The sequence below is a fragment of the Myotis yumanensis genome, unplaced genomic scaffold, assembly GCF_028538775.1.
Source record: "Myotis yumanensis isolate MYYU_CA2020_CCGP unplaced genomic scaffold, mMyoYum1.0.hap1 SCAF_8, whole genome shotgun sequence".
Taxonomy (NCBI): domain Eukaryota; kingdom Metazoa; phylum Chordata; class Mammalia; order Chiroptera; family Vespertilionidae; genus Myotis; species Myotis yumanensis.
The window spans coordinates 2431227-2502252 of record NW_027223759.1 but is presented as its reverse complement, the minus strand read 5'-3'; the positions used below and the strand labels follow the sequence as shown (position 1 = coordinate 2502252).

Sequence of the window (71026 nt, the reverse complement as noted above, 5' to 3'; positions counted from 1 at the left end):
TGATTTATCAATGCTTTTGCATGTTGCTTCGTGCCAACACAATTGCATGGGGATGTCGGTTATTACGAGACACACATGCTTGCCTCGAGACGCTAACACAGAGAGCTGTAAATCTAGATAGCACACATGATAGAGAGAAGGAGATAATTTTGCTCACAGTCATAAGCAAAACAACCCATGACCAGGCCTGCCCTCCTTGGCCAAGCTGCTGGAACAACTCAAGAATGCCGACAGGTGCTTGTCCCAGGTGTCTCTCTCTGGGTCAGGGTCCTGACATAGTCTGTGGCTCAACTCAAGACTCCCACCTGCCACACTTCCTTTCTCCTCCCCATCAGCACTTCTTTCCCCGTCCATCCCAGGGGCACGGTCTTGTACTTCACCAACCTACCCATGACCCATGTCGCTCTCCTGGCTCTGGAGTGAGGCATGTTCCAGGATCTTAGACCTGGTCTGAGAATTCTAGACTCTGTGGTTTAAATGTTCTGACCTCAGGTCTCAGGATAATCTGGGCAGATTTGAAGATGTTGAATAAGATGAATATATTTGCTTGGGCAGTTGAGTTGATTCATCATAAAACTATTGAAAGATCATCTGGATTTTTAAAGTTAGAGGCTCAAATGGTTATTTCTTTCATTATTAAGAGGTTTAAGAATCACCCGGCCGGTGTAGCTCAGTGGTTGAATGTCGACCTGTGAACCAGGAGGTCACAGTTCGATTCATGGTCAGGGCACCTGCCCAGGTTGCTGGCTTGATCCCCTGTGTGGGGCATGATCAATGATTCTCTCTCATCATTGATGTTTCTCTCTCTCTCTCTCTCTCTCTCTCTCTCTCTCTCTCCCTCTCCTTTCTTTTCTGAAATCAATAAAAATACATATTTTTAAAAAGTTTTAAGACTCAAATGCTATATCTTCAAAGTTTGAGTAACTAGATGTGATAAACTCAAGATAAAACTTGGAGAAAAATTAGCATTTTACTCTCCAGCAGGTCTAATGAAGGCGGACCAACTTTTCAGTTGGGACTCGCGCTGGCGCTTGTTCCCGTGAACAAACATCCTCTGCTGAAGGCAGCCAGCGTCCCTTCCTTCCAGGAGAACTGATTAGCCGGCGGTTTCTATTTTGGTGCGAATGTAAACACATTTCAGCGAGAGCAAAAGCAACGCCGGGCAAGGTTGGTGACTCAGCAGAAAGGCGATGGCTTTGGGCAGAGAAAAACAAGCCACGTCTTCCCAGCGCCCTTCCCACGCCGCTCAGACGCATGGCCGTTAAAGTTCCCTGCGGAGGAAAAGTTAGGCTGTTTATAACGTCCCTCCGTGCCTCAGCGTCGGGTAGAACCATGGCAACAGAGCCTGATCGGGAGGCCACTTCCTGGGAAGGAGATAACAGCTCGCTATTCGGTCAGACGTGGCCTTCCAGATAACAGTCTCCCCACGCTGGGCTTTCTGGGTTTTGAGCTACAAACTGTCACAGTTAATGTTTTCATCAGAGCAAAGATGGGGTGGCCTTCAGTTGCCTTCAGGCCAAGCTTCGTCTGTGAACATGGAGGTGCGCTTGCTGTTGAGCGGGTTTCCTGTTCCAGGAAGGGGATTCCGTCTCTGTCCACGGAGGTGACGTCTGGCTGTGAGACTGACGCGGGGACACACGGGCCGGCCACACGGGCAGGCAGGCCTTCTGCGTCCACCAAGGAGCGTGATTATACCAGCAGGGTCCCCGGTCTATGTGGAAGCGAGACACTTCATGGGGGGATTTATTGGAAAGTTATAGCTTGGTTATTCACTCATTCCACAAATGTACATTTGCCTTTTACCACGTTGACGCAGCCTCTGACCTCACAAAGCTGGCAGTGGAGACCAACAAGCAAACATCTGGAATGACAGGCGTTAGGAACTATTATCACAGCTGAGAGCCCCAAGATAAAAATGGCCCCTGGAAGGGGAAATAGAGGATCTGGCTGGAAGGCCATGTGGCTCAGTGGTCTCTATCCAGCTTTCTCTGAAATCCCAATAGAAGTCACTTAAAAATCCTATATAATAAAGAGCTAATATGCTAATGGTTGTGACGCCCTCATGTCATAACGACCAATCAGCAGGAGGCTGCGTGCGTGGCAGGTGCACGCTAGTGGGCAGGGATTTGACATTGCATCCCCACCCGGCGGGGCTTGAAAGGGGTGGGGCTGGCCAGGTCTGGGTCTTGCCCAATGGCAGTCGGACATCTCCCAACGGGTTCCAGATTGCGAGAGGGTGCAGGCCGGGCTGAGGGACCCCTGACCCTGTGCATGAATTTCGTGCACCAGGCCTCTAGTATGTATATATTTATAAATTTATTTATATACTTAATGTATATATACTTATTTATTTCAGGGAGAGAGAGATAGAAACATCAATGATGAGAGAGAATCATGGATTGGCTACCTCCTGCACGTCCCCTACTGGGTCTTGAGCCCACAGTGGCATTCAAATCATGACCTCCTGGTTCATGGGTTGATGCTCAACCACTGAACCATGCCAGCTGGGCTAGAAGTCACTTTTGATAAGAAGGGACTAGAGATGGAAGGGAATTGGGAAACAGAGGCCAGGCAGGGGCTAGACCAGCTCATAGAGAACTATCAGCTGTCCTTGAACTCGTGGTAGCTGGAAAGAGAAAAGATGGCCATATAAAGCCAAGAAATGTCTGCTGTCCTTTTCCACTGGTTTTTGGTTTGCAAAGTAGCAGATCCAGAATGAGATTTCTTGAAACCAGAGACACAGCTATTGGGTAACCATTCTGTTGTGCTGAGGTGACGTGGTGGACTCTTGCACCCAAATCAGTTTTTTTTTTTTTTTTTTTTTTTTTTTTTGTGATTAACAGGTCTTTTATTGGTAGTAAACTAGAGCAAACAATCAGAATAATACATATGCAGTTTCAGTACACACAATAAAAGTTAGAGAAATCCAAAACCTGTATAAAACAAAACACGGGGAACCATACATCTTGAGAGACAGTGGGAAGGTCCTCTCCGACGTCCTCACACCCCGCAGAACTCAACCGCGTTCCCCAGATTAGAAATACAGACTTCAGAACCAAGTGTATGTAAGAGGGTTAAACACATTGTCTAAGAACCCTGCGGTGACACGCAGGCGAGCCTTCAGCCCAAATCAGTTTTATTAATATGTTGCCGTTTGGTGAACCTCAGTTTCCTTCCTTTGTGATTTTGCTTATGCCCAAGCAGAAAATAGCCGTACACAGGAGTCATTTCTTTTATTTAGGGCCAGAGATTGTTTAGAGGAAACTTGGGCAGGGGTTTTCTTCTCCTTTTAATTTTTAGGTCTACCATATGAGCTATATTTGGATGTTTGAATTTAGATTCAACCAATCAATTTCCCTATGAAGACATCTATGAAGTTGTTAAAATAGGGAACTAAACATCCCTGAGTCTTGGGTTTTAAAGTGAATGGGAACACAAGTACTTCAAGTAATCTTACATTTCTAGGTCTACTTCCTTCAAGTATATTGTCTATCTTTTTGTAAAAAGAATTAAATAATGCTTAGAATAGCATTACAATGATTTTATTATTAAGTTGTTAGAGTTAAATGAGTTTAAGTTGGCTAAAATATTTAATAAAATTCTAAAAATTACAACTTTTAAGACAAATTATATTGAAATCGGGTAGGAGGGAGGAGGAAATAGTTATAGGAAGGCAAGCAGTAGTGAACAAGCAGAAAACTTAGATCTGCGTTTCTTGGTGGTGAGGGCAAAAATAAACCATGTTGGATTCTATATTTCTAACAACTTAATCTAGGGAATTAGACCTTTGTACCAAAAGGGAAATTTTGTTTTCCCCAGTGCTCTAAAACAGCAGTTCTCAACCTGTGGGTGGCGACCCCTTTGGCGGTCGAACGACCCTTTCACAGGGGTCGCCTCAGACCATCCTGCATATCAGATATTTACATGACGATTCATCACAGTAGCAACATGACAGTGATGAAGTAGCAACGAAAATAATTTTATGGTTGGGTCACAACATGAGGAACTGTATTAAAGGGCCAGAAGGTTGAGAACCACTGCTCTAAAATAATGGCATGTGAGATATTTTACAACATGGTAGACAGTACGTTCGATCCACAGTTTAAGGAAATGCAGAGATAGGTGTCATTGGCTGTTTCCTGTAGCAGCCTTTCTAAAGGGATGGAGGCAGCCAGCCCTGAGGAAGCAGGTCTGTGTTAGAGTCCATTCCTAGTGGAATCCTCGTGACGGGATCTGGCTGTTGAGACGCTGAGGCCGTGAGCACCCCTCTGGTGATTCAAATGCCGCAGATGAACGTATGAGAGGACGAGTGGAGAAGAGAATTTAGAACCAAGGTGGCTCCTAAAAGCCCAGGGTTCTGGCTTGGAAACAGGTGGGAGCCCCCGGGTGGCTGCTGCTTGTGGAGGAAGCAAAAGTCAAGGTTCTGCTGGGATGTCAGGCGGCCTTTGCCAACTCCTGCCGGATGGAAATTCCCACCTACATCTGCATAGATGTGGGTGACCACAGAACCGGCTCGGGCAAAGGAGCGGTGTGGTTTCCATGTGGTAAACTGGCAACGTGCACACTATTTGAAAAGAACATAAAGCATTCATTGACCATCCGAATAAAAAAGTGCTTCAGCTATCATTTTGCAGCTCATGTGGTGGGACGTCCTATTGACACAGCTGTCTTAATCGAAGTGAGGCAAAGTATTTGCTTACTCATGACCATTCCCCGTCACCATTTTGCTTAGAGGGACAGTTTGGTGGTAAAAGTTGAGGTTGGAGCCTCGCCGGTGCGGCTCAGCAGTTGCTGGGTCGATTCCCGGTCAGGACACGGTGCCCCCAGTGGGGGCCACACAGGAGGCAGCCCATCAATGATGTTCCTCTCTCATCAATGTTTTTATCTCTCTCTCTCCCTCTCCCTTCCTCTCTGAAATCAATAAACATATACACCGAGTGGTCAGATTATTATGACCACCCCATCAATACAATGAAGTGAATTAGCTATGCAAATAATAATAATATTAATAATAATAAAAACCGTGAGAGTATTTGTTTAGGAAGTGTTCAATATTCAGTATTTTTGGAAGTGTCAATGAAGTACTGATGGGTGGTCATAATAATCTGGCCACTCAGTGTATATTAAAGATAATAAAAAATAAAATAATATTTGCACACAAAAAATATTTGCACAGCATTTGATCATTTACAAAGCATATACATTTTCATTGTCATCTGAACCCCAAACACCTCCCCAGTAACATGCTCTTCTTAATCGACAGATGTTGAAAATGTGGCTCAGAGGGATCAAGAGACTCACCACGTTGGCTCAGTTCAGAGCGGACTGAGCAGGGGCCTCGTCCCAGATTTTGCCAAGCCCGGTCTTACCCTCTGCTAGCCGGCTCCTTGTGGCTCCCTTCACCTGGTCGAGTCTGAATCTGTATCTCTGTGGTTAACAAAGCCCAACAGATCCAAAAAATGACGTAGCTTGCCTCACAGCTACATATATAGCGCATACAACATCTATCACAGCATGCGTGTGTATGCATGTATGTCTTCTAGTTTGGGGGATGCCTCCATCTGAGTCAGGATTTTTAAGAAAACATACATATTTATATATATGGATTTCAGAGAGGAAGGGGGAGGGAGAGAGAGAAAGAACCATCAATGATGAGAGAGAGTCATTGATCGACTGCCTCCTGCACGCCCTCTACTGGGGATTGAGCCCACAACCCGGGCCTGTGCCTTGACTGGGAATCGAACCGTGACCTCCTGGTTCATGGGTCAACGCTCACCACTGAGCACACTGGCCGGGCGGAATCAGTTTTCCTTATACTGGAAAAGAGACATTCGGTTTACATAGCTGCCTTTGTCAGAGGGCCAGGTACAGACCTCACCTCTTGGACTGAGAAACGAGTGAGTCAGAGAACAGGTCATTGCATTTAATCTTATGTAAACCAGCCACCAGGAAACACTCGCTCTTACTCCATAATTAGTCCCCCTCTTTCCCCATTTCCCTGTGCCCACCACCCAGTAAAGCCCCCCGCAGAGAGGAAGCGCCAGCAGTATTACCTCTGCTCAGCGTGAGAACGTTTGTCTGTGTGCAGTCAGTGCATCCACTTATGAGCAAACACACGGATGCTCTGAAAAAACCATCAATGGACCATTGTCCGCACCATAAACACTGCTCTTTCCCCACAGATAGGCTGCCATGACTCAGCGCCACCGGACCAGACAATGGGATTGCTTGTCCATCGTGATGGGAGTTTTCACAGGCCCCTCCACACCTCCTTGCCGCCTCCTCGTTGGTGACCTTGTAAGTGACTTGAGAGGCAGCTGACGACGGGGTTGGGAATGTGCGAGGGTCGTGGATCTTGAATCTGGCCCAGGTAGGTTCCTGTAGGAGGTGACGTAAACTGGCAAGACAGCAGCTACATGGCCGATGCTTTCAGAAGAACCTCCTGTCCCCATTTGCAAATGGACGGGCACAGACCCCAGCTAACCAGGCTCTCCTGGCCCACGGCGCCCCGGTCACCCTCCTATCATTTCCAGGTTACATTTCTCCCCGCTTTTACAAGACTGTGGCGAGAGTTAGGGGAGTCTTCCGTCTTCTACATTTCTGCTTTGTGTTGTCCTGATGTTCTCTGAATATTTGCTGCTAACTTAAAATCTAAACAATCAAATGGCCCGGCTGCCATGGCTCAGTGGTTGAGTGTCAGCCTATGAACCAGGAGGTCACAATTCCACTCCCGGTCAGGGCACACGTCTGGGTTGTGGGTTCCATCCCCAGTAGGGGGCGAGCAGGAGGCAGCCGATCAATAATTCTCTCTCATCATTGATGTTTCTCTCTCTCTCTCTCCCTCTCCTTTCCTCTCTGAAATCAACAAAAAACATTAAAAAATAATAAGTAAACAAACAACTGGAAAAAACAACAGTTGGGGTGGCTGGTAAGAAAACGTGAAGTGTTTTATCAGCTGACGTACTTAGGCTCAGCTCATTTAATTACTAAATATTGTCTGAACTCACTGCCCCCACTTCGATTTTCCCGTATTTTCATTCGTTCATTAGCTTGAGATCCACTGCACATACTTTTTTCAGAATAACAAATGCCTCCTGAACGGCGAGCAAGATCACACCGAGGGCCAGAGTGCTTCACCACGTGGCTGAGCTCTGAGACTCTGCCCAGCATCCTCTCTGGCTCCTGCTTCCTCCTGAAATCAGAGAATTTTGGGTCGCTGGTGTCTTACATCAGGACACACGAGGATTTCCCGGTCCGCCCCCGTTCAGTGCTTGGTCGATGGAATGGAGGTATAATTGGAAGCAGGGCCACTGGCCTCTCCCTTCAGGTAAATTGTAGATGAAACAGTTTTTGGTGACCTGGCTTAGAAGCCCAGCCATTGTCTCAGCTGACCCAGGAACACGTTTCCATGGGAACAGTTTCACCTCAGCCGGAAGTTACTGAGGTTAGAAATTAACAGGAACACGTGTGCACAAAAGGGGGGTAAGGGAAGGTCAGAATAAGCCCACACATGAGTAGTAGGTTATTTCAGGGACCGGGAATGAGGAACTGCTCAGGGGTTCGTGTTGACCAGGGTATAGTGACCCCAGATATTTTTAAAATGTATTTATTTAAACTTCTCCTGAGGATGTGTTTATTGATTTGAGAGAGAGAGAGGCAGGCAGGCAAGCAGGGAGGGAGGGGGGAAGGCGATTCGGTGTGATTCCCAGCGAGAACCATGGGCCTGGATGGCCTTTAAGGTTCTTGCGGTTCTGTAACGTGAATTTTTCTCAAAAAGGTATTGTTCTGCTTACACAGCCAGGAAGATGTGGTCACTTCTTCTTGCTTTTCTAGAGCAAATGGAGTCACAAGAGAGAAACGATTGTGACCCCGTTTGTTGGTTCAAAAACCATCTTAGGCCTTTTTGTGACCCCCGGGCAGCAGGAGCTGAGGAGGGGGTGGGGGTCGGCCCCCAGCGCCTCTGGCCTGCAGGACGGCTCCGGGCTGGGCTTCTCCGGGAGAACAGGGGCTGGTAGACGTTCTCCACACTTTGCTTTCTCATCACTCGGTGAAGCTACAGACTTCAGAATCGTCCCTCCCCCTTCAAGCGTAAGGAAGCCTCATTTCAGGAGAGACCGGCCCACCCAAGGCTCCCCACCGGCGTACGAACATTCCCTGGCGGTTTAGCTTTCAAACTAACTCTCGGGTACATTGTCCCACTAAGGAAGAAGTTCATACAAAACACATCACAAGTCACGGAGTGTGTCCTGATCCCATGTGTGGGAAAGCAGGTGGGTGTGCACATGACGTTCAGTGGTTCTCAACCTGTGGGTCGCGACCCCTTTGGCGGTTGAACGACCCTTTCACTGGGGTCGCCTAAGACCATCCTGCATATCAGATATTTACATGACGATTCATCACAGTAGCAACATTACAGTTATGAAGTAGCAACGAGAATAATTTATGGTTGGGTCACAACATGAGGAACCGTATTGAAAGGGCCAGAAGGTTGAGAACCACTGTGTTAGGGGCGCCACACTGTGTGTCCATAAGCAGGGCTGGATCTGCAGAAATGGCTGTTTGCATGGCTCCCCCTAATGTCTAACAGAACAAATAGGAAGTGGGAGGGAACGGGGCTGGGAGACAGGGAGAGTCAGATGTATTTTCCTCTCCGTACACTTTGAAATCCAAGACTTTTTTCTTTTTTAACATATTCAAAAAATAAACATTTTCAGAGGAGGGGGAAAAAGAAAAGATGTGGCCATGCATTTTCCTAAACTGGCTTATAGTCTCCTCCTCCGCATTTCTCCCCATAGTCCTTCCCCTTCTCCACCAGGTTGTGTATTAAGCTAGCCGATGATCTGTTAGTTTCAAACGGATGGCAAATGGTTTTTAGAAATATATCCCGAGTAAACACAGGTCTATGCAGCCTAACATTTTTGTTGAATTTGTGGACAATTTATTGAATCCTAACGGTTGACTGCTATATAGTCAATAAAGTTATATGTAAACTTAAAAGAAATACATGCTAAGAATTTTACTGTCTAATTCTACTAATATAGGTGGGCGGGGTTTCTATTGTTTTAAAATAGTGGCAAGTTAAAGCAAGATCTATGAGCGACTGTATAGATAGGATGTGGTGTTGGACACTGTGGCGCTGGTCTCGTGTTTTGCCTGTCGTGGGCCTCATCGCCTTTCTCGCTGGCCGGGACGTACTGTCAGAGGCACTGCAGTGAACAGGCCGCTCTCGGGGGTCCGTCGTGTGTGGGGAGCAGCCCATGGTCCCGTTACCAGGCCTCGGGGCCTTAGGGAGCCTGGACCTCTGGCCTGTGACCTTCCCAAGCCCCCTCAGTTTCCCCTCCCCCCTTCGGTGGGACAGGAGGGCCGGAGTGGGCTGGGGTTCCGCGTTTCCTTCCCCCCACTTGGCAGGCTGCCGCCGATGGAGCTCCCCCAGGTGTGCCGGGCTCTGCATCCCAGGCGGCTCAGCGGCCTAAGCAGCTCCTCCTGGGTCAGGCCTCCGGACCCGCGGCCGGCCATTTCCACCTGCTTTCCTCCTCCTCCTCCTCCTCCTCCTCCTCCTCCTCCTCCTCCTCCTTCTCTTCCTCCTCCTCCTCCTCCTCCTCCTCCTCCTCCTCCTCCTCCTCTTCCTCCTCCTCCTCCTCCTCCCCCTCCTCCTCCTCCTCCTCCTCCTCCTCCTCCTCCTCCTTCTCTTCCTCCTCCTCCTCCTCCTCCTCCTCCTCCTCCTCCTCCCCCTCCTCCTCCCCCTCCTCCTCCCCCTCCTCCTCCTCCTCCTCCTCCTCCTCCTCCTCCCCCTCCCCCTCCCCCTCCTCCTCCTCCTCCTCCTCCTCCTCCTCCTCCTCCTCCGCTCCCGCGGCCTCTGCTGTGGGAACCTGCTCCAGCTCCTGCAGGTAGGGCTCAGGGGATGGTGGCCCGTGTGGGGTCCCGGGAGTGTTACACACCCAGAGGCCGCAATTCGTCCTTTGCGGTTCGGGTCCGACCCTGGCGGGGCCTGCAGGGTTGCTGCGGGTGAGCCTCTGCTCCCTGATCCGTGGCTCCGTGTTGCTTGTGGGTCCCTCCAAGCCGAGGGAGAGGAGGTTGGCCCTGGTGCCCCCGTCTCCTGGGCCCGGCAGAGCTGTGGCTTTCAGGGTGTGTGGCTTTGTGCGTGTGAGGGTGACGGCTCTGTAAGAGCAGAGGGGAGATGGCTTGGAACAGTCATTTCCAGCTGGACGCGGAGGTTCTTCTAGTGACAGTAAAGCATAGTTATTGCGAGAGAAATAGAAGCCCACGAGGCAGAAGGGACCAATCCCCGTGGACCCCGAGGGACAGGTGTTGGGGGTGAAAGTCATGCTAGGTTTTCAGCTGTGCAGTGGGGTCTCGCCCTAACCCTCCTCCCCATTGTTCAAGAGTGAACGTCCTAACTTTCCTTTTTTCCCTTAATATGTTCATTGATTTTGCTGTTGTTAATCCTCACCTGAGGATGTTTTTGCATTGACTTTTAAAGAGTGGGAGGGAGGGGGAGAGACGAGAGAGAAACATCAATTGGTCGCTGCTGTGCGCGCCCAGGCCGCGATGGAACCCACCACCTGGTCTGTGCCCGGACCGGGAACCAAATGCCCAGCTTTTGGTGTCTGGAATGTTCCAACCAGCTGAGCCACCGGCCGGGACCCGACTTTCCATTTTTATTTTGCTGAAACTATTTGCTTCGGAGGACAGCTTTTCTGTGTAAATTTCATCATAAAGATTTTTATCGATGGTGGTACATGGTATTTGACCTTTATCTGAAGTGATTTTAATGATAATGGTCACAATTATCACTAGAATGCACTGAACTCATTAGCAAGTATAAAGAGTTAGATGAACATCGAACAGAAAAAATAATGGACTGTCTGAAATCTAGTCTCTGAGATTTAAGGAAAAAGAAACTACATATACTGTTTTATATTTTAATATTTTTCCTCTGAGTTTATTGTGTTAAGAGACTTTTCAAATACCAGACCCATGACCCAAGCTTCTCCACTATGAGAAACCCTTTTTAACATCAACTATTTCACAGGCCTTTATGTGATTAAGCTTATAGCTACTGTCTTTTATTGAGGAAATACGTCAAGAAAGCTATATTGATCCACTGACATATTTAAATGAACCCGTATTGTACCGTTCAGGGGCTGCTGTGGTGGTGAGAGGGGGATCCGGATTCAGGTTGCCTGGTCTCTGTCCTGATCATCACTTTCCTGTGTGTAAGGAAGGGAGCCTCTATGCGTCTCAGTTTCCTGATATTTACAAGGAGGACTAAGCCCTGCTGGTAGCTCAGTTGGTTAGAGTGTCCTCCCAATACCCCCAGGCTGTGGAGTTCGATCCCTGGTCAGGGCACATTCAAGAATCAATCGATGGCCCTAGCTGGTTTGGCTCAATGGATAGAGTGTCAGCCTGCGGACTCAAAGGTTCCAGGTTCGATTCCCGCCAAGGGCACATGCCTGGGTTGCAGGCTCAATCCCCAGTAGAGGGTGTTCAGGAGGAAGCCGGTCAATGATTCTCTCTCATTGTTGATGTGTGTGTGTCTCTCTCTCTCTCCTTCTCCCTTCCTCTCTAAAATCAATAAAATATATTTTTAAAAAAAGAATCAACCAATGAATGCATAGATAAGTGGCACAACAAATCAGTGTTCTCTCTCTCTCTCTCTCCCTCTCCCCCCCACACACTCTCTTTCCTGCTCTAAAATCAATTTAAATTTTTTTAAGAAAAAAAAAAGAGGAATAATAGTACTTCATAGAGTTGGTTTGACGGTTCATGGCATATGCACCTCAAGCTCTCAGAAGAGTCCCTGGCCATAGTATACGCATTTTTAAAATCACACACCTGTTTGCATTGGACTCACTCGTTAGCCGACACATGCTGTACAGACTAATTGCAGGCCGGGGGCAGGGGCTGTGCTGCTGGTCTGTGCCCCCAGCACAGGCCTAGCAAGCGGCGGCTGCCGAGTGAATGGAACCCGGCAGGTCCGGTGCTGCCAGCGCTCTGCCAGTCACCAGCAGCTGCCCAAGTCCCTGTGGAGTGAGGGTGACCGCAGTGTGGTGAGGAACCAGGGAGCCCGTGCACGTGGGGTCCTTAGGGGAGTGAGCGGCATGAACTGCGTCAGCTGTTGCCGTGAGCCGGAACCCAGACTGTGGCACAGAGTCTGAGAAGTTGTTTAGTCTCTCTCAGCCCATTCAACTATCCATCACTGTTCCAGCTGGAAATCCTTGCCCAGGAAAGCCATTTGTCGCTACTGTTTCCTTGCTTCCTCCTCTTCCTCCTGCTAACTAAACCAGAAAAATACGTTTTTCAAGCTTCTTTTGACAACACTGTTGGAGGCCACCCAACAGCCGTTCCTTTCTCTCTTGCTGTCAGAGCCCCATTCATTTGGAAGGAGGGAGTAGAGTGGGTTTCTGTTCCCAAGTCTTCATTCCCTCGCTGTGATAGAATTATGCAGCTACACCTTCTGGCCTGTGACTCTGTGGCACTTTCTATGGGAGTCAGCAGAGTATGTGTCCCTGCCCAGTTCGTGTTGGAGTTGGCCAGGTCATTTGTCTGGTGAATGGAATGTTACTGGACAGGACACAAGCAGAGGCTCTACATGTGTTTGACTTTATCTGGCTTCCTGTACACCTACCATTTAGGATGGCGTGGCTCTTTAAATGCAGAGTGGGAAATGGCTTGAAACCAGTGTTTAATGAGACGCAGAGGTTCTTCTTAATGAATATTAAAGGCGATTTATTGCAAGAGAAATAGAAGGCTACAAAGCAAAAGGAACCAATCCCTTTTGTAATGAGAAAAATATGCTATTGGGTAGCTAGTCCTGCCAGAATAAGAAAATATATTGGTCAGACATGAAAACACACACAGCCTAGGTCCAAGCCCAATTGATCCCAGACAGTCTAGCTGAATCACAGGTGACCTACAGGCCCATCTTTGAGGAACAACAGCTTGTTGTGTAAACCACAAAGGCTTTCAGGGATTGCTTGTTATGGAGCATTATCACAGTAATAGCTGACGGATACAGAGTTTGCCCAGCTCTCAAGAATGAATTATAATTGAACTAAGATAATGCTGTTGTTCTTTTCCATCTACTTGGTTTCCAGATTCTCTTAGAGCTAGGGGTGGGCAAATGACCCAGTCTTGGCCAATGAAATGTGAGAAGGTGTCGGCTGAGGACTTCTGGAAAAGCTTTCGCTTTCCTGATAAAAGGCATAGTAGGGGCTGGAAGTTGTATTTCCACCTTCTTTGCTTGAAAATTCAGTGGGTATATCGAGACCATGAATTGAAAGGCCCAAAGATGAAAAGCTAAGAATGATGGAGCAAACACGTAGAAAGTCTAGACCAGTGATGGCGAACCTTTTGAGCTCGGCGTGCCAGCATTTTGAAAAACCCTAACTTAACTCTGGTGCCGTGTCACATATAGAAATTTTTTGATCTTTGCAACCATTGTAAAACAAAGACTTATATTTTTGATATTTATTTTATATATTTAAATGCCATTTAACAGAGAAAAATCAACCAAAAAAATGAGTTTGCGTGTCACCTCTGACACGCGTGTCATAGGTTCGCCATCACTGGTCTAGGCTCCTGGTGATATGGCTTAGTGGTTGACCAGCACCAACCTCCGCTTATCCCTTCACTTCTTATTTAGTCACACTTTTTGTGTCTTGCTTCCTAAGGATGCCTAACCGAATGTACCTGAAATGATGTCAGTTTGGTCATCCCAGTCGCTGGGTCTCTGAGATGAGTGACGAATGAGAAAAGGGAGCTGAGAGATCATGACTCTCCTCACACAGACTCTAAAACATCTTATTTACTAAGTTATCAGACCCTGATGGTTTTTGCTGGGTTGCCTCTTTGTCAAATATTTGTAATAAAAGTGAAGCAATTAGGTTATGGTTGGCTTTAACCAAAAACTTGGCGGTGACTGATTTAAATAAAGAAAGTAGCCCGGCTGGTGTGGCTCAGTGGTTGAGCATCAGCCTATGAACCAGGAGGTCACAGTTCGATTCTCAGTCAGGGCACATGCCCGGGTTGTGGGATCCATCTCCATTAGGGGATGTGCAGGAGGCAGCCGATCCATGATTCCCTCTCATCATTGAAGTTTCTTTCTCTCTCTCCCTCTCCTTTCCTCTGTGAAATCAACAAAATATATTTTAAAAAACACAAACCAACCAAACAAACAAAAAACCCCCAAATATTTATTCCCCTTAGCTCTGGATGGGTGGGAAGTTGAAGATCAAGATGCCGGTAGATTGGGTATCTGGTGAGAGCTCACTTCTTGATTGGCAGATGCCGTCTGTCTGCTCGCTGTGTCCTCGCCTGGTGACGAGGGCAGTGGGGCTCTCTGGGGTCTCTTATAAGGACACTAATCCCACTCGTGAGGGCTCTGACCTCATGCTGAATCACCTCCACACACCATGGCATTGGGGATTAGGTTTGCAGACAGAAATTGGGGGGGGGGGGGGGGCGCGTAAGCATTCAATCTGTACCAAGAACCAATGAAATCATCACAGAAAGCCACAGTAGGAGCCGTTGGGAATGCATTTGAAGAGGTTCCAAATCTCTTGGAAAACAAAGAGGAGCTAATGATGCTGAAACTTACGGACTGTGGCGATCAGGAGGAGCTTTTGAAGACGGGATGCCCTCTGGGCTTCATGGCCCGATGGCCAGCATTCCACTGCTCGAGTGCACAGGTCAGATGACAGTTAGATCTTGTCTCTAGGTGGCCAAACCACTTAGGCCGGATTCGGGGTCCTGAGATGTGTAAATCCCAGGGGTTAATTACTCCAGAAGATAAGAATCACGGAGCAACATCTTTACTGAGGCACCCTTATCTGATGCGGCGAAGGTCCCCGTCTCTGTGGGCAATTCCAAAGGGACTGGGACCAAGGAGAAGTCCTTAAAACGACCAGGATGGGAACGCTCATGAACTCACAACAAAGCGATTTCTTGAAGGAGAAGGAGCCAGAAGCCTTCTGGTACGTCTGTGCCAGTGGAGACACAGAGGATACGAGAATTCCTTAAAAAGGCAGCAGGACAGCAAGTCCAAGAGAACCCATGACTGTGATCCTACTGAGCAGAGATGAATTATCCTGGTCACCACGGAAGCGTCTTCAGCAGGAGCACGGAGGTCCAGGCCGGGCTGTTAGTCTCTGAGACGTGGCATTTCTCACCGCAGCAGTTCCAGGGCAGGTTCTTGTCAAGGGAGCTGCAGATGTGCTGTCCCCCGAGCATGGTGAACAAGGGCCTGGCTTACTCAGGAGCTCTGTTATCTGCTGGAGACCCACACTGACCAGGATGATGACGACAGAGGAGTGTCACCTGCCGCCTGGCCAGAGGCGGTTGCTGTGCCGAAAGCCAGCAAGTCCAGCTGGGGCAACCCGCAGGGACCGGGAGACGCCTTCCTGCCTCCCAGGGAAAGTGACTCCTTGGCGGTGTTTGAACTCTTTAGGCAAAATTCCTGTGGACTTTGAGAATCACGTTAGCTCCTCTTTCTTTCTGTTTTTAACTGTGCCCGACTTTTGAGGGGGACGCTGTCTCATGTGTATTTCTAGTGTTTGCAGACACTACACACGTATGTGCAGTACCTATTTATAAAACATGCGTCCTTACAACTGTGACCTCTCATCTGGTGCAGATCTCTCGCTGAGCTGTAGAAACCACCTCTCACCAGCCTGGAGCGGTTCCTGCAGCTACGCCCGGGCTCCGTGGCTGGGTGGCTCAGCCAGCTGCATTTATAACTGTCGGTAAAAACCCTGCCCGGCTTCCTGGATTGCATTTTGTCTCGTGTCTGTCTGAGTACCCTCCTCCTCTGCCCTTTAAGATTCAAAAGAGCAACGAAGGAAACAACAGTTAATGATGCGATTCTCAGAGTACTGTAGAGGCCTGGCATCACCCCGCATGAAGCAGCTACTGTACAATTCTGGGGGTGAGTCATCTTGATCAAATAAAGTTTTTTATTTCAATGAAGCTTTGCTAATGTGAAATGTTAAGCATTTTGCATTGAAGTGTTCATATAATTTTAAAAAGTCTACAAAGTACTTTTGCTAAAAAAATGGGGGGGGAGGGTTTAGCATTAAAATATGTAAGGCAAAACCAGATAGAATTACAAGGAGAATTAGATGAACCCACTGTCATAATTGGGGACTTCAACACCCCTCTATCAGAATGAACAGATCTGGGGGGCAAAGAGCCAGTAAGGATACAGCTGAGCTCAAGAACATCATAAACCAGCCTGGCTGGCGTGGCTCAGGGGTTGAGCATCGACCTATGAACCAGGAGGTCATGGTTAATTCCCGGTCAGGGCACATGCCTGGGTTGCTGACTCGATTCCCAGTTGGGGGCATGCAGGAGGCAGCTGATCCATGATTCTCTCTCATCATTGATTTTTTTTTTCTCTCTCTTCTTCTCCCTTCCTCTCCCTTCCTCTCTGGAATCAATAAAATTATATTAAAAAACATAAAAGTAGTCCTAGCCGGTTTGGCTCAGTGGATAGAGCGTTGGCCTGCAGACTGGAGGGTCCAGGGTTCAGTTTCGGTCAAGGGCATGTACCTTGGTTACAGGCGCATCCCCAGTAAGGAGTGTGCAGGAGGCGGCTGGTCGATGTTTCTCTCTCATCGATGTTTCTAACTCTCTATCCCTCTCCCTTCCTCTCTGTAAAAAAATAATAAAATATATTTATAAAAAAAGAAAATTACATTTAAAAAAAACAAACAACAAAAAAACAGAAAAAAACCCCACATAAAAGTAAAAGTGAAGCATAAGCTCAAACACTTATTGAATAGTTGAATTCCAGGCACGCCTCGCATGATGAGAGCAGGGTGGGTCTTTGCTGGGCCTCCAAGCTGCCTGGGTTTCCTGGCTCTGGGTCAGACCCCTGTCCTGTCTCGGGCTAATGGCACTGCTCTGAAATAACAGCATCTCACATCCCCGAGAGCCAAGGGTAAGCCCCCGGGCCGCAGCTCTGTCTCCGGTGGGAGGAGGCCCAGACCCTGGAGAAATCTCCGGTCATGAAAGTTGAGAAGCAGGCTCTCTGGCCCTGGAGGTATTTGACTGAGATAAGGAGCCAGGACTGGACTCAGGTTTCCAAGGAGACTGTCTTAGGAGGGGAGGGAAACATTGCCTCCTTCCTCCTATAAACAGAGAAAATTCACTTTTGTTATCACTCCAGCTGCTGGCTGGAGACGTGTGACTAGCCCTCCCGGCAACCCCGGGCCAGCGAGGAGCCTGGGAAGAACAGGAGCGAATCCTGAGGGCGGGAGTGGGAACGGCCCCGCGTGAAACTCTCCGGCTGTGCCGGCACCGTTCACTGGGATAAGACAGCAACCGTGTGAAGAGTCCCTGGGCGGCAGAAGCCCGCCAACCTCCCTGCCTCCCCCAACAACCCCCGCCCGCGCCCCCCCCCCCCCCCCCCCCCCCCCCCCCCCGCCGGTGCTACCAGTAAAACCCACTGGGGACTGAGCCGGCAACCCAGGCATGTGTCCTGACTGGGGATTGAACCAGTGACCTCTTGGTTCCTGGGTCAACGCTCAACCACTGAGCTACACCAGCCGGGCACAACTCCCTCCTTTCAGAGATGAGAAGTCAGAGCCCCCAGTAACCTGACTGCGAGCACTAAGATGCTGGCAGGAGAGCTGGAGGCAGCCGCTTCTGGCTCCTGGACCAGTGTCTGCCCGGATGAGACGCTGCTCTCCTGATAAAGCCGGGCCACGGCACTCACATCCACCGCTGCGGCAGGCGTTGCTGAGGGCGCAGGCGGCTGAGTCCTCCTAAGGGAGCCAGCCTGCAGCAGCACGTTCCCATGTGAAGTGCTCCTCGCCAGAGCACTCGTGCTGGGCCTTCGGGAGAGAGGCCACCACCGCGCAGCAAGGGCTCTGGGCTCCGCGGACAATGGGAGGAACTGGGCGCGCTGGGGCCTGTTACTTCTCCCTGTGAGCTACGTGCTCTGCCTCCTGCGGCCTTTCCAGGCCGGAGGTGCGTCCGGCCTCAGGAGGGAGCCTGAGCCAGCCATGACTGTGGCTCATACACGGTGCCCCATGGTTAGCACTTGTGCGACCAGATTCTTGGCCTTGGGGGCATGGGTGTGGGTGGGGCTACAACACACCACGCTGGCATCTAGTGTTTGTGATCAGAGGGGCAAAGTGGGGGAGAGCATCTTGTCTAATTCTGCAATTCGGAAGGAGGGACTGAGTCAGAGATTGTTTGCTCTTTTTTCTTTCCTCCCCCCCCCCCCCCACATTGACCTCTTCTAGTCGGCCCCGCCCCCACCCCAGGCCTCCACCACACTGTCTGTGTCCATGGATTGTCCCTTTATGCCCACAAGTATAAATAAAATAAAATAAAAATTCAAAAAAATACCAGTTGACACATGCAAAAAATTAACAATTGACTCTTGCTAGTAAAACTGCTACTAACAAGCAAAATATGTGGCTAAAAGACTGACTTAAAGGAAGCTTTACGAAATTCAGTTCATCCCTCTGCTGGATTTGTTTGCTCCTGGTTATAGAAAAACAGAAGCAGTTTGAGCCATGGACTCATTGATTGTCTCTCGCAGGTTGATCCTATTCTACTCACATCGCCTCCCATGGATACACCATCAAACCCCAGTTCCTCCCACTCCTCCATCTGGTGATGAATCATCTGCTGGGAGCCTCCGGCCTCCGGTCTTGCCTTTACCGTTTTGTTCAGGGCTGTGGGCAGCCACAGGACCTGGACTTGGATAGTTCTGCCATCTTCACGGCCATCAGGAAGCCTGTCAGGTAGCGGAGGAACCCACAGCTGCAGGAGGAGGTTTCGGATGAAGCGGCCTCAGAAAACAGTGCCAGTCAGAGGGCTTCATCGACTCACGCCGCACGGTTGTTTCGCTAACAGGTTTCTGTTAAAGGTGCCGCGGCAGTCCTAGTACAAAGCTGGAATTATGTAAGGTCCATTAGCCACCATGTTAGCAACATGTTCTAGCTCATGCCTCGCGGGATGGCTTAGATGAGGGAGGGAGGTGCAGAGGCGAGTGTCTTCAGGCTCACTTCCTGTGATGGGGAGCGTCTGTGGGAAGAGAACGGAGGACAGCATCAGGGACCTTCGGGACAGGGGTCCGGACGAGGAGGACTCGAGGGGCCGAGTCCCCCGCCTGTCTAGCTGTGTTAGGGATGTTTCTGTGTTGGAGGAGGAATTGTCATGACTCTCCCCCACAAGACTGGCATGTTTCCGTGTAAGAGTGAGCAACTCTTTAGAAAAAGTGATTAAGTCCCTACTTACAAGCAATTATTCAAATTACGCAATATTTTAAAAAGACACGTTTCAAGGTTACTGTGTCCTTTGATTGGAAAGTATAAAACCTTTTATATCTAACTGCCCCAAATAAGTGTTTCTTACACTTGGAGGTGCCATGTCACCATGTCAGTGTCTGAATATGGAAACGTCATCATGGAATTCATTTGTAATCACGCCAACATGTCCCACTCCCTGGGGAAGGGGGAGGGTGACAATACCAAATGGATGCTGACCAGCCCTCCGGGCGAGGCGCGGGGAGGCTGCCTGGTGCGTGCAGCCGTGGAGCTGCTGGGGGCTCGGCGTGGGCTGCTGAGCAGGAGCTGCCACGTAAGGTGACGCTGGTGGCTGTTGGGCTGGGCTGGGGCCGCTGGGCAGGAGCTGCATGGCACGGCAGACTGGACGCCGCTTGTCCAGCGTGGGCCCCTCGGGGGAGCCCAGTGCCAGCTACGCCTGGGCCCTGTGCTGGGCTGGGGCTGCTTGGCGGGAGCTGGTGTGAGCCGAGGCTGGCCTCCGCCTGTGGAGGCTGTGGCTTCTGGGAGGCTGCAGTGCACTGAGCTGCTGCCGCTTGTGTGGTGTCTGGGCCGGTGGAAGAGGCTCTGGCTGGGGGCAGGTTGGGTGGGGCAGGCCAGCAGTTAGCCAGGTCGATGGAGGAGACTCGACGTTTGCCTGTGTGGTCGGGCCAGCGAGGTGGGAGAAGAGGTCCACAAAAGAACAGCGGTGCCGCCTGGCTCCCTCCCTCCGTCCCGAGCTCACAGGTGCCTGCCCGACAGCCCTCGCAGAGCCAGTCCACTTAACCCTCCCGCCTGCCGGGCGCTCGGTGCTGCCTCTGTGCTGGGCCGGTCTGTCGAAGGCTCTCCCTTTGTCTCTGGAGCGAATCCCCATCCCGCTGGCTTTCAAAGCTGATGTCATGGGGACTCTTGCCCAGCAGGTGCCCAGCAGGGTCCCTAACGCTTCCCAGGGGGCACTTGGGAGGCCAAGCTGTCCCTCAGGTTTATTAGTCTCCACCCTGTGGAGGCAGGACCTGCCTGGACGGTGTCTGAGCCCCTGCCTGTCTCCACATGGCTTGTTTGTATCCTTAGGGACAGGAATGCTGAGAGGTGGTCATTCAGGTGGCTCAGTGACGGTTCTATAGTTTGGCTGCAATGCTGATGTGTGCCTGGGAGGGGGTGAGCTCTGGATTTACCCAGCTGCCTCCTTGTGTTACTTTTACTCTAGTTTTTATAGAAGTGCATCAGGGAACCAGAAACCTCCAGATGCTAAGTGGTTAACACACAGCAGCTTCACTCCTTCCACATAATGCAGAGGACAGACTCTGGTGAAAAGCAGTTGACCTGGGTGAAAGGAGGTGAAGTTCTTGGACTCAGTACAAGCAGACCTCGTGTTGCTGCCCTCCAGATGCTGGTGTTTTCTGTTTTTTAAATACATTTCTATTGATTTCAGAGAAGAAGGGAGAGGGAGAGAGAAACATCAATGATGAGAGAGAATCATTGATGGGCTGCCTCCTGCATCCCCCCTACTGGGGATCAGGCCCACCACCCGGCCGTGTGCCCTTGACTGGAATTGAACCAGGGACCCTTCAGTCCAAAAAGCATATGATCAGTTATTTAAAAAAGAAATCCTGTAAACATTTATTTTAAAAGCGGAAACGACATTAACTTAGGTGTTTTTGGAACATCAACATACAACAGAAAAAGTGCAAGAGCCCCCCCTGCAGGGCCTACGGGGCAGTCACCCAGCTGTAGTCCACTCTCCGGAGCTTGCGCAGCTCCTTCTCTTCGCACTTGGACAGCTGTGACAGCTGCTGTAGGAGGTCATCCCCCACATCCGCGTGGTCTGCATGCTGCACCTTCTCAGTGACAGCATCTTCTTCCTCCGAACTGTCACTTTCTTTTTCTTCTTCCATATCCACATCATCAGGCATTTCTTCAGCACTTTAACAGAATAAAACATAAACTTACTATTTACATATAAATGTCTGTAAAAAAATAACTCTAAGATATCTACGTAAAGATAGAATCACACAGACTAAATGAAAAATCTTGTTGTGTGCAGTTTAAAAATTATAGGCTATTATAAAAGAGCAGGTGAATTTACAAAAAGTGTAATTTTGAATTACATATCAAGTCCTTAAAACCTATCCCAAAGGCCTCTTTTCTAACACTTAGAAATGTTCAATGTGTTTTACCTACTTGACTTCGTAACCCTACGTTACGTGAAGTCTAAAGCAGAGAGAGAGATCCGTGGAAGGGCATCCTAAGATGGGGTAACTGGCACCCCCCGCCCCCCACACCCCCTGCAGCGCCTACCTCCTGGCCTCCGTGGCCAGCAGCAGGGAGTTCACGAACATGGAGCACAGGAAGGCGGCCGAGGGCAGCACGTGGGCGGGGGTGTGAAGCAGCTGCAGGGACAGAAAACAGGGTTTCACCTAAAGAGTCAACACCAAACCAAACACAACAGGTTTTCCCCAGAGAAAACCAGCCAGAGGGAAACTGTGCCTCCCTTCCCACCTTCATGCAGACAACGCCTCCCTCAGCCAAGAGTGTGAAGTCCCAGTCTGTGCCATCTGCATTGTTTGTATCAAGCTGCACAGCACAGGAGGAGTTGACAGGTCGCCTGCGGCAGACCCGTGTACACAAAGTTGAGCTCCAGGGCTGAGGGCGCCACTCACCTCGCTGATGGCGGGGACGTTCTCCGTCAGGGGCAGCTGCACCAGCTCGCTCTCCGAGGCGCCGTCCGCCTGCTCCCCCCGCTGCTGCCTGTGCCTCCCCAGGATGAAGTAGAACGGGGTGGTCGGCAGGCTCTCCTCTGCCAGCAGCTGGGAGGGCGAAGACGAGGGCAGTTACTCGGCAGCTCAGCCAGAGGGCGAGAAGGCAGGCCGGGGCGGGAGACCTTCAGAACGCCCCAGCCTGTCTCTCATGTCACCGGCACAGCAGCCGAGGCCCCGCAGCCACTGACGGAGGAAAGCTGCCCGGGGCACTTAGGTGGCAGAGAAACACCACTTCTCACTGCCGCCACCAGGGCCACAGAGACGCAGCAAAGGCAGACCCAGCGCTGGGTGGAAGGTGCCATGGAAGCAGGCGGCCGGCGGAGGGGAAGTGACTGACAGGCCCGAGAAAGCAGAGCTCCAGGCCGCGGTCGCCAACGGGTGGCCCGTGAGGTCCGGAAGGAAGGCGACCGTGGCTCTACGCTGTGTGTGGGGAGCCGAGAGCACCCCGTTTACACTGCAGAGGCCTGCAGATGCTCAGGGAGCGGTACCCACAGACATAGGGTCTCTGTGAAGGGCTAGAAACCCTGATGGAACGGACGATGCGAGAAAGAGAAAAAGGTCATCGGCTGATAAAAACGAGGATGTCTCCCAGAAAACAGGAGACATAAAGAGGAATATTCGCGCAGCCAGTCTAGAAGGCCAACACATAAATAACAGGAATTCTAGAAAACAAACACAGAAATGAAGGCACAGGAGTGATTGGTTTTTCCTTAGTTGTCTGATTAAAACCCATCAGGAGGCCCGTTTCCTGAGGAAAAGCCATCTTTCATGAAGGCTGACTTGTACCCCCTAACAAGGCAAGCAGTACCCCACTCCCCTTCCTTAGTCCTCCCTCATATTCTCATCACTTGGAATAGTGCTTATGAACTTATGTCATGCTGTGTTTGCTGTCTGCATCTTCCTGTTAAATGCAAACACCACAGGCTTAGCTCTGCTCGCTGACATATCTCAAATGTCTAGCCCAGGGCTGGGCAAACTTTCTGACTCGAGGGCCACAATGGGTTCTTAAACTGGACCGGAGGGCCGGAACAAAAGCATGGATGGAGTGTTTGTGTGAACGAATATAAATTCAAAGTAAACATTATTACATAAAAGGGTACGGTCTTTTTTTTTTTAGTTTTATTCATTTCAAACTGGCCGGATCCAGCCCTCGGGCCATAGTTTGCCCACGGCTGGTCTAGACTGTAGGTGATCAAGTTGCTGAATGAATTCAGTGAGTAAATGGTCTGGGCTTCTAGTGACAGTGGAAACTATAATGAAAGAGGAGCAGACCGTCAGAGTTCTAAGAAAATGGCTTTCAACTCAAGAGTTCTATACCCAGCCAACCAATCAAGCAGGAGCAAGGAAAACTTTCCGACAGAGAAGGTCTTCCATTGACCTCCCAGGCCCCAAAGGACGTGCTGCACCAACGCCAGGGCGTGGCGAAGCCGGGGACCACGGGCTCTGACAGCAGAGGCGAGGCGAGGCTCTGGCGCGGGCGGAGGCCGCCTCAGGCTTACAGAACAAGAGCCAGGTGGAAGTGGTCAGAAGGCTCAGCACTGTGTCTTCAAGACCCGAAAGGGGACGTAGAGTGTGTCTGGAAATACCACTACGACTTGGCAACTGGGGTAGTTTGGAGCGAATTAGGTGAGAAGTAAACAGAAAACTAGGCAAATAAAAGAAGTAGGTAATCATTAACGCCAGAGAAAAGAAGTTGGTTACAAAGGAAAACACCTATTGCCACATGGCTGGCCGAGGAATTGTGTTCAGTGGGTTGTCATCATGAATACTGACCTGACCAATTTTCAGATTTGTTTCCTGGGAAACTGGGAGGGAGGAGGGGTATATGAGGATGTGTACGTGTGGGGGGTGGGGGTGTGGAGAAGAGCTACAACTTCCATTTCAACAGCTCAGAGTCACAGGTAAACCCAGAGTTAGCAATGCACACGTGTTCCTCAGAGACAGGCGCCGACCGGGCCTCGGCCGGGGCGTGGGGAGGGCTGTCCCGACAAGTCTCGGGGATGGGTCGCCTCTGCGCCACAAGCACCCGGCACGGACTCACACACCAACTGCATGTCAGGAACAATGTGCCTCCCGAGGCAGCGCTGTGAGGAGGGTTTAATTCGCTTCAGGGCCAGGGGAGGCCTGGCTTCCCGAGGCTGCGTTCTAACGAGAACCCATCTGTGCAGGGAAGCCATGCGGCTGCACGTGAGCGGCCACCACATACCTGCTTGCTTGTTGGTGTGAGTTTCTCTTCTGGAGACTTCGAGCTGAATGTCAGTAAGCTCTGCAAAGAGAGACCAGTTAACGCCGGGAGAGATGACTGTGGAGGGCACATCTAAGTGAGATGTTAACGGGCGACAGCGAGGCCAGCTGTTTGTGCTGAGCCATGAGCATCCACCCAAGAGCCTGAGGGCGGTCACCGAGGCGGGGCTCGGCACAGAGAACACCGCTGCCTGAACACACCGGGCGCCTTCCTCTGGGAGCAATCCTACCACAGGACCAGGCACCTGTCACGGCCGACTGTTCCTCCCCACAGCACAGCAGCTGAGTCACGAGGGAGCCTTCGGAGGAGGACGGTTACCTGCGACGCCGTCAGGAAGTAGAACTGGGACCGGTTCAGCCACTGCAGCGCCTCCGAGGTGAACGCGTCAGGGACGTCTCGAGGCACAAACACTCCCCACCTGACTTCCTCGCTGCAGATGTTCCTCTGAACATACAGCGGCCTCGGCTCACTCGGTTTGAACACGAACACTAGAGGGAAAGACAGACAACACGCTTCGCAAGGGCCAGCTCTGGCCTCGGGCTGGTGCCACCCTCGCCAATAACCATCATGGCTGCTTTAAGCTCTGATCCTGCAAACACCTCCTGGACGCCTGTGTGTCCAGAGGTAGGAGCGAGGCCACAGTGACCAGGAGGAAGGACCCAGCTCCAGAACCCAGAGCTGAGCAGAGGACAGGCAGCGAGCCCAGCTCGGGGCTGCCTGCAGGACAGCAGGGAGGTGCTGGGGCGCGAGGCTGCACGATGCGCCAGGACACGCACGATGCCCAAAGCACTCGGCACTGGGACAGGGACTCAAGGAAGGGCAGGGCCTCAGGCTCAGAGGCTTCAGACCTCTGATTGGCAGGCAGGTGTGACCCACTTGTAATTCAGCCGTTAGGAGAGAACTAAGTTACAGACCCTCCTGTGCCAGCGTGATCTGTACTCACAGTCCGAACCCCCTGAGGACCGAGAGACGGCGGCCACGTTCTCTGAGCGCGGGTCCGGCTCCATCACTGTGATGTTCAGTTTTGTGCTCCACTCCACTGGGGAGAAGGGAAAAGCGATTCACTTCTATTGACAGAAGCGCTTCAAAGCCTGTCGTTCAAAGCGGGCACTCTTCCTTTTTCTGGGACAGCCATTCCCCTGTCCCAGGAGAAGGGAGTCGTGCTTCCGAAAGCGCCGGCAGACCAGGGACAGGTGTGGAAGCTGCAGAGGCCGGAGGCAGGACAAAGCCCTCCTTCCACACACCATGCAATGCTCCCCTTCCCTGCAGCTACCGAACCTGGGCAAAACGTTAGCCAGAGACACTGCAGAGAACCAAAGATGCTACCACACCCAGCCACTGCTAAGCGCCCGCCACGCCTTTCCGACATGTATTCCCACAAGTAAAACCCACTAAGTGCACCTCTGCCAGGAGGTATGGCAGGCATTCAGACGGCAAGCGGCCGGGACACTGCGGGTGACATGCATATGGAGGAGCGGGGACAGGGCTCCAACTAGAGGGTGGAGCACAAGGGGCAGCAGAAGGCCGCTCGCTGCAGGCACTGCCAGAGGGGTGGCAGCTGAGCCTCTTCACCGACCACAGGCCGCTTATCCATGACCCCGCCTGCGGCAGGCCTGGGCTCCGCCTTTCAGAACGTCCCACTCAGAAAATCACATTGTCTTTGGGTCCAGACGTGAGGCTACAACCCAGAAACCCTAGAGGCCTGGGCTCCTGCCCGTCCAGAGGAAAGATGTCTTACGTGCACAGCTCAGCAGGTTCCAGCAGCACAGGGTCCCGTTCTCAGTGGCTCCAAGAAGGTACTTCGAGCACGTCAGCCTCCCGAAGCAGAGGTGCCTGAGGACCACACGAGCGAGTCAGTCCAGCCCTGGGCACGTCCGCTCAGCTGGGCCTAGCGACCATGCTTTATTCATCATCATCTTGCAGAAACAGGGATGAAGCAGCACAAGAGGAAGGCTTAATTGGGTGTGCTGCTGCTTTAGAGAAACAGGTCTGATGACCAGTTCTTTTCCCTACTGTGCTTCGTGGTATAACAACACACACAGGAAGTGTATGTGAAATGTACAGACACTAACAAAACCCCTTTTTGTGCTCATTTACCTAAAGAGGCGTTTGCACTGTGAACCCTGAAGTTTTACAAAGTGAATTCAGAATCGGACGCATTGGGAACTGGGAGCCATGTCCTCGCCGTCTGCCACTCGTCCCCAGCGCTGTCCCCTGACATGGGGGGGACCCTGCTGGGTCAGCACCGCCCGGACCCCGAGGCTCAGGCACAGCTGCTTATGAGGCAGCCGACATGACGCGGTGGTGACAGAGAAAAGAATCTGCAGGCCTGGAAGGAGATGTCACTCCTGGTTCCAGAAATGGTGACTCCAGCACCTGGTTTACCTGCAGAGAAGGCCTGGCTTCCCGCCCTCAGCTCAGCTGCTGCCCACGGCCCACGGCCTCTCCGAGGCATGCATTATTCTAGAGCTCATGTACAAGGACTTGTTTAAATGTTAGAAAAAGGTACTTCACATTCCCCCATTATTCACCTACCGTACGTGCCCAGCTCGCTGACAGAACGTGCACCTGAGCTCCCAGCTCTCGGACTCCCATATGGTCACCGTCTCCTCGAAGCTCACGGCCAGCAGCGAGCCGTCTTCAGAGAAGCAGCAGTTGGTTGCCTGGTACTTGTGGTAACTGCCCACGAAGTCGCAGGTCCAGCCCACAGCCTCTCCTGTGGAAACACGGACCACGGTGCAGACACGGCACAGAGGCTGAGCAACGTGTGGGAGGTTACACAACAGGACCCTGCTCCCTAGCCCTACCAGTCCTGAGGCCCTGAACCTCACTGTCCCCTATACCTGGGCTCCTGAGCATTAAAGAGAAAAAACCAACATGATAGAGAAAAATGTTAGTTACATGCAAACAAGTGGTTAGAATAAGATGGAACTTGGAGACATTGTAGAAAATAGGTCTACCTTTCATCTACCTTTCATCTAGCGCCAATATTCCACCTTTGTGTGGAAATTACCGAAAAATCGGTCCAGCGGTCTGGTAGGACTAGTGAGGAGGCTGCAAGCACGGGCTGAGCTGCAGCTCATGCTGGTCCCACAGACCTCGACCGCCCCCTGGTGGGGCTGCGGGAGGCTGCACACCCGAGCCCTTTCTGGCCTCTTGCAAATGGAACAGATCAGCCAGCACCCAGCAGTCCAGTGTGTCATTAAAAAGTATGGGCTTGGAGGAAAGGCACGTCACAGCGTGATCTCCTACATCGTTTAAGTGCCCTGCCAGAGGGTGCGGCTCATGAGATAAATCTATCAGTTCTTAGACTCGCTCTGTGTGAGCCACTTACTGTAGATGTCAGAGTCGTCTGCCAAGACCCACACTTTGAAGCGGCCGTCTCTGCTGGCCGTGACCAAGGTGGGGCTTTCGGACTTCTCCGCGTTGCAGAAGCACAGGGCGGTGATGCGGTCCTCGTGGGGCATGCTAACCTTCGTGTTGAGAACAAACCTGGAAGGAAGGAGACGCCAAGTCATCCTCACACCTGGACGACGACCCAACCTCACCTGGGGTCTCACACAAGAAACGAGCCTTCGGCCCGCCGGCTGTGAGTTTGACATGCTTGTTGTATCCTACAACAGCATCTCTGGAAGGGCCTAGAACAGTGATGGCGAACCTGTGACACGCGAACTCATTTTTTTTGGTTGATTTTTCTTTGTTTAAATGGCATTTAAATATATAAAATAAATATCAAAAATATACATCTTTGGTTTACTATGGTTGCAAATATCAAAAAATTTCTCTATGTGACACGGCACTAGAGTTAAGTTAGGGTTTTTCAAAATGCTGACACGCCGAGCTCAAAAGGTTCGCTATCACTGGCCTAGAATGACAGACAGCCGCCTGCCATCTCTCAGCCGCGACACGCAGTCCTGACACCACCTCTGTCCTGAGCAGCGTCCACAATGCAGAGGGGATGGAGCACCGGGTCACCTTAATGGTACAACGTGAGTGTAAACAGGGGTCACCAAACATGATCCCCGAAAGACGACTGCACTAGCCCACAGTGCCTCCTGAGCTACTTCTGAAAATAAGCAAATGGCGGAATGATTATGAAAGACCCCACTGTGGCAAGAAAACAGAAAGAAAACTACCTACTCCCACTGCCCTGTCAGCATTTATTATGTGATCACCAAACCACCTTTCCCGCCTGTTCCCGGGAGCAGTGAAGGGAAGAGGGACCGTGCCGGCCCTGGGCTCTGTGAAGGACATCCGGCAGGACGGCGTTGTGCTTTGGAAAAAGCTCCGGTTCCGAGGGGGTGACTGGGGCCTGCTCCCTCCCCTGGGGATATGGACACCAGGCTTATCCCCCGTGTTCTGTGGGCGCAAAAGCAGAAGCCTCGCTCTGGCACCCAGGAAGGACTTGATAAAGGGCTGGATGGCCCTGGCGTGAGAAACTGCACCCCGCCGCCTACACTGCCATGTTCCCCAAGGCAGCGTGATGAAGGAGCAACGAGCTGACGTTCAGATTCTAATCCTGGATTTGCCTGGAATTAGGACTCAGGTCCTGGGGGTGTCACTTCCCCATGTTTTCTCATTTATGCTGTGAGGTGACTGATAACCTGGGGGGACACCGTGCTTTCTCAGAGCAGAAAGCTTAACGGCTCTATCAGAAGCATGCCTCCCCATTACTCCAAATCTAAAACTAATCGAAATACAGCATCTTAAAGACCAAGAAGTAAAACCACAAGAGAGAAAACAACATGTTTTCTACTTTGAAATTCTAGGCTACAAAGTGGCATTACCCTTGTGTTTTCTTATTGTACGTCCACAGCTTCATTTGTAATTCCAGCTCCCCTTCCTTTTCTTGACGCTGTTCTACGGTTGCGAGCCAGGCACCGAAGCAGCCGAACGCAGCCTTTGTCAGCTCAATTTGGACCAGGCCGTAGTCGTTGATGTATTCTTGCTGCACAATGTCTAGCTGATGGGTTAAGAACATGCAAAACGCTTACTAATGTAAATACATGCATGTGAGAGCATTCAAGGATGATTTTAAAAAGTGAAAAAAGATAGAACTGCTGTGAGTAGCCCAGCATTTTATTCCCTGTTGTTTCTCTCAGCCGTTTCCTGGTCTGTTTACTACACGGGTGAAGTGCCTGCTATCTCCAGGATTTCAGCAGAAATGTGGTAGTAAAAAGACCAGGAAGTTTCCTTTCTCTGAGGGCTGACAGGTGAGAGGAGAGAGAGAAGGTGCCACAGCTTCTCAGACAGAATCTGTGAAGGGTCCCGTGGGGAACAGAGGAGAGGCGGGCCGCTGATGCATTTAGGGGGGTCTCAGGAGGCCTCCCTCTAGTCTGCAGTGTGCCATGGCCGCTCCATCACAGGAGGCATGTCTGCACTGCGAGCCACATCCTCTCATCCTGGTCCCTGTGGCCTGAGGCACAGATGTGTGTGCAGCTAATTAGTCTGAAAACACGACCACAGACAGAGCGGCTGCAGCAGCAGCCACGGACACCAGGACCAGCTGCAGGCGACCGAGTGCTGCTGAGCGCGCGTGGTGGCCAGGGCCCTGGGGGGCTGCAGAGCTTCACTCGCTTTAAGGCAGTTAATGGATCAGAACCTTACGTTGTATAACTGCTTATCACTCTGGAGAGAATAGAACTGCAAGTGGCCGGGCTTTCCATTCAAAACCAACGCTTTAGTTCGTGGATCAATCATCAAGCCAGTCAAGATACTGCTGTCTGCAAAAAGAGTGACACACAGCAGCTGAAGCCAGACAGACGCCCACCTTGCACGGACACCCCCACCCACCCCGCGCTGGCAGTACCTCTCACCAGGCCTTGGATCACCGCGGAGGCCTCCAGGTTCCGGTGAATGATGGTGATCTCTGCGGGCACAAAACACTTCACCATGAACAGGTCAGAGCCTCCAGTTAGAAAAAAACCAACTGGGCTTATGTGATTCTGGATATCAGAATATAAGACAACCGAGTACGTTGTCTTTTAAGTGTCACATGGGTGCATTTTAAGTGTTAATTTGGGAAGTCGTATGCCCCGAAAGAGAGCGTTCCCTCTTAGGTGGTCCCTGCTTGCTCAGGACTGTACGTTCAGGGTGCCCGCTGGAGGGCAGGGGAGGCGGCGGCTCTGGGCTCTCCATGTGGCGTGGGAACAGGACGAGCGCAGCTTCTGGAGGAAGCAGAGCCCTCCATTTCTGCCAGAGCAGCCCTCGCCCCCGACACAGCCATCTCTTCCGGAAGCGCAGGTGCCTAGGCCAGCACCAAGGCCCACCTCAGAGCCCTTCCTCCACATCCCCACCCCATTCATTCCACACGAACGGTTCTGAAATCAAGTGGCACAACAAAAACCAAACACACTGAGCCCACAGCTGGCAACCATTCTGAAAATACTAGATGGTGGTGGCATCTCGGGCGGAAGGGGGCGACAGAAAGAGGAAGAATGGGAGAAAGAAATGCTCCTGAAGGCGAGGCTGCTCTGCACCAGCCTGAGGTCTTCCATCTGCCCTTCCTTGCAGGTGGCAGGTGGCTGAGGCATCGCACTAACGGTAGGAGTGCGGACGGACGTACTGTTGTCAGAGTGGGAGGTGCAGAGCAGGTCCCCCGCTGGCGAGACTGAGATGTGCTCAATGGTGGCCCCCAAGCGTGGCAGGAACTCCTTGGTCTTCTCGGCCGCATCGCGCCACTCCACCAGGACCGACTCCCGGCCGCCGCTCAGCAGGCTGCCGCCTTCTCCCGCACAAAGGCCAGGGCGGTGTTTGGAGAGGGAAAAACAGAAAGAGAAGCATACCCAGCATTTAATTTTTCTGGCCATGTTAGAGAAACGATCTACTGTTTTTCAGAATATGGAGCGCTTCACGAATTTGCCTGTCATCCTTGCGCAGTACTGCGCGTTCCAATTGTAGTATGTGCTGCCGAAGCGAGCACTGAACTGTCTTTGTAAATGTGCACACCAGTGCCTTCCTCTTTTAATCTCTTAAACCAAGACCAAGGTCACGATTCAGGGACTTTCCCTCCCACTGGCATCTGCTTAGCTTGCTGCTGACCAGCTCCTCCGATAACAAGGACAACAGAAAGAAACAAGCACCCTCTAGGCCTGATGGCTTCTCCAGGAAGAAATAAACCCATTTCACTCTTCCGGTAACAAAAGAAGAGAACGTGCCCAATCTGTGCACAAGCACAGCCCCGCACCAAACAAGCACACCGGAAGCAATTCCAGGCCCATCTCACGACCGGCGAGGCTCCCAACCAAAACACGAGGACCGAGCGGAACCCAAGGATTCACTGAGAGGAACGTGCAGTGGTTTCAACACTTGGAAAATAAGTCAATTTCACCACCCGCTTCCGGAGGACAGGGGAAACCACAGGTGCAGATGCTCACAAGGGACAGGCCCTACATCGGGAGGCAGGCCCTCAGCAACGCGGACCTGACGGGCCTTCAGTTTCCACCCAGGGCCCCAGCGAGTCGACAGCAAACGCGTTAGGGGGTAAAACACTGACACTTCCCTCTGGGGCTGGGAACACTGTTCCCACTTTGATTCAACATGATCTTATCCTAAGATAAGAAAGGCTTCTAAACACAGAATTAAAGTACTTGATTCACATGCTTCAAAGGTTCACCTTAAACTACTAAATGTGCCCTTACCCGTCGCTGAAAAAGCCAGATCCATAACCAGGTCATGGTGCCAATGCAGACATGTGTAAGTGTACTTCTTCTCATCATCAAAACCCCTCCTATTGGAGAAACACCAGTATTTTTAACTTCACCAAAGGTGTATGTTAAATGTCGCACAAACTAATAAGTCACAGTATCAAGCTTATGGTCCTAATGTCCAAAAAGTACAATGAGTCCATTTCCATTTGTAACTGAGTCACTTCTAGGAGCAGCAGGCCTTCCTGGTGTCCTACTATGCAGATATCCCCTTCCTGTCACTGCCACTCTTTCCTTTTTACTTAAAGGCAGACAAAAAAGTTCCCTTCAGTAAAGTGACTATAGCACTTCCTCTCCCTAAAGCAGTGTGTGTGTGCACTGAGGAGTATGCACAGAAGCACAGACGGGGAGGGGGTGTCCCCATGCAGCGGGCCCAGTGCTGCTCCCCGCCACCCCCCCCACCCCCCTGACTGAGGCAGCCGCCCTGCAGACCAACACAAGCAGCACAGAAACCAGCGCCCTGCCCTCCCCTCCCCTCCCCTCCCCTCACCGCCTGACCAGAGGCGGATCTTGCCGTCCTTGTGCCCTGTCGCTATGCAGTCTTCCTTCGGGTGACACACTACACATGTGAAGTTGTTCTTGGCGTGTTTCCTATTTCCCGACGATGACAAAGTAAACCTAAGAGAAAACAACATGCTCTTGATTATTCAAGTCTCTTGGTAAGTAGCTAATTAAGTAAAAGGGATTTCTCGCCCTTATCAGCCCAAACGGGAGGCTCTCAGAACTGACTGCAGGACCTTAAAATAAAGTCCTTTTAGTGATTTTTGTTTTGTTTTTTGCCCGGGCAAAGTTGGCTCCCATTTCTTGTTGAAGCTAAGTGTTAGCTTCAGATCTGCACGGGCCTAAGAAATGACAGCAGAGGCCGCTGGCTAATGTCTGAAGATGCCGGGCCCTCACTCCACTGCACACGAGACAAGTGCCGTCAAAGGGCATGCTCACCTTGACGTGGCTTTCTTTTTGAAGAAATAAACAGACAAGTAGAAGTCCCGCACGGCAGCGACGTATTCTCCCTGGTGTCAGAAGATAACATGCCCAAACAGTCAGCACTCGAGGAAGAAATATTCTTGTCACAAAAGTCAATGTTGTAACAATAACCTTTTTCTGCAGAAATACAGTGCAGATGCCAAAACCCTGATTATGTTTTGGACAATTAGTGTTACAAGAGCAATAACACAGAATATATACAATGAGATGGTCCTACAAACCTATCCCATCAACACATGCTCCAGATGACACAGACCTCTCAGTTACTAACAGAAATACTGTAGCTCGAGGCAGCATGAACCCCTGTAACGTAAGATGTTGAGAGGACAGACGGCAGGAAAGAGAGTTCAGGTACAAAAGAGAAACCAACGGAAGAAAGCTGACCTGGCTCCCGAAGGTGACGCACTTGGGCGAGGGGCTGATGTAGTCCAGCACCAGGCAGGGCTCCTCGGCCTCGGCGTCCTGGCGGGGCGAGCGGGGCAGCCGCACGGAGACCAGCTGAAACACATCTAACACAGGAGCGGGCCACTCGCGAGCGCCCTGCAGAGGCGGGACCGCTCTCCCCACACGGAACCGCTCACCGTTCCGAGGAGTCATTCGATGCCAAGGGAGTACTCTAGGCCCTCCTGACAAATGCACTTTACAGCTGGATTCTTTGGATCTTGTATTTTTAGTTCCTTGGAGTGGTTCCCATGTGCAGCCGTGTTAGGACCACGGGCCTCACTGACAGAGAGAGAGCTGTTCCAGCTGCGGGCACCGACCCTCCCAGCCGAGGGGTCAGGGGTGAGTATGAAGAGTGGCTGCCAAATACGAGTGGGCAGAACCACCTGGGAACTTACTGACACGCAGATTCCTAGGCCAAACCTCAGACCAGTGAATCTGTTAATTGTCAGGGAGACGAGGAATCTGATCTGGATGTAAGCATGTGGACAGACATTAAGAATCCACGTGTTTACATACAAAACAGAATCTAAATACTGAAGACTGTTATCTTTAAAGCAGTCATTTGAGAAGGCAACTTGTTTTAGAATGTTGCCATTTCCAGAACATTTTTGGAATATCCTTTAGAGATGACTACATATGGAAAACTAAACTTACTGGGTTTTTTTGTTTTTTAATGTAGTATTTTGATAGATAAAATGCATATTCACTAACAGACTTGACACCAAATGAATTTTAGCTTAAAAAAATCTAGCTGCCACAGCTTTGACTATTCTCTGGTTACTTGAAAGTCCATGATATATTACAACTGGCAAAGTTGTCCCTTCCTCCCCCGCCGACCCCCACCAAAAAAACGCTAAAACAAAGCAAAACAACACACAGAACTGTGGAAAGGACTCACTCAGCTAATGAGCCGTGAGCCAATCGGCTGCCTGCCCAGTGCCACCTCAGAGCTGTCTGCATTTGAATTCTGAACACCACAGCGCTTTACAACACGGCCGCGGAGGCTTTCCTGCATTTGAGAAGCTCTCACACGGAAGGCCTGTGTCGAGCAGAGCACGTGAAGTAGACCGTACCTGGCTTCTCTGTCTTTATCGTAACGAAGACAGAATCCTCAGCACGCGCATGAGTGTAGAGGGCGTGAAGTTTCTGCCCCACTGTGAAAGTCTGGAAGAGAAAAGGCCACGCTGTTCAGCCTCCCCACCCCCCCACCATCAGTTCCACGAAGGGCAGGGATCTGTCCCTTTTGCTCACTCATGTAACCCCCACATCAGAAGAGTGCCTGGCACAGAGAAGACAACACACAGTTATCAAACAACCTTCCAAATTATACATATAGAACCTGCCATTCCTTTTTGATGGCTGTATAGTATTCTATTGAATGAGTTATCAATATTAACTGACATCAAGGTCACAGTCAATTTCTTCTTTCTACTATAACAGTGCTTTAAGGACGACATGTACCTGCACTGTTTTCATCAAGAGATGCCTAGAGGGGAGATTGCTGGAGCAAAGGTACTCACTTTCAGCTTGGTTCTCATGGCTGTGTTCAAAAGCATGTTTCTCTACACTTTTCCTACCGTTAGGCTTTTTTCAATCTTTAACTTAGCATGACTGGTGGGAAAATGCTGGCACACTTTTACGTCTAAATTTACATTTCTTTAGTTACCCACGAGGTTAAGCACATCTTCAAGTTTATTGCATATCTTTAGTAAATATTGTCTTCATTTTATTGCTCATTTTTTGTTAAAGTTTAAAGTTTTTATAGAGTCAAATTTGCTTTGTGGTATGCCTTTCACGACTGGTTTGGGAATGCCATCTGGCCTTACAGAAGGGAGTAATAGATCATTAAATGATGTCGCCATTCCTTTCACATAATAAAAATGGAAGATCAATCCACATACCTTTATCAAAATGCCATCTAGATAGTCCCACAGTTTAATTGTGCCATCAAAGGAACAAGAATACAGCTAAAAGGGTAAACACAGTAAAAAACTGATTAAAAAAAGGAACTCCATTAAGATAGCAAATGAATTAAATGCTAACACAGAAGGCATTTTGTCCACGAATCCATTATTTGTCTCAGAGAAGTGGAGTCAATGGGGGAAAGGCCACCCTCCGTCCGGGAGGGGCGGACGTGAAAGCGCTCAGGGCTGTGCGGCCTCCTGTGTGTCGCAAATGCTGTCATCGGCGCGGCAGGAAGGCAGTGCCTCCGGGACGACCTCAGTGTCCTGCTTCCTATCACACTGCCACCCAGCGAGGACCCACGTGCCCATCGGGGACCCACACGCCCAGCAAGGACCCACACGCCCAGCGGGGACCCTCGCTCCATCAGGGACCCACACGCCCAGCGAGGACCCTCGCTCCATCAGGGACCCACACGCCCAGCGAGGACCCTCGCTCCATCAGGGACCCACGTGCCCATCAGGGACCCACGTGCCCATCGGGGACCTACACGCCCAGCGGGGACCCACACGCCCAGCGGGGACCCTCGCTCCATCAGGGACCCACACGCCCAGCGGGGACCCTCGCTCCATCAGGGACCCACACGCCCAGCGGGGACCCTCGCTCCATCAGGGACCCACGTGCCCATCAGGGACCCACGTGCCCATCGGGGACCTACACGCCCAGCGGGGACCCACACGCCCAGCGGGGACCCTCGCTCCATCAGGGACCCACACGCCCAGCGAGGACCCACACGCCCAGCGGGGACCCTCGCTTCGCAGCACCAGGAGGCCTGGGCGGCACCTGCTCTCATTCTGTCCCACTGGACACGGGGTGTCCTTGCTGCTGTTATTGTGAAAACATTTTGCTTATAATGTTGGTAAAGAATGGTAGATATTTTTGAAAGTGGCAATTTTAAGATTTCTACCAATGAGGACATGGAATTGGAGAATAGGAATACAAAATGATGAAGAAAATATTTTCTATTCAAGTAAAATATTTATATTAAGTTAAAAATACACATTGCAACTACATATAACCTTAGACTCATGAACATGGATTAGTAAAATATAATAAGGCAAACACACTATCACCGTTAAAACAATGGTCAATGCAAAAACTGCGACTCCAGTCCACAGAACCTCCGGCACACCCCCCTCACCGAACCTGCTGGTAAACTTGTCCTCCTCTAATTTTATTAACCTGAGGTTCCGAGAAACAGATCTTTTATGCAATGTGTAGTTTTTCATGTTGCTATGGAACTTAGTAATGCAGCCTTCACAAATTCCAATTTTAATAATAGGATATTCCTGCTACAAAAACCGCAAATGCTACAGATGACAACAGCGTGTCTTCTCACACCCTCAGGGCAGCAGGATGCAAGGCCTGCCCTGCGGAAAAGCCACCACCACTTTCAAGAGCGGCTCAGCGTTCCCTTACGTCCTACTTCCTGTGACAACGCAGTGGATGACAATGCAAGTCCCTTCACTTTTATTTCGGGGGGGGGGGGGGGGGGGGGGAGGGGAGGGAGGAAGAAACATGGGGTCACTCGCCTGCCTCCTGCGGGCACCTGAGCCACAGCGAGGTGTGTGCCGACCGGAATCGAATCCGCCACCTTCCGGGGCGGGGGAGGAGGCCAGGGCTGCACATCCTTTTAAAAGCAGTCCCTCCCAGGTGGCTGTGACCCACCCAGAGGAGTGGGGCCTGGTCAAAAACGAGAGCGAGACAAGCATTTATACCCGAGGCGCCTCTCTGGTAGCTCGGCTGGGACTTAGGCACTGAATTAAAGCGACAGTTCTTATTCCTCAATTCTGAGAAGAGCTGCTTTGTGGAGGGCGACGGAGGCCCAGTCTGTCCTAACATGAACTGACCGGCCCCGACTGAGAAGCCCTTCTTGTCCAGATGCTGGCCTCCAGGAGGTGGCTCTGCAACAACACTATGAAGCCGCATCTCTAAGATCTACACAACCAATCCCTTAGGCAGCATTTAAAACGTGTGTTCTGGAAACAAGAGTTCAGAGGTCAAACGGGTTCGAGAAACGCAAGTCCTCGCTGCCCCTTCCGGATGTGGGCAGTCACCAGGCAGGAAGGGGAGCCGAGAAGACCTACAGTCAGGAAACTCAGTGTGTGCCAGACCCCGAGGGTCAGGTCAGACAGCCAAGAGCCCTCCCTCAAGTCCCAGCTATTGGCCTCTCAGTAACAGTGATTGTACAGCTGTGGGCGGTGACCCTATTTTAATAATGATCAATAAAATGCATATTCTTGGGTGAGGGGGAAACAAAAACGTTTTAAAAAGTGAAACTATCTTGAATCAGAAAATCCACATAGTTCTTTTCCTGATTGTAACCTGGACAGATTGCCCGTCAAATTCAATTCCAGTATTTCCGGCCACAATAAGCCCATGAAAAGACGCAATCTCGAACGGTTCGTCACCTGCAGATGGTTGTGGGGGTTGAGCTGGAGGCCCGTCACCAGGTGTCGGTGCCCCTGCAGCACGTGCACACACTCCTCCGTGGCTGTGCTGTACACCTTGACGAAGTCTCCAGACACACAGAAGAGGTACCTGCAACGAGAGGAAAAGGAGCTGCACACCCGCTATGGAGAGCCAGCCTCTACTGTCCGTGTTCCTCCCAGACAACAGTTTGAGGCAGAGGCTGCCAAACTGTTAATATGGTGAGAGTTGGGACACTTGTCTGACTATTTCCATAACAGACAGAAGACAGGCCAAAGGGCGGTGTTTTCACTTCGTGTTGGAAGGACTTGCTTACACGTATGTCCCCCCCTTACCTGCCCATCAGACCCTACAGGGCAGGGGCGTTATTCTCTTCCGTTTCCCAATGTCCAATCCCGTTTGTTGAACAGACCTTGCCTGAACCTCAGAGGCCTTATAAATTAACTGGGTAAAATGAACCAGTAAATAATTATTATAAAGTAAGAAGAGTAACTATTCGAATGCCGGCCGGGGTCACACCTGTCATCGGTTCTGAGCCACTTGGTTTTTCATGTCCCCCTCGGAGAGCAGGCTGCATCTTCCAAGCATTCCCTGAGACCAGTGCACAAAGGCACGCTTGGCCCACAGAGCGAACACTCCGTGCACCTGCTGTGGCCAGAGGCAGTCACCGCGCGGCTGTGAGCAACTGTCTACGAGATCAACATGAGCACCGAGCTCTGGGACACGCCTCCCAGCGGCTGGTGCTCCTCTCCGCTCCCAGGGCCACCTCCGGCCTGGGCATCTGACGTCCTGTCCCCAGGTGTGCCCTGCAATGTGCCGTTCATACTCACATCAGACGCATCTTGTGAACGTGCCCACAGCACTTCCTCAGATAAAACTAAACTAAATCCTCCGATGCTGCCCACCGCCTGCAGGGCAGGACCCACACTCCTGAGGCCTTTGGGGGTTTGACCGGGGTCTGGAACCCCTTTTTCACTTGACCCGTCAGTGGTTCACAACTCCAACAGCCTTCTCCCCTCGGAAGACAGACGCCCTGGAACCAGCAGACGGGTCCCCTAGGCAGTGTGTCCTGGAGATGGGGGTCCTGTTTGCCTACAAAACTCCCCGCGACGACACTGAAATGCGTCCCCAGAGGAAGGCTTCCCGAGCTGCGACCCTCAGCAACAACAGTGGCTGGACCGCCTGCATGCACCCCAAAGGCAACGACCTGGTCCTCTAACCGCCTGCATGCACCCCAAAGGCAACGACCTGGTCCTCTAACCGCCTGCATGCACCCCCAAAGGAGACGACCTGGTCCTCTAACCGCCTGCATGCACCCCCAAAGGAGACGACCTGGTCCTCTAACCGCCTGCATGCACCCCCAAAGGAGACGACCTGGTCCTCTAACCGCCTGCATGCACCCCCAAAGGAGACGACCTGGTCCTCTAACCGCCTGCATGCACCCCCAAAGGAGACGACCTGGTCCTCCAACCGCCTGCATGCACCCCAAAGGAGCCCCATGCTCTGCACGTTCCGCGGTCTCTGCACAGCGCCTTCCTTCTGCTCCGGCTGGACGTTCGCTGCAGGGCCTTTCCACACAGCCCCCCTCACCTCCCCCCTGGTCAGCAGCAGTCCCTGTGCTTCCAGGGACGGGATGGCGGCCCGGCTCCCTCACCGCACCCACCACAGGGGCGATGGCAGACTTCCTCTCTCACAGGGAGACCCGGGAGGAGCTGTGTGCTTGCTTACTCTGAATAACAACAGACGCACGGTGCGGCAGACAAGTGTGACTTGAAGTCAAACACCGTGGGAGTGAAGCCAGCTTTCCCATGCCCTGGCTGAATGATGCTGGAGAATTCACTTAACACCCCCCCCCCCCCCCCCCCGCCCCCCAACCTCACCGTCACCACCTGTAAAAGGCACATAACACTGTCCTGTTCCCATGAGGATTCCAGGAGGTCAATGCGGGTGAAGGCGCGCTTAGCCACAGAGCACACACCCCGTAAGTCAGTGGTTCTCAACCTTGGCTGCACATTAGAATCACCCGGGAATCTTTGTAAAATCCTGATTTCTGGGCCTCATCCTCCGGAAATTGTTTCTTTGTTATGGGGTGGGCCACAACATTAGTAACAAAAAAACCCCAGAATTTCCGGAGGATGAGGCCCAGAAATCAGGGTTTTAACAAGATTCCCGGGTGATTCTAATGTGCAGCCGAGGTTGAGAACCACTGCCGTAAGTGCTGCTGTGCCCTAAGGATGACACCGAGCCTGCAGACACGTGTGAACACCCCCCAAGAGCCTGCCTGTCACGCGGGACTCGGTCATCCCCGAGGATGAGGAGCAGAAGCGGATGTTCTTCAGCGGGAGCCTGGGTTCGAGAGGCTCTGCGGGTGTGGGAGTGAGGGCTGGGCAAGAAACGAAGCGCAGCAAGGAAATAACTCAGGCGGCACCTGCAGAGACGGCACCTGCAGAGACGGGGCACACACCCGTCCCTGAGCGGCGGGCACACGGGCCACGCCGGGGAACACGAGTGCGAGAGCCGAGAGGCGCGAGCCGGGCCCGGGCCGGCAGAAGGGCGACCACGAAGGCAGCCTGCGAACGGAGCCGGCGGGAGACGGGGCCGAGGGGGCGGGGGGTGGGGTGACAGCGGCGGCGGCACCGGTCTCCTCCCAGGTAAAGGCTCCCCGAGGGGAGCACGGACGGCACCGTCACAATAAGAACCGCGCCGGGGCACACGAAGGGACCCTGCTCGGAACCGGGCCAGGGCCAGGCCGACGCCCGCTGTCACTCCCGGTCGCCAGGGACACTTCCCCACCAGCTGCCAGGGGCTCCCGTCTCCTCCGCGGGCCGGCAGCGCCGAGGGACCTGCTCCGGGGAGGCTCCGAGTCCCGACTCGGCCCCCGCCATCGCCCCGGCCGCTCTCCAGCGCCGCGCCCGCCGGCACACGTGGGCCCGCCCCCCAGCCCTCCTCTGCCCGCGCGGGGGGCCATCGGGGGCGGACAGCGCGCCCCAGCCCGCGGTGGCCGGGACTGAGGGTGTCTCGCTCTTGTCACCCCACCCGGGCACCCGCGCCCCCAGCCCGCACCCCCCGCGCGCCCTGGGGTCCGGCATGCGGACCCCGCCTGGACCCCCACCAGCCGCCGGCGAGCCCGGGCATCTGACAGTCCCTCCCCCGCCCCGGGACGCACACGCGCGGCCCCCCGACGCAGCGCACAGCCCCGTACTTGGAATCCGCGGAGAACACCGCCCTCCTGAAGTTGAGCTCGCTGCCGCCGCAGCGGACCACGCGGACCTCCTGCTCCTCCTCCACCATCTTCGCGCGGACGCCGCAGCTCCCGCCGCCGGCCCCGCCCCCGACTTCCTCTCCCGGGCCGGGCGGTGGTGCGCACGCGCACAGGCGCCGCGCTGGGCTCCTCTAGGATCGCATCTCGATGGTCGGACGCCGCGCCCGCGCAGAAGCTCCCGGCGGCGGCCCTGTCCCCGCCTCCTTTCCGGGAGGGGGAGGGGGGGGGGCCGGGCGGTGGGCGCACGCGCACAGGCGCCGCGCAGGGCTCCTCTAGGCCGGCATCTCTATGGCAGGACGCCGCGCCCGCGCCGCCATCTTTCGTGTGGCAGGGTCAGGTTAGAACTCCTGGGGAAATGACAGAGAGCAAGGGTTTCTATTGGGTACCTTTGAACTCGGTTTTTTGATACTTTACTTTTTAATCTTAAAATGTTATTATTTTATTTTTAAGTTTTTATTGTTGAAATTGTTACATCTGTCCCTTTTTTTCTCCCATTGGCCCTTCTAGCCCGCGTCCCCCACCCCCTAGGCCTGAACCTCCTTCCCTCCCCCGAGGCCTGCACCCCCTGTTGTCAGTGCCCACGGGGCTTCGCCTATACGCACAGAGGTCTTTGGTTGATTACCGCCCACCTGCCCCCCTCCCCGCCTTATTTTACAATGGAATACTACGCTGCTGTAAAAAGGAAGGGACTCTTACCATTTGCAACAGCATGGATGGAACTGGAGAGCATTATGCTAAGTGAAATAAGCCAGTCAGAGAAAGATAAATACCACATGATCTCACTCATTTATGGATAATAAAGACCATTATAAACTGACGAACAAAAATAGATACAGAGGCAGAGAAGCATTGAACAGACTGTGGAACTACAGCGGGAAGGCCGGGGAGGGTTGGGGGGCAGGAAAAGGGGGGGGTAAGAGATCAACGGAAGGACTTGTATGCATGCATATAAGCATAACCAATGGACACAAGACACTGGGGGTAAGGGAGGCCGGGGGATTGTCAAGGGGGGGAAGGAGACATGTACTACTCTTTGTAATACTTTAAGCAATAAAACAATTTTTTTAAAAAAGCGTTTATTATTTAAAGTATTACAGGCGCCCCCTCTCCCCCACTGACCCCCCGCCCCGCCCCCACGGGCCTCCCCACCCGCCGTCCGGGCCCACGGGTTGTGCATATGCGCGTAGGAGCTCATTGGGCGCTCGCTCCCCACACGCCCTGCCTTCCCGCCGACTTTTACAAAGATCTGTATGGTACGGATGTCCCGTTTTCTCCCGTGGACCCTCCCCGGCCCCGCCCCCTCCAGCCCGCCCCCGCCCCCGCCCCGGCCGGGCCCCACCCGCGCCCGCACCACCTACCGTCGGTGGCCCTGGGTGACGCACGGATGCACGGAGGTCTTGGTCGACCACCTCCCCCGCCCTCCCCACCTCCCCGCTGAGATCGCGCCTGCCGGATGCCTCCATGTCCCTGGGTCCGGTTTTGCTCATCCGTTTCCGTGGCTCATTGGGTCCCACGTGTGAGCGAGGTCGTGGCTGCTGGTCTCTCCGCCTGGTTATTTCACTCGGCACCGAGCTCGCCGCCCCGAGGCTGCCGTCCAGGATCAGGGCTCCCGCCTTGTCGCAGCTGCACGGCGCTCCGTGGGGGGGGACGCCCACAGCTCCCCACCTGCCTCGCCCGCGGGCTGCTGGGCCTGGGGCTGCTGGGGAGCGGGGAGCGGGGAGCTGCGTGCTGGTGGTGTTGCGGTTCTCGGGACATATTCCTGCGGGGGACGCTGGGCCCAGGGGCAGCCCATCTGTTTAGCACAGGGGGCCGCGCTCCTGCCGTGTCAGCCTCCCTCTCCAGGGGCCGGGGGAGGGGGCGCCCGCCGCTCCCGCCAGCTCCTCCTCCGGCGCAGGGGCTCCGGGGGGCACAGGCAGCTCCCTGTTGTTTGCAAGTTGCTCCCGCGCTTGGCGCCCCTGGTCCTGCTCCCCAGGCACCGGGTTCCTGTGCCGGCACCTGCCCCTCCTGGGGGTGCTGAGGGGACCCCGTGCCTTCGGGGCTCTGGAGGCAGAGGGCTACCCAGAGACCGTGTGTGCGAGACGGAAGGGGGGGGGGCTCATGTGGGAGATGATGCAGGGCAGGCGGGGACCCTGTCCCGTTAAAAATGGGGGCGAGCCCTGGCCGGTTGCTCAGTGGTTAGAGCGTGGGCCTGCGGACTGAAGGGTCCCGGGTTCGATTCCGGTCCAGGACATGTACCCTGGCTGCGGGCTCGATCCCACTCCCTGGTCAGGAACTGCTGGAGGCAGCCGGTCCATGTGTCTCTCTCACACGGATGTTTCTCTCTCTCTCCCCCTCCCTTCCTCTCCCTAAACACCGATGGGAAAATAGCCTCGGGTGAGGGCTAAAAAAATGTATTTTTTAAAATGGGAGAGAGAATAAAAACGTCACACCAAGTGATCACGGATGGCGTGCCGAAGGAAAGAAAACAGTAAAACGGCAGTTTCCCCGAGGAGGTGCGGGTTGAAGCTGATGCATCTGCTAAAGCTGTGCAGCTAAAGGATGATGTCACAACATCTCCACGTGGACAGAGAGCTGAGCAGACCAGGGCTGAGCCGCCATTCCAAAGGCCGTCTCTCTGCGCCCAGCACCCCCCCCCCCCCCCGCCCCCACAGGGCTGGGTGCGCTCCCTGCGCCTTTCCAGGCCTTGGCGCCCCTTCCGCGCCACACGCAGGCACCGCACGTTCTCCTCGGACCTCCATCCCCTGCGTGGCTGCGTGTCTCACAGCCCACGTGCCCTGACGGAGCCGCTCCCGCTCGGGGCCCAGCCATTTCCGCCCTGATCCAGTCGTTCCCTCTCGGGGCCCAGCCATTTCCGTTTCCTACGTTTCCTAAGCAAGGCCTGTAGCGCAGGACACGGAGGACGGGCCGAGGGCCGCCTTGCAGGCTGAAGGGTAGCTGCGTTTTTTATTTTTCCTGCAGAAGCTTTATGGCTGCATGTGGCCCAGTGCCTGGGAGAGGCTCCAGGTGCTTAAGGGACGCCCAGTGGTTTCGGGGAGACCCCAGGGGGGCACAGAGGGGCCCCCAAAGGCCTCCGGGCCCCAGGCTCCTGGCGGTGCCGGAGGGGAGCCTTTGGGAGAGACACTCAACCGCCCCGCGAGGGGTAGGGTTGGGGGGCCGCCACCTGCGGAGGGGCCAGGTGTGGCCCATCTTGCCAGGAGCCGCCCGCCTCACCCGGAAGTGGTTCCCAGGGGTCACGGCGGAGGTCAGGGCAGCAGCAGGGCCTGCGGCTCCGAAAGGGCCTGGGCCACCTCCTCCCCAGGCCCGGCCTCCTCGGGGTCCGAGGTCACCCCTCCCCTGGGGGGCCCAGCTCGTCCCGGAGAGAAGCGGCCCCCGCGCTGGGTTTGCTCAAGAGGCTCAGCGCCCTCGGCTTCCTCCGCCCTCCGCCCGGCAGGGCCGCGTCGTCAGGTGGACAGAGACGCCCGGAGACAGGTGGGCGGGGCCGGGGCGATCCTGAGGGATGTGGGGGCCCAGGGGTGGGCGAGGAGGCGTTGATGGGAACCGTGTGCTGGCTGGTCCGGGAGGAGGCTCAGCAGGGGGGCCTGGGGGAGGCGTTGGTGGGGGGGTCCGAGGCTGGAAGGAGGGCGCCCTGGGTCCGTCCGCCGAACCCCAATCCCGGGGAGCAGGAGGCAGACCCGCCCGGGGCCCGGCCGCCTGGCTGCTTTGAGGGACTATGTGGAGCCGAGACTTGTCCCGGGCGACCAGGAAGAACAGCCGATGGCCGCCGAGAAGGGGACCGTTTAGCGTCTGGGTCTGAAGTGTGGGCTCCATAGGAGAGCGAGAGTGAGAGCGTATGATTTCCTCCGGAGAAACGGGGCCAAGGGCGTGACGCCAAGGGCTGCCGTGACGTCAGGCAAACGCATGGCCGGTCGGTGCTGCTCCCGGCGCTGGGTAGCGGCCCGCTGCCTGCGGTCACACGGTCAGGCACTGTTCAGGGCCATGCACTTGCTTCAGCACATGACTGGCATGTGTGTTTCTTTAAAAATATATTTTTACTGATTTCAGAGAGGAAGGGTGAGGGGGAGAGAGATGGAAACATCAGTGATGAGAGAGTCCTTGATCGGCTGCCTCCTGCACGACCCCGACTGGGGATGGAGCTGGCAGCCTGGGCCTGTGCCCTTGACCGGAATCGAACCCGGGACCCTCAAACCCAGGACCCTTCAGTCCGCAGGCTGACGCTCTACCAGGTGTACCAGTTAATAATGTGGATTTTGTAATCAAAACACGATAATTTCAAGAGAAACACCAAAAGTGCTTTGTTCAAAGTAATGTCCATCGCTGGCTACACATTTCCCCATCTTTCAGGTAATTTGTGGATACCGCCCCAATAGAACTTTTCTTGTTTTGAGGCAAACCATTCAGGGACCCAATTTTCCACTTGTTCGTATGTTTTTAAGTGCTGCTCAGAAAGTGCGTGTGCCATCGATCGGAACAAGTGGTCATCTGAAGGAGCGAGGGCTGGTGAACATGGCGGGTGGGTTCATACTTCCCAGGCAAGGTCTTCTAACGTGTCTGTAACTGGTTCTGAAGTGTGTGATGGTGCGTCATCATGAAGCAAAATTACTTTGCTGTGTCTTCTGGGACATTCTGGTCGTTTCACCATCAAAGCATGGTTCAAATTGATTATTTGTTGTTGATAACGATCAGTATTAACGGTTTCACCTGGTTTGAGAAGCTCATAATACTCCCCACCTTCCCGATCCCACCAAACGCAGAGCATTGTCTTCTTTCCAAAGCGATTTGGCCTTGCAGTCGATGTTGATGGTTGACCTGGATCAACCCATGATTCTGTGCGTTTGGGATTCTCAACATAAACCCACTTTTCATCGCCAGTCACAATTTGATGCAAAAAGGGCTTTCTTTTGTGCCGTTGAAGCAACATTTTACTGATGACTTTTTGGTTTTCCATTTGTCTTTCGTTCAGTTGATGTGGTATCCATTTTCCTTCCTTTAAAATCTTTCCCATTGCTTGTAAACGATCGGAAATTGTTTGCTGAGCAATGTTTACTCTTTCTGCAAGTTGTTTTTGAGTTTGACACGCATCTTCATCCAATAATGCTTGTAATTGTTGGTCTTCAAACTTTTTCGGTTGACCTGGGCGTTCTTTGTCTTTCACATCGAAATCATCACTTTTAAAGCATTTAACCCAGCGTTCACAAGTATATTGAGATGGAGCATGTTTACCATAAACTTCCCAAAGTATACGATAACTTTTTCTTCAAAATAATGAATTAAAACTTCCCGCAAATGCTCTTTTTTTGGCACGAAATTTGACATTTTTAAGCGTAAAAATATGATGTTAACCCCTTCAGCAAACTTGACATATGAAGTTTTGAAGCTTGTTGTCAATACAACAAAATAGCATATATATCAACACATGTGTAACTCCATCCATTGAAAAAAAATCCGCATTATTAACTGGTACACTGAGCCAAGCCGGCTAGGGTTGGACTGGCATTTGTATATCATGCATCCGTCTTTGCTGATTGGCCCTCAGACTCTAAAACACAAGCAGCGTTTTCTAAAGTGTTTGGAGGATGGGAAAGAATCAATGTAAGGTTGAGGGTCAGCGGAGGTGCAGATAGTCTGCACATGGCGTTCAAGGATCTGATACTCCCAGCCTTTGGAGGAGGGGAGCAAGGGGAGTCTGGCTCGTTTGTCGAGAAGGGAGGCTGAGAGCTTCGACAGGCCCGCTCTTCTCTCTCGGACCCTCACCAGAATCACCACCTTTAAAAGTTCCTGCTGGCCTGGCCAGTGTGGCTCAGTGGTTGAGCATCGGCCTGCACACCAAAGGGTCCCAGGTTCGATTCCAGTCAAGGGCACATGTGGGTTCGGGCTCAATCCCCAGTAGGAGGTGTGCAGGAGGCAGCCAATCAATGATTCTCTCTCATCACTGATGTTTCTATCTCTCCCTCTTCCTTCCTCTGTGAAATCAATAAAAATATATTAAAAAATAAAATAAAAGTTCCTTCTGGCCCACACCTGGAAAGTCTTCCAGCCTCTACCCTTCCCTAGTTCCACAGCCGCTTCCATGTTGTTAGGGGATTGTTCGTTCCAGCAGCGTCCCGTTCTTGGTAGCAAAATTTTGTTAACTAGGGCTCTGCAGAAAAAGAGAACCAGTAGGATTCATTCATTCATTCATTCACTCATTCATCTGTACTTACAGGATGTGGCCCCTCAGTCATGGAGGCTGAGGAGTCCCACAGTTGGCGATGGGCAGTTGGACGCCATGGAAAGCAGACGTGGTGTCCTGAGGGCGAGGACATGAGCCCTGGCCGCGCAGCAGAGACGTCCCAGCTGGCGGGCTGAGGAGGGGTGAGTCTCCATTTCTCCCTTCTCGTCCGTTCTGGCCCCTCCCGGCGGAGGGTGCTGCCCACATGGGGAACACGATCTTTTCCTGAGCGCACACCTTCAGATGCGCGGCTCTCCAGAGATCAGTCCCTTACAGACAAGCCTAGAGGTGATGTTTGCCCAAACCTCTCGCACCCCTCCACCCGGCACCCGCTGCGCTGTTCTCTTCCTACAGTTTCGCTTTATCTAGAACGTCCCTTAAAATGGCCCCCACAGGACGTCACCGTTTGCGTCCGGCTTCTTTCCTGTAGCAAGTGCATGTGAGATTCACGTGTGTAGACCAATGGTTTCCTCTTTTTTTTTTTAAATTGCTGAGTGGCATTCCATTGCGTGGGTCACCCAGTTTGTTTTTTCCTTGTTTTGATTAGAGATGTTTGTGTCCCCTCTGTTTTGAAAATTATGAATGTTACTGCTTTAAACATTCAGTTGTAGGTTTTTGTGTGAAAATGAGTTTTATTTCTTGGGATAAGTACTAATAAGTGGGATTGCTGAGTTCAATCATATGTTTAAAAATTATTTTAAAAAAACTGCCAGACTATGTGTACCAGTCTATTTTGCTGCCTAGAGCGCCTGCTCTTCTCATATGTGTCTCTCAGGGCCTCACAGCTTCTCAGTTCTCTTACATGAACTCAGCAAAACTTATATTTTGCCAGAGTTCTCTTCCATTGTGCATTCCAGTCGGTTAATGTGAGAAAGTTTTAACTGCTTCACATCCTTCTCAGCATTTGGCGTTGTCAGTATTTTATATTTTGGCCGTTATGACATGTTTATGGCGGGATTTCATTGTTTTAATTTTCATTTCACTAATGAGTACTGATGTGGACATCTTCTCATATGTGTCTCTCCCCCACCCGTCACCCACCCCAAACAACCTGATAGAAAATAGGAAAAGGATGTTAGCAGAAGAGCAAATCCAACAGCCTACAGACATGTTTCAAGAGACAGTCAAGAATCAGATACAGAAAGTTCGAAAACAGGGGCAGGAGAAGTATAACAGGAAAATGCTATAAATGAAGTGTGGCTCAGCAACATTTAAGTCAGTATAATCTAGGGGAAAAGTCCTTCAAAGGACAAAAGAAATATTTTTATATTTTAAAGGGTGCATTCCATTAAGGAGATAGGAATCTTGAACATTTTATGATTCACCAGCATAGCTTCAAACTACATAAAAAAAGGCTGATAGAAATGAAAGGTGAAATTGGCGATCACAAGTCAACTGGTCAAATGCTCAGAAAAATAAAGCTGTAGAATGTGCTAATAACACATTATCCAGAGCGATCTGATTCATATGCATATCCAAGAGACAACATGCTTTCCCCCAAACACACACCATATTCACAAAACAGACCATCATTTAGATCATAAGGACTATTTATTTTTTAAATTGAATTTATTGGAGTGACATTGGTTAATAAAACCATACTGGTTTCAAGTGTATAATTCAATAAAAAAAGACTAAATAAATTCCCAAAAGTATATCATATAGGCCATATTAATGACCATAGTTCAACAGAACTAGAAATTAAAAACAAAATAATTGCTAAGAGAACAGTGAAGAAAACAAAACCAAATTATATACTTGGAAGTTAAAACTTTTCCCTAAATGACTGAAGTTAAAATATCAAAATAGAGCATAGCACTAATAGAAATAAATGATGAGAGCACTAACTTATCAAAACTGCAAAGAAAGAATATTCAGAGGAAAATTTATATATTTAAGTGGCATTTATTAGAACACAAAAGACTGAAAATTCATGAACTAAGCTTTTATCTTAAGAGGTCAGAATGAGAATAAGAAGATAGACTCAGTTTAGAGTTCTTTCCATTATATTCCACTCATGCTTCTTAATCATGGAAGGGAATATCATTTCTTTGTTTTTGTTGATCCCTACTTTAAAAAAACACATATTTTTATTGATTTCAGAGAGGCAGGGAGAGGGAGAGAGAGTGATGGAAATATCAATGATGACAGAGAGTCATTGATCAGCTGCCTCCTGCACGCCCCACGATGGTGATCGAGCCTGAAACATGGGCATGTGCCCTGATCGGGAATCAAACCATGACCTCCTAGTACATAGGTTGGTGCTCAACCACTGAGCCACGCCGGCTGGGTGACCCCTGGTTTTTAATCCTAATACGTATTTGATAGACCCTCCTGCTGCTTTTCTACTGCAGAGAGAAAACCCTGTCTATGACTTTCACTTGGATACAAATACACAGATTAAAAGACTTTCCTACCTAGTGCTGCTGGGCCTGGTGGCCCAGGAGCGGCATTAGGGGCGGCGGCTCGGCACCCTGGGTCCCAGGAGTCAGTGTGAGCTGGAGGAGAGCAAAGGGACCCAGGGCTCCTTCACGTGGAATAGGAAGAGCAGAAGCATCGTGTGTCTGAGGTGAAGTTACGAGAACGTCTTCTCTCACAAGGTGCTTGTTCCTGGGTTTCTCTGGGAGTCGCTGCTTCCCGAGGGCCGTTTGCAGGTCCCGTGGTGCCCACCTGCGAGATGAGGCCTGTTGTCGGACCCTCACCCTGGAGCCCTTCTTCATGTGCGTTGTGATCTCCTTTCTGAGAGCAGACCAGCACCGCTCCACACGTGTGTGACTCACTGACGCTTCCTGTTGCTCCAGAACTTTCCCATGGGCCTTGTAGAGCACGTGGACTTGGGGCGGGGCTGGCTTTCACCTGGGCCCCGAGGCTCACCTGCAGCCGTCCCTCCGTCACTCCTCCTCTGGCACCCCCCTCCCCGCTCCCGCTGCACACACTGCTGTGGGGGCCCGCAGCCGCCTCTCCTCTCCTCTCCTCTCCGCTGGACTCCTCCTTCTGCAGTTCACACCCTCCTCTCAGAACAGGAGGCCTCAGTGCACTGTTAGGAGGGAGGTTCACATCTCGGGCTCAGTCTTCAACCTTTTTTAGGATATTTTCCCATTGATTTTGGAGAGAGTGGAAGAGAGGGCGGGGGAGAGAGAGACACCGATGTGAGAGACACACATTGATTGGTTGCCTCCTGCACGTGCCCCGACCAGGGCCGGGGAACCTGCAGCCAAGGTACATGCCCTTGACTAGAATTGAACCTGGGACCCTTCAGTCCACAGGCCGATGCTCTATCCACTGAGCCAAACCGGCCAGGGCTCATCATCCTTTTTAATGTCCCCCGCCTCCCTTGGAGATTTGGCAGTTATCTGCAGGTTGACTTTAATTTCAGGGCTCTGTCACCTCAATTACTTATTCAGGGCAAGGGATAGAGGAGCTGAGCTGCTAGATCAGTGATGGCGAACCTTTTGACCTCAGCGTGTCAGCATTTTGAAAAACCCTAACTTAACTCTGGTGCCGTGCCACATATAGAAATTTTTTGATATTTGCAACCACAGTAAAAGAAAGACTTATATTTTTGATATTTATTTTATTTAACAAAGAAAAATCAACCAAAAAAATGAGTTCTCGTGTCACCTCTGACACGCGTGTCATAGGTTCGCCATCACTGTGGTAGATTCTTCTCTGTTTGGGAAGTAAATTATTTCCTTCAAACTCATAGGCGTTTAGTATGTGGCTGAGGGAGTCTGTCTGCAGCAGGGCAGACATGCCTGCCGTGTGGACTCAGTGGCCCCCAGGACCTGATGGCGACATCCAGGCGTGGTGAGCCCTGTGGTCCTGGTTCATCTTCCTAATCTGTCTTTCTCTCTCCGTTGTGAATGGTCCCCTGGCATCCCATGACGATTTTAGATCCATCGTTAATTTAGTGTTACTCGTATCTGAAACGCCCTCTCGTTTCTATTCTGCCTCCCAAGTCCTTCCCAGGGCCTCACAGCTTCTCAGTTCTCTTACATGAACATTCTATGTATCTTCCTACTTCATACTCAGAGCACTTCAATCTGCTTTGTCACTCATCGCCACGTCACTGTATACTGGTGCTGGCCTGGCTGGCAGGGCTCAGTGGTTGAGCATCAGTCTATGAACCAGAAGGTCACAGTTCCATTCCTGGTCAGGGCACATGGCCAGGTTTCGGGCTGGATCCCCCAAGAGGGGGCGTGCAGGCGGCAGCCGGTCAATGATTCTCTCTTCCTTTCCCTTCCTCTCAGAAATCAATAAGAATATATTTAAAAAATTATGTACTAGCTCTTGAGTTGTCCCGTATTAATGCTTGGTTCGCCTGTGTTTAGTGTTAACAGATGTAAGCTTTTTGGAGGCAAGATGATACATTATTCTTCTAGATCTCATAATCCACGAGTGCTTCCTGCATTGTGGGCTCCTAGTTCCTATGACCGATTGATGATCTATTAGGATGTAAATTATCTGGGAAAGACCCTATATCCCTAAATGTTTGCATACCAGAGGTCTGAACTAGGTCTGACCACTATGATTTAGCTAAACTACACCTGCAAAACACAGACACACCACAGGGTGGCAGCAAAGACCCACCATTATTTTTGCAGGTTTTGCTTTACGCTTCAGTCCATAACCAGCAATTGTCATTACCCTGCTAGCACGTTGAAAAAGTATTTCTAATGTCTTACTAATAAGTAGGCTTAGTGGAATGTTACGGAATGAGCATTTTTTAATATAGGGAAGTTCAAAACCATCTTTGGATCGCTGTCTTTATAAAGAAAGGGTCTCTGAATTCTAGAACTCCTCCGTGTGTGTTGGAGTCAGAGTCCTCTTCCCTCACTTTGTTGTCCCTCTCTACTGTGAACGTTTCACGAGTGTCCGGAGCTGACCTTTGACACTGGGTTTGGGACGGGTCACGGTGACCCACAGACCATTGTGGCGGGTAGAATGTGGGCCTGCACAAATCCCTCTGCTGATGGGACACGTAGTTCTTTTGCAGACGGCTGCTTAGGCATATGGCCGAGGTCTAATTTCCACCTCTAGAGTCATCCCTGAAGTATGTAAACTGAACCAGATGCTAGGTTCTGGGAGAGCACTTGGCGCATGAGGAGCAGCCCTTAGCCCCCGGCCCCCAGCCCCAGGCCCCAGCCCCCAGCTCCCAGCCCCCGTCCCCCAGCCCGCAGCCCCTGGCCCCCGGCCCCAGGCCCCAGGCCTCAGCCCCCAGCCCCCATCCCCCAGCCCCCGGCCCCTGGCCCCCGGCCCCAGGCCTCAGCCCCCAGCCCCCAGCCCCCAGCCCCCAGTCCCTGCCCCCAGCCCCCAGCCCCCAGCTCCCAGCCCCCAGCCCCCAGCCCGCAGCCCCTGGCCCCAGGCCTCAGCCCCCAGCTCCCATCCCCCAACTCCCAGCCCCCAGTCCCCAGCCCCTGGCCCCAGCCCCCTGCCCCCAGCCCCCAGCCCCCATCCCCCAGCCTCAGCCCTGCTCCCACCGCTGTTTGGAAAGCCCTCTGGAATAGAAACGGCCTCTGAGAGCCGGAGGATCTGAGTCTCTGGCCCCAGCAGCATGGAGCATTCGTTCCTGGGAAACAGTTGCCCCTGAGAAATGTTAAGTTCTGCTTCACACTCCCTCCTCAGTATAATTTGTATAATTATGATACAGGTGTGCTTTTCTTTTCTTCCCTGTCAGCTTTGTTCTCCAATGAGAAAGCTAGTTTCTCTAATAGGACAAGTTTTCTTCAAACAAACCAGATCTCACCTATGCTATTTAAGCTATAACTCGGGACTTCCATGTACTTAAAGGCCCGCAGTCCAGGCAGAGGACCAGCACCTGCCCACCTTGTCGCTGCTCTGGGGGCGGGCGTGAGAGCACATACTTGAAAGCCTCCAGGATCTGAGCTATGTTGGTGTAGTTCATAAACAGAGCACGAACAGTCATTCGCCTTCCAGTAATTTTCCTAAAAAAAGTTAGAGTTATTGGAAATGACATCTAACTGCCTTCTTTGTATCTCCTTCCTCTGTCCTCTCCTCCTCTCTTCTCACAGCTTTGTTGAGGGCCTACCTCAGGCACTACATTGGGCTCAAAGAGGATTCTTTTGGGGGACAGATCCTGGTCCTAAGGAATAGTCAATATAACTTAGAAAAGAAGCGTAGATTAGAAATCTCAGCACAGACGGCCCACCCGTGATTCTGGGGACTGAAGGCTGTGGAGGAGATGATACGGAGCGCGGGGCTGCGTGAGGGGGAGGGGGGCTCCTCCAGGCAGTGAGGGGAGCAGGCGCTCTAGGCAGCAGTGGCAGGAGCTCGGGTTTGTGGACAGGGAGACTTTGCGGGCTTCCTTCACAGATACGTGCTGGTGGGGGTCAGAGGATGAGAATGGACAGAGGGTGAGACCAGATTTAGTTATGTCTAAAGGTTTTGAGATATAAATGCAAAATCTTCCTTTAATTAAAAATTAGTGATTATGGTTTTAACGTTTTGCTGCATGTTTGGATGTATGATAAAATTTTAATTTATGTCACTTCGAAGTGATAGTATATGACCTTTCTCTCTGCATGGTAAAAATTACGGTAGATATCATAATAGCTGATGTGCTTAACAAAGTTAGTGAGTTACCCTCTACCTATATTAGAAAAATGCACCCATTAACTAAAAATTTATGTAATTCTCTGTATATTCACAAAGTCTGTGCTTTGTTATCTATATATATAAAAGGCTAATATGCAGATTGTTCCCTTGGGAGTTCAGCTGGGAGACTGGGAGTTCGATCACGCGCTCTGATGTGCACTGACCACCAGGGCGCAGAATGAAGGGAGGCCTGGGCCAGCAGCCAGAAGGCCCTGATTGGACCTGATTGCCGGCTAGGCCTAGGGACCCTCCCCGTGCATGAATTTTGTGCACCAGGCCTCTAGTGTAAGCATAAAAGCCTCCTTTAATTTGTCTTCATATTTAAGCATTCAAGTCCATAGATATTTGGCTTTTAGATTAAGAAGCAGAGCTTTAGTGAAAAAGGTATGATTTGTATAATTGTAATACAGGTGTGCAATTATAATGTTGTATTGGTAAGTAATTAATTTGGCCTTTATTAATGGTCAACTTGGCTAAATACACTTGGCTGGTATATATTAATGTAACACAAATGATTACATTATCACTAGAGTTTTTTCCTCATAAAGTAAAACCAAATTCAAAGTGTTTGTGGAGAAACTTAAGTTCAAAAATTAAATCCCGTGTTCTTTAGTCTAGCTTTTTGAATTTCTGATGGGAGTTCTTTCAGCAGCTGTTTTTTAGATACATAATGCTATTTTGCTATTTTATGAAAATAAGTTAAATTTTCTACTTTTGGTTTTAATATTTCTTTATTCTCAAATCATATATCTTTTGGTCTTGACAGTCTTAGTTATGTGGAAATAAGTGATGCTATTTGTTGGGACACATGTGGATGTCTTTAAAAATGTTGTTGGAAGTTTGCCTGAGGGGGAAACTTTTATTGATTTGTTGAGAGATAGCAAGGTGGGGAGTGGGGGAGAGAGAGAAAGAGAGAGAGAGAGAGAAACATAAACATTGATGTGAGAGAGAAACATGGATCCATTGTCTTTTCTACACACTCTGACCGGGGGATGGAGTCTGCAACCTGGGCATGTGCCCTGCCTGGGATCTGAAACCAGCAACCTTTAGGTGCCTGGGACAGTGCTCGACCTGCTGAGCCACCCGGCCAGGGCACCGAGAACGCTCTGTATCTTGTTTTCCTGTTGGATCGGAGGAAGACACACTTCTCAGTGAAGAGGGGAGCTTTCCTATTGCTCTCTTCCATCTCATGGCTGACACTGAGCTCCCTTTTTATTTTTTCAGCCCGAGTTGCAATTCTAAAACAAACAGGTTCTAAGTGCTCCACTTTCCATTTAAAGTTTCCACCAAACGGTGGTCAGGGAGTGGAAAGAAAATTATTCCGACATCCTTTAGGTTTTCTAGTCTGCGTGAGTGATTTCATGAATAGTAATGCTTCAGTAATTTCATCACGAAAGCCACTTGAAAAAAATAAATGCTAATAATGTTGTCAGAAATAAATTCAGTCTCATAAAGGGGTGTTATGAAGATTGTCTTTCTATTTTTACATTGAAATAATTATATTTTTAGGGTGAGGTGAATAATTTTTAAGGAATTGGTAGTTTTTTTGAAAAAAATATTTTTATTGATTTCAGACAGGAAGGGAGAGGGAGGGAGAGAGAAACGTCAGCGATGAGAGAGAATCATTGATTGACTGCCTCCTGCACACCCCCCACTGGGGATTGAGCCGCAACCGCAACCGAAGCCGTGTCCTGACCTGAAATCGAACCATGACCTCCTGGTTCCTTGGTCAACACTCAACCACTGAGCCATGCCAGCCGGGCTAATTGGTAGTTTTATTCTGAATTTTTACAATTACTTAAGGTTTTCTCACCTCCTAATTAGAAGTAGAATCTGTCATCTCTAGGACTTCTAAGCAATAGTAAGGAGAAACTAAAGGTAATTTTCTTGTTTTATTAACCCCTGCCCAGTACGATGGGACAATGCTAACTGGGCAACGAGACTTCTGTTTCTGATTTGCTAGGGCATGATTTTCAACCTGTGAGCCACAGAGTTTTAAACATGCACTACCTGAACTATGTGGTCAGGGCACTGACCTAATACATTACCCTCAGATGGTCAAATACAAAACTGAGAACAGCCACGTCAACCATAGCTGTTCAGTGTGAATGAATCAAAATTATACCTATTTTTTTTGTCAGGTTGGTAAAAAAATGTAACATTTTCTGGTGTACCACAGAATTTTAGTAATTAGTTTATGTGTGCCACGAGAAGGTTGATATCGCTGTCCTAGGGCATGTGTCCTAGCATTGAGTGGATTTATAAAAATCAGTAAAATGTAAGGGTATTTCTATAAGAGTGTGAGCAGAATCTATCCTGAGTTTTTTTGTGAGTGTAATTTTATGTTGAAGCGAGAAGTATCAGTGACTTTTAGAAAGAAGCCTGTCACTAAACAAGAATAAAATGCCAGGAAGTGAAAATTTTATAAATAAGACTTCAAATAAGGTAATGGATTTGTGCTGATTTCCTGCTCAGTGACTGTCATCATACAAATTAAACTTGTGAAGAACTCAGACCATGGACGCCCTAGTTACTCTCTTTCCTCTGATTGTGTCCGGGTGGGTGTGCACAGCCAAAGTGAGGAGGATCAGCTGGTAAACAGTCCAGTTCATTCCACTGAAACACCTGGTAGCCTCATAGAGACTCCTGGGTAACTCAGATGAGCTCAGTGGGAACGTGGTTGTGTTAGGACTTACATTCGTGCCTCGCACGCTGCAGCCCCTGAGGGCCAGGTCTGCGTGAGCTCAGAAAAGTGGAGGTGGAAGCTGTATCTTGTGTGACTTCTGAGAGTGTGTAGACAGATGATTTAGTGTGGGGCTGGTGGGAAAAAGAAAAATAGTATATACCAGTCGTGGTATTTAATTTTTATTACGTTCCGATATCTTTATTTAAAAGTTCTTATTATATTTTTGAGATGAAATTGACATATAGCACTGTGTAGGTGTAAGACGTAGAAAACCAGGCTCTCTGAATTTCCTGTCGCAGCTGCCGACTTGCAGAATTAGCAAGAACACGAGGTGGAAGGACACAGGAGTCCGGGCCAGCTCAGGCTGGATCCCTGCTCAGGGCTTCGTCCAGCCGTCTTGATGTTTGAATGCAGCACAGGACTCCGGGCCGGGGCTAGGCCATCCGCGGGGTGGGAGCAGCGGAGGCCAGGCTCCTGCGGTCACCAGCGGAGACACCTCCCTCCTCAGGGCAGGGCCTTGCTGCCCAGCAAGATCGGGGCTCAGTCGATCCCTGGAAAGGCGGCCTCACTGTGTCCCTTTTCCCAGAACATGAAAGCCAGGGAAACCCTCACTTCTCGGCTGCATGTCACCTGTCCCAAATGTCTTAAAGTAGCGCACACGGAGCGGCCAGTCCAGCACGCGGCGCTGCGGAGCCCGTTCAGTAGGTCGTGTCCTTTGACGTGAGTCTCTGGGTCGGTGAGGCATCAGCACAGGACCCGGCCTGTTTACATTCCGAGTCACGCGCGGCTGCTGGGTTCTGGAGGGTTTGGGTTGTTCAAAGGCAGAGTCTTATCTTCTGTGACTAACGTGTCAGAGCAGGGTCTTATGAAAACACTGCAAGCGAATGATGGCTCAGAAAGCTGAGTTTTGCAAAAGGTGGCCATCCCTTTCCTGGGAGGGGAAGGGGCATGAACTTTTTTAGGGTATCCTGAACTCAGCTTTTAGCACATTTAAAAACGTCTCCTGGGAGGGGAAGGGTATGAATCTTTTTTAGGGTATCCTGAACTCAGCTTTTAGCACATTTTAAAAACATCTCCTGTGATGCAAAGCAGCTGGAGCTGTGCTGTGCGGGAAATAAACACTCTCCCCACCTGCTCCTCCTTCGTCTCCTTCCCAGGCTCCAGGCGAAGGGTTGAAAACGGCCCTCTGATCCTTCTCCCCTACAACCGCTTCCCTTTCTGACTAAACAGCCCTTGACAAGAAGCCTTTACAGAGATGGAGCTCCAGCAGTCACTGGAAGCCAGTAGCCCAGGAAGAGGTGGAAAACAATTGTGAGAAGTTAGTGTAAAATCTTAGAGCGCCTTCTTAGCACTTGCACCGCATTTCTGCTTGGGAAGGACGTGGCCAGCACGGACGGTACCGCTTAGTCCGGGCTGACACGGCTAGTGGGCTACAGGCCTCTTCCCGGAGGTCACAGGGAGCTGCCCTCGGCGTCCCAGCCCCGGGAACCGCAGCCCCTCTCTCTGGACTTGGTGGTGGTTTGCCCATGGGCTCCTTGTCTGAGCAGCGTTCCGATCTCGCATCAGCAGGGGTGAACTTCCCACACCTGAGACACTGCAGTGACAGACAAGTAGCTGTTAATTGGCATCTCGCATTTGAATAACATCATGCGCAAGTGGATTTTAATATGTGAGCGATCCAGAGGTCAGGGCTGGTCGGTCATGGTTAGTGAGACAGCGTTTTCCGTTTTCCGTATAGGAATGTTCCTGTAAGATCTCAAGGAGTGCACTTTCCGGTGGAGCTCAGCAGGGGCAAGAGCTTGAGTTTAGACTAAGGAGACGTGCAAGGACAAGACTTTAATTCGTGGCAGGAAATATGCACTAAAACGGACTTTTTAGATTTTGGCAATAAAAGCTTTTTGGTGGTATTGGAAATGTCTGAACATAGCCACATGTTATGAGTGTCTGGGGTGTTATTATCTCAGAGATGGAATCTACCACTTCTTTGTTTCACTTGTGAAGTATGTTGCTACCCCAAATTTAACTTTAAAGTATTAATTCCATGTTTTTAAAAGTGTAACATAAAAATTAAAATGAGATTGGAAATTTCGAACATATTATTAATTATGGATTTTCTTCTGGTTACTTTGAACTTATTTCTTTAGTTATTCACTTATTAAAAGATTTAATATTGGCATTTGGAAATGGGAAAATTACTGTGTGCTTTGATTTTAGCTGAAATATGTTATATATTTCCCTTTAATCACTCGATGAGGTGGCTGCAAATACTCTAGAACAGGGATGGGCAAACTTTTTGACTCGAGGGCCACAATGGATTCTTAAACTGGACCGGAGGGCCGGAACAAAAGCATGGATGGAGTGTTTGTGTGAACTAATATAAATTCAAAGTAAACATCATTACATAAAAGGGTACGGTCTTTTTTTTTTTTAGTTTTATTCATTTCAAACTGGCCGGATCCGGCCCGCGGGCCGTAGTTTGCCCACGGCTCTAGAAAGAACTAAGCTACTTGTGTGCATTGATTTGAAAGGAAATTCAGAATTTCAAATGACGCAACAGGTTCTTAGTACAAAAAAAAGTTTCTCAAGGAACACAGATGTTGATTAAGTTTTGACAGTAGTTTTAAAAGTTGTCAGGAGAACCCTGGGACAACAGAAATTTTGGACTGAAATGTGCTATAAATCTGTATTGAGCTTGTGCTTATAGACAGCCATCTAGCCTTACCTGCATTTTCCACCGAGAGCACGAAATAGATTGTGAACAAGGGTTGTTCTTCTTAGAGTTAGCATTGTGTTGTTACAGGCCTAACCCTTGTATTTTTAACCTAGTCCTTTTGGGTCTGTTTCCTGCCTGCCTCCCAGTGTCCAGAATGTTCTATCGAATGCAGTCACCCTATTGTTGAGAGAGAAAAAAAATCTATGACACTAAATTTGTTAAAAGGCAATTTAATTACAAATGGATATCCTGTGTCATTGTATTTTTTGAGTTTCTTTTTATTTTCATTTAATTCTAATACCTTCCCATTAGTAATAATTATATTGCTAATAATGGCTAATACTTATAGAGAACCTCCTATATGCCAGCAAAGTAATTTTATGGATTATCTGATTTCTCACAGCCTATCCTATAAACTAGATACAGTTATTATCATTTTATAGATGAGAAGACTGAGTCACACAGATATTAAATAATTTGTCCCATATCATGTAACTAGCAAGTGGCAGAACCAATATTTGTATGTAGTCTGTTTCCAGAGCCCTTGCTCAGCTTCTGTTAATAGGAAAAAATTGGATGAATATAAGTATTTGATAATAGGATTAGTGCCAATGACCTAAAGCATTTCATGCACAAAACATAAACAAGAAAAGCAAGCACAGTTGCCTTAATACTTAATAAATTACAATATTTTGTAAAAAGTAGAGCACCCAAGTTCTATATTTGTTTTAGAATTTCTTTTGAATAGAAAAGCCAGTATATGCTCATAAATGAAAAACCAGACATTTAACAAAAGAAAGAGATAAAAAATGCCCACAATCCATTTGAGAGACACTACTAACTATTAACACTAATACTGTATCTCTAGATGTCGTGTATAAATATATACACATATACTTATTACAGTATTTTCTCAACAATTCATTCCATCAACCACCTGACAGACTCACACATGTAGTTGGATAACGCAGGGAAATGTGGGTGACTGACTGAAGATTTCTCTGGACTGCCTTTCATCACAACATGTCACTGTGGTTCTGTTCGACATGAGGTCAGGGGAACCGTAGAGACGGGGATTGCGTGTTATAGGGCAGATAATTAGACAGGTTTCTATTTCTGCTATACCTCTGCTGGCTAGTTAGTTGTTTCAACTTTACACCATTATAGTAAAAACAGGAATAATTTACTAAAAATTATAAATCATATGTATGTATGCATTTGTGTATACCAAAACGAGAATACCTCCACATGGTAATCAAGTTTCCTGTATTCTGAATGGAAGGGTCTTGGTTTCTAGTGTTCCTCACATACCCTGATTTCCATTTAGTAGATGCTTTATATATATTTTTTACAAATAGGGTTTTCTAAATACCAATCAACAAAACAAAAATATATAGTTACCACTTTTCATGCAAAATTGTCAATTAGTAGCTTCTTAAGAACAGCTTTCTGTATTATCTTTACCCCAGATTTTATTTAAAAATGTGAACTATCAGTATATTTTCCTAAGTCTGTAACTAAGACAAACAATTCAGTGGTGATACAAAACATTTCAAGCTGCATGGAGCTTATTGAAGCTTATACACTTTTTATATGGATTGAAAATGTCTGCCTCAAAATAGTTTCTTAAAAAGAAGAGGAGAAACTGAAGTTTGGCTTACAGATTAAGTTGTGACCTTAGAAAACTATTAGTTGATGAAAACTTTTTCATTGCTTCCCAGCTTATCCATACACTGTGCTTTTCTTTATAAGTTTATTTCATTCTAATTCATAATGTAAAAATTATCCTCATTCAAAGGATCATGAAAAGTGTGGGAAAATAAGAAATGATGTTAAAAAGTGTGCAGTAAAGTATGACACAAAACATGTCAACGTCTCAGGCACTTTTGGACAGGTTCTCATCTTTTATTTAAGTTAAATTATTCTTGTAGCTTTATCTGAAAGTGATTTCAGTGACTTCAAATTCCTTTTAGATTATTATGCTTACAGTGACTTAGACATTTCTCTGGTATCTGTCTTCTTAGGCATTGTGCCCTAAGAAATAACACAAGTTCGGGAGCTGCATAAACCATCTCATGAAAAGATGAACCTAAATGAGCGACTAGAATACAGTGTGTAACTCAAGGCTAGTTGGTGTGCAGCCTGGCTGAGAGTATGTGTAGCGCCACGAGCAAACGAGACCCGGGAACAGGGACGCGCTCCCTGGGGTGGAAGTGGCCTTCGGCGAGCTTCGCTTCGCTTTGTCGTAGCACACCTTTCCCACTCACCTTGCCTCAGTCTTTGTGTCTTTATAAGCCTGCACAGAAAAGGCAGTTTTATACGTATCTGACTTTGTCATGTGGTTAGTTTGCTGAGTTGATCCATCTTAGTCAGTTAGATTGTTTAACAGGATACCATGGACTGGGTGGTTTCAACAACAAACATTGATTACTCGCAGTTCCAGAGGCAGAAATCTGAGGTCAGGTGCCAGCATGGTTGGGTTCTTGGTGAAGAAGGGCTCCTGGCCCACCGTGTGGCTCAGTGGTTGAGCGTTGACCTATAAACCAGGAGGTTATCGATGGTTCAATTCCCGGTCAGGGCACAAGCCCGAGTTGTGGGCTCTTTTTTTTTAATCCCTAGGAGGGGGCGTGCAGGAGGCAGCTGATCAATGATTCTCTCTCATCATTGGTGCTTCTAGCTCTCTCTCCCTCTCCCTTCCTCCCTGAAATCAATACAAACATATTAAAAAAGAAGGTTCTCCTGGCTGGCAGATGGCCATGTTCTCACTGTGTGTTCTCCAGGCAGAGACTGTCCTTACAAGGGCACAAACCCATCCTCGGGGCTCCGCCCTCATGGTCCAGCCATCTCCAGGGCTCTTTCCAAACACCTTCATGTTGGGCAGTAGGGTTTCAACATGCACATTCCTGGGTGGGGACACAAACACTCAGTCCATAGCGTAACCGTCTCAAGAGTATTCCTTTTTGAAAGGGGACCTTTGTATGAAGAACCTTAAAGGAATGTTTCTTTTTTCAGAATCTTTCTGATATTCCTCAATTTTATCATGTAGTTACCTTCCACAGTGCATTGCCCACTGCAACAAGATGAATGTCAACATTCTCCAGGAACACCTTACCTCTATGCTAGGGGTGAGCCTCTGAAGAGAGATCACAATAATGACTCGCCAGCAATTATAGAGGATTGGTTGCCATGGGGATTTGTGATCCAAGGTGTGCCCAGGGGAAGGCCTGGTTCAATTTCTGATTAATATCGTTGAGCACAGAAAATGGCTTCCTAAGTCTGGGGAAGCATAAAGCATGTGTCGGAGGAGGAGTGACACTTCAGTAGACAGCTATTTGAAGGCATTTGTGGCAGGCAGGCAGCTGGGAGCTGGTGAAGGCCCTGCGGGCCCTGAAAAGCCAGGCTTCATAGGTCTTGCCATACGTCCTGCTCCCATAGCTGAGAAATAGTGAGGGCATTTTGGCATGATGTAAAGGCGCACATTCATTTCTCTTGGCATTCCAGGGACAGCACACCCAGAGAAGCTGTGAGAACGGAGGGTTCAGAACTAGTTACTGACAGATCAGTCATCACTTCCTGGGCGATGGCTTTCCTGATGGTTTGTTGGCATCACTGTTGTCCAGGGGAATCCGACTTTTACTCTCCCTGCTGTGGGCAGCACTCCTCACACCAGGAGCGTTCCCAGCTCTGCCGGATCCCAGCTCCTCAACAGGGCGGTCCAGCCCCGCCCGCAGTTGTGCACGTCCTTCCCTTTTCTTTCCCAGGGGTCACATGGCGTTTCCAGTGGTGGAATGAAGCTCAATAACTAAGCTTTTCATATACTTTATATTTTGATATATAAGAGTAAACGTGGTGGTGTACATTTTAATATTACATTTGCTGCAATGATCTCACTTTTAAAATAGTGGGAGTAAAGGAATATTACCCTCTGTTACCATGGCGAAGAAAGACCTTAATAAAGGTAAATGGATCGCTCAGCCGAACATGAAGAGCTTATCTAGACTAGAGACCTAAGGGGAGCCCATTTCAACATGATGTCAAACAGTAACATTGAGGCGCACAAGGAATGTAAAGAAAACACATTCATTTAAATGGGAAGAACTGGGGGCCCATGAGAAACAGCATCAACAACAGCAAATTAAATACTTTTATCACGTAGAGTGAGCTAAGGTGATGTGAACCATTTTTAAAGCAAGTTTCAGTATTTCCCTTTTTATGTTGCAGAAATAGCACAGAAGACTTCATGAGTCGTATACCTCAGGAGGCCTTTTAAACCGTCTTCTCGGAACAAACAGCCCTGTTCCTTAGCTCGTGGGAGAAACCTGGTGGATGGCCTCTGAGAAGAGTGTGTTTAATGGATCAGATAATCAATGTTTCTCCCTAAAAGGGAATGTAGAGTGAATTATGAATTACACTTAGCACAGCACCTCTTCTGAGTCCCCAGATGCTGTGTTGTTCATCTGTCACCTTGCTCAGCCGGGCTCTGTTCTTTGTGACCCGGTCAATCAGCATTTCTCTAAGGAGCTAGGAAATTAATTGCTTTTAAAAATATATATATTTGTATTGATTTCAGAGGGGGAGGGAGAGGGAGTGGGAGATAGAAACATCAATAATGAGAGAATCAATGATTGGCTATCTCCTGCACGTCCCCAACTGGGGATCAAATCTGCAACCCAGGCGTGTGTTCTGACTGAGAGTTGAACCGTGACCTCCTAGTTCACAGGTCAACGCTCAACCACGGAGCCACGCCAGCTGGGCACAAATGAATTTCTTTTATTTAATGGGAGCATTGGGTAATCACCTTAAATCTGTAAGTGTCAGCGACCAAAGCTACAAGTCAGAGATTCCTCCTGCCTGTCCGATGTGCATGGAAACAGGCTTCCTCCAGCCTCCATTCACATCTGCACCTCAGTGCCGTCTGAAAAGGGCCAGAGCCTTTGAGCTTAGAGCATTTGTTACTTTCCAAGTAGTGCCATTGCGTTGGATACATTTGAAAAAATAAGTAGTTTTTAAAAATCTATGAAAATAGCAATCACCAATTTCCATGGCTAACGACTTAACCTTTTAAGCCAATTTTAATAAACTCAAATTTAAATTAAACAACCCTGTTGACCCAAAGGAAAACTTTATTATTTTAAGAAATTAGCATCTCGCCAAAACCGGTTTGGCTCAGTGGATAGAGCGTCGGCCTGCGGACTAAAGGGTCCCAGGTTCGATTCCGGTCAAGGGCATGTACCTGGGTTGCGGGCACATTCCCAGTAGGGGGTGTGCAGGAGGCGGCTGATCGATGTTTCTCTCTCATCGATGTTTCTAACTCTCTATCTCTCTTCCTTCCTCTCTGTAAAAAGTCAATAAAATATAAAAAAAAAAAAAGAAATTAGCATCTCGCCCTCAGATGACAGTCTCAGAACATGAAAATAGTTCCATTTTAATGACTTCCAAAAATAAATTATGATGCCTTATTAATTTGTTATAAATGACATAATTTGCTAAACAAGTCAGCAAAAGGGCTTCTAAGTACTGACTCCCTAGTCCAGTGGTCGGCAAACCTGCGGCTCGGCAAACTGCGGCTCGCGAGCCACATGCGGCTCTTTGGCCCCTTGAGTGTGGCTCTTCCATAAAATACCGACTTCTGCTCATGGGCCACGAAGTTTCAATCGCACTGTACGTGTGCGCCTGCACCTGGTATTTTGTGGAAGAGCCACACTCAAGGGGCCAAAGAGCCGCATGTGGCTCGCGAGCCGCAGTTTGCCGACCACGGCCCTAGTCTTACCTTTGGTCTTTTATTTTCTTCCTTAGATGGTCAGGTGACCATTCATTTGGGAACTGATGGCTGAGACCACTGACCTTGGGGTGCAAGTGAGCACGGCCCAGGCTACGTTTTCTTGTGGCTTGAGAACAGGCAGCCACAGTGTTTGGACAGCTTCTTTCTTTCTTTCTTTCTTTCTCTCTCTCTCTCTCTCTCTCTTCTCTCTTTCTCTCTTTCTCATCTTTCTCTCTTTCTCTCTTTCTCTCTTTCTCTCTCTTCTCTCTCTCTCTCTCTCTCTCTCTCTCTTTCTCTCTTTCTCTCTTTCTCTCTCTTTCTCTCTCTTTCTCTCTCTTTCTCTCTCTCTTTCTCTTTCTCTTTCTCTTTCTCTTTCTCTTTCTCTTTCTCTTTCTCTTTCTCTTTCCCTTCCCTTCCCTTCCCTTCCCTTCCCTTCCCCTTCCTTCCTTCCTTCCTTCCTTCCTTCCTTCCTTCCTTCCTTCCTTCCTTCCTTCCTTCCTCTCTTCCTCTCTCCCTCTCTCCCTCCCTCCCTCCCTCCCTCCCTCCCTCTCTCTTCTCTCTCTCTCTCTCTCTCTCTCTCTCTTTCTCTTTCTCTTTCTCTTTCTCTTTCTCTTTCTCTTTCCCCTTCCCTTCCCTTCCCTTCCCTTCCCTTCCCTTCCCTTCCCTTCCCTTCCCTTCCCCTTCCTTCCTTCCTTCCTTCCTTCCTTCCTTCCTTCCTTCCTTCCTTCCTTCCTTCCTCTCTTCCTCTCTCCCTCCCTCCCTCTCTCTTTCTCTCTTTTTCTTTCTTTCATATTAAAAATTAAAAAAATGACAGTTTCCATTCAGTATGACTGTATTAGTGTCCGGTGTACAGCATGGTGGCTAGACAGTCATATACTTTACGCAGTGCCCCCTGATACTTCCAGTGCCCCCTGGCACACACAGGTGCTGCGAGGCTGTTGTACTGCAGTGCCATGCTGCCCTGGGCATCGCCGGGGCTAGTTTGTGACTGCCAATCGGTACTTCTCATCCCCTCCCCCTTTCTCTCAGCCCCTCCCCCCCCTCAGCAACCATCCCTCTGTTGGATAGCTTCTCATCCCGACTTTGAATGCTGGGTTTTTCTCTGTAGCCCTGACCTCATCACCTTGTTTCCCTCCTTCCTCCATCCCCGCCCGACGGCCATGCCTTGCATGGCAGCAGCAGCTGGACTGCGCTCAGTTCACATGAATTCTGAGTCGTTAACATTCTTCTGAAGCCTGTCTTCATTAGGACGTGTGGGCCATCAAGTTTATGTTTTCTCTTCGATTTTGAAAAAATGGTGCTAAAATTTGGTAGTTTCAATCATCTTGGCTTTATTTTTAAAAGGAAGTATTTGATTGATGAGACCTGCTTTTGTCCTTACCAAATTTTGGTGACTCTCAAGCCGTACCATGTAGGATGTGGTGCGGAGACCATGCTCGTCTTGGCTTGAAGGCCCGAGCCATCTTGGCGGGTGCTGTGTGGGTGTGCTGCTCAGCTCCGCGGCCTGAGGGTGCTCAGGGGGAGTCTGTGCTTAGACACAGTCACCCTCTGGGCACCGCTTCCAGCATCACCTCCACTTAGGCTGGGTCTGAGGCTTGGCTTGCCAGGTTGGGGGCGGGCTCTGGAGACCCAGGAAGCCCACAGAGCTTGTCTCTGTTCTAGGACTTAGTCGTCTTGTTCACTAGGCGATAGACTCGTGTGCCTCCGCTGACTCTGTGTTTTCACAATTCAGAATGCTCCCCAGTATTTCAAGGTTTTATGAAACTTAACGAGAGACCAGTGTGTTGGTGGAATCTAGCTTCTTGGTGCAATAATATCTTCCTCCCAGACTTAGATATGTTTACAGTTATTGCGAACTCATTCTTGGTGACGGGTCCTTGGAGGTTAACATTTCCTATTGCAGTGATGTTCAGTTTAGATTGGAGTAGCGTTTGTTTTCATTAATGTCTCTGGATGATCTCAGTGTGCATGTGGTCTCAGTGTGGGGATTAGGAGCTCTAGCTGATCGTATTTTCTTCTCCCGAGAATACAACAGGAGTAAGCAGTAATGTAACAGCCCCTTTACAAATCTCACATCATACGTATGTTACGGAAAAACCAGAGAAGAACCAAGCAACGCTTAGAGAGATGGAGTTACATTTATTACCCGTCGGCCCAGAGGAAAATGTCTCTCAAATTCTGGGTCAAATCACACACGAAGTTTCCCATATTTATACTATTTTACCTTCTTTGTCTCCCAAATATGGGGTTTTTCCGGTTCCCTTTGCAAGTTCTTAAAGGGCCCTATGTGCTGGGGCTTTGAGACCTCGACCAAAGGCTTGGCCTGACGCCAGCACTGATAACTTCGTCTGGAGAAGGTTTAATGGCCTCTCTGAAATGGGGGCAGTCTCATTTTCCTTATTATTTAAGCCAGCAAGCGTTACAGAGGCCAGAAATAGCAGGGTTAAATTTTCAAACAGCCGTTTTTATGTAAGATGGATGCTTCACATATGGTCATAAAGCTGAATTGCTTTTTTCCAGTTTAAATGTATAGAGTTATTTTGTCCTAAAGGTTGGCCTGACAGGATAGATTTGAGCATTCTAAACACATTGGAGCAGATCCATTCTCTGAAGGAGAAGGTAAAAATGATCTTGGAAAACACTCCTAGAATCTTTGCTATATTTGTCCATCACTCACTTCCCATCCAAGGGCGCCTCCTTAAAGACACCTTCTCTGCTCCCCACACATTCCTGATGCTCCCCCGCACCCTCCCAGCCGCCTCTATGTGCGGAAGTACTTTATGGCAATGCCCAGGGCAGCCACCTCACTGCTGTGTCCTCAGGTCTGGAAAGTGCAGGCTGAATGAGTGAATGCTGTGTTTTCATGTTCTTTTATTGAGGTATAGTTGACACATGACATTCTATTATTGTCAGGCAAAGGCTGTCTTTTTTATTTTTTTATTGTCTAAAGTTTTATATATGTCTCCTTTTCCCCCAATTGACCTCCCACCCAAGCCATTCCCACCCAAGGCAAGCCCCCACCGCCCCAGTGTCTGTGTCCATTGGTTATGCGAATATGCATGCATACAAGTCCTTTGGTTGCTCTCTAACCCCCCCTCCCCTACCATTTGTCTCTGGATCTATTTTTTTTTTTTAAATATATTTTATTGATTTTTTACAGAGAGGAAGGGAGAGAGATAGAGAGTTAGAAACATCGATGAGAGAGAAACATCGACCAGCTGCCTCCTGCACATCTCCCACTGGGGATGTGCCCGCAACCCAGGCACATGCCCTTGACCGGAATCGAACCCGGGACCTCCCAGTCCGCAGGCCGACGCTCTATCTACCGAGCCAAACCGGTTTCGGCGCTGGATCTATTTTTATTCATCAAATTATGTTGTCCATTATATCCCACATATGAGTGAGATCATGTGATATTTATCTTTCTCCGACTGGCTTATTTCGCTTAGCATAATGCTCTCCAGTTCCATCCATGCTGTTGCAAATGGTAAAAGTTCCTTCTTTTTTATAGCAGCGTAGTATTCCATTGTGTAGATGTACCACAGTTTTTTAATCCACTCATCTGCTGATGGGCACTTAGGCTGTTTCCAAATCTTAGCTATGGTGAATTGTGCTGCTATGAACATAAGGGTGAATGCTGTCTTTTTAAGTACATTTGTAAAATGCTCTGTCACAGCGAGTCAGGAATGAACTTCAGAGATTGACCTCACTCCCTGCCGAGCTCTCTCAGCGCTTCCTGCAAACACTGTAATCACCAGATTGCATCCTGCGGTCTCTGAGCCTGCGGTGCACCGGCTGGAATCCCTGCGGGCGGGACTCTGTCTCTCACGGTGTTGGATGTCTCAGGAGATTCCAGTCCGTTACTCTGGAGAAGAGAGTCTTAAGTTCATTAGACACCTGCTGTGCCACCTAGAATGAAAGCAGGTGATGACTTGTGGGTGATATTCACTTAAGGGTGAGAGCATGGACTTCCGTGGGAGGAGTGGGGAAGAAGAGGAGAGCTGACAACGGGACAGCGGGAGGGGAGTGTGGAGCCAAGTAGCTGTGTCCTGAGTTCCCCTCTCTTGGCTTTGGGGAACTTGATGGATAGCAATGGCATGCAGCTGGCCCTGGCTCCCCGAGCTGGGACTCGGGCGTTGAGGTGGGGAGGCCGTGACCAACGTGGAGAGGGGAGAGGGCTGGACACCAGCAGGAGAGGCCGTAGGGCGAGGCGCCTCCACAGGAGGCTTGAGAAAGGCCATCAGACGAGGGAAGTGGATGGAGGCAGCAGGGCCAGCCAGAGTCTGAAGGGAGAAGATTGAGGAAAAGCTGAGTTGTCAAGAGGATGAAGCCAATTTCTTCTGGGAACAGCATCCAAGCCAAAGGAATGGACCATCAATTTGCTGCCCGTAAATGGCAGCAACACAGACCAGGCAGCAACCAGGGGGACAAGGAACCCCCGTTCAGAGCCCAGTGAAAGGACTGGCAAGAAGCTGGAGGCCCCTTCACCCCAACACCAGGGAAACCTGCGCCTCAAATGGCTGTGCCTTTACGGGGAGGGTGTGTGTAGGAAGAGGTTGTGAGACTGAAGTTTTTGTCCAATGGGAGGCTGAGCTTTCCTTAAACCAGGGACTTAAAGACCAGCCTGAACTGAGACCTCTCTCTGTCTCCCTGTATCTCTAGTACAGCTACACTGAAGCCTGCTGGGTATTTGACAGGGAAACAAGAGACACATGGGCTTCAGACAAAAGAAAGAACTTCAGTTCTTGCTGGGTATCATTTGTCAGACTCCTAAAGCAGCCTCCTATAGGCCCCCTTCCTCCCACCGATCTCTCCTTCAATCCCCTTCGTAGCTCCACTGTTGGAGCGAGAGTAAACTTCCTCAGATCCTCCTTAGCCACGCGACTTCCCTGCATGAAGCCTGCTCTCTCGAACAGATGAAAACTCCTTTCAGGGATGTTGACATGGCCCATCGCCTGCCCTGTTTGAGACCTTGTGCAGGATCAGGTGTGTTTGCCGTATGTTGAAATCACTGATTCTCCTGGTCTTGGTCTTCTTTTCCAAAAGGCATTTCTGTACTTTAAATGTTTTGAACTTTAAACTTATGTGCAAAACTTCTTTTGCATGCTAACATAAACTGCCTTTTGATTACATCAAGCTAAAAAGTTTTGCACAGCAAAGGAAACAAACAAAATGAATAGGCAACCTAGGGGATGGGAACACATATTTTTAAACCATATGACTGATTACAGCTGGGTCCCCTTACAATGCAAATCAAGACCACAAGGAGAGATCACCTCACATCCGTTAGGATGTCTATTATTGAAAAAACAAAAATAGCAAAAGTTGGCTAAAATGTGGAGACAAGGGAACCCGTGTGCACTGTTCGTGGGAATGTAAATTGGTCTAGCTGTTACGGAAGATAGCATGGAGGGTCCTAAAAAAATTAAAAATAGAACCACTATATGATGAACTTTTTACATCTTTCATATTCTTCCTCTCATTCCTTCCCTCTTCCTTTTTTCCCTGTCAACTGCATTTTTTGTTTGTCTCTCATGTTGAATTTGCTTTCACATGACTCTGGGACCCTCACTATATGTCCCTGCCATATTTCTTCTCAGACGCTTTTCATCATTGTCCTTCACAAGGGATGTTATTTAGAGCCGGTTTGTTCATAGTTATCTCGAAAGCCTGGCACAGAGAAAAGTATGAAGGGATCTTACCCAGCAGGAACTTACAAGACAGAAATACCAATTTGAAAGGAAGATTGATGCTTAGTTTGAAAGTAGAAACTAGAGAGGCTCCTTCCCTTGTGTGTCCCTAGCCCTCATGCTCATATTGAAATTCTCTCTCGATGCTTTTCTCCGCCTGTAGTTGAAGACTGCTTGGGTAGCAGAGAATATTGAGCTATCTTAGTAACTCTGACACGTAAGCCAGTGTGGGGTCCATAAGATGATCATTAAATGTTGAACTGCACTGAACTGGAAAGAAGCGTTTG

At 50.1% G+C, this 71026-nt stretch overlaps 1 protein-coding gene across 1 annotated transcript; it reads right to left on the bottom strand.

Annotated features, from left to right (window-relative positions):
- Window positions 1-19738: 19738 nt before the first annotated feature.
- On the bottom strand, window positions 19739-41095 carry WDR75 (WD repeat domain 75). The gene is made up of 21 exons (XM_070421669.1): window positions 41007-41095; window positions 37786-37915; window positions 35314-35379; window positions 34486-34576; window positions 33353-33477; window positions 32924-32994; window positions 32483-32602; window positions 31919-32007; window positions 30844-31002; window positions 30088-30147; window positions 29886-30001; window positions 29066-29241; window positions 27613-27770; window positions 26814-26994; window positions 26017-26111; window positions 25222-25317; window positions 24597-24766; window positions 24240-24299; window positions 21935-22081; window positions 21573-21664; window positions 19739-21197 (listed from the first exon to the last, which is right to left on the bottom strand). Exons 1-21 carry the CDS (start codon window positions 41093-41095, stop codon window positions 20984-20986), a joined length of 2505 nt encoding a protein of 834 aa, XP_070277770.1. The 3' UTR covers window positions 19739-20983.
- Between the last annotated feature and the right edge of the window lie 29931 nt (window positions 41096-71026).

What these genes read in the sequence shown, in the direction of transcription:
- WDR75 (XM_070421669.1), bottom strand. Translation starts at nt 41,095, where the DNA reads ATGGTGGAGGAGGAGCAGGAGGTCCGCGTGGTCCGCTGCGGCGGCAGC. An exon ending in GAACCTGCTGAGCTGTGCAC is followed by an intron (nt 25,318 to 26,016) that starts GTAAGACATCTT and finishes CCTTCTCCCCAG; the next exon opens with TGGAGTGGAGCACAAAACTG. An exon ending in GTCCTCAGGGGGTTCGGACT is followed by an intron (nt 24,767 to 25,221) that starts GTGAGTACAGAT and finishes CTTTCCCTCTAG; the next exon opens with TGTTCGTGTTCAAACCGAGT.